Source organism: Perognathus longimembris, chromosome 12, assembly GCF_023159225.1.
Source record: "Perognathus longimembris pacificus isolate PPM17 chromosome 12, ASM2315922v1, whole genome shotgun sequence".
NCBI lineage: Eukaryota > Metazoa > Chordata > Mammalia > Rodentia > Heteromyidae > Perognathus > Perognathus longimembris.
Window position 1 is genome coordinate 66,033,041 of NC_063172.1, and position 72,089 is coordinate 66,105,129.

Below are 72,089 nucleotides of genomic sequence, written 5' to 3' on the forward strand. Positions count from 1 at the left end.
AAGGTGGCACAGCTTTGTTAAATTATATATTCTTGAAGAGTAGGACCTGTCTATCCAACTTAGAATATGTAGCTCACTATTACTGTTATTTTTTTTTAAAAAGTCATTTTAAATTTATAGAGTAAAATTTAATCCAATTTTGCTAAGGCTGTTTTTACTAAAATCTTAAGATGAAGATCTTACTTTGAGAAAAATGACTCAAAATTTTCACTGCAGGGCTGGGGATATGGCCTAGTGGCAAGAGTGCTCGCCTCCTACACATGAAGCTCTCGGTTCGATTCCCCAGCACCACATATGTGGAAAATGGCCAGAAGGGGCGCTGTGGCTCAGGTGGCAGAGTGCTAGCCTTGAGCGGGAAGAAGCCAGGGACAGTGCTCAGGCCCTCAGTCCAAGGCCCAGGACTGGCCAAAAAAAAAAAAAAAAAAAAATTTCACTGCAGTATTTTTAAGTTTGGGCCTGTTAAAGTACTGTTGAAAAAAAAAGAGGACAAAACTGTGAATTAATGACACAAGTTACACATTTATTTCCTACCTCAACGTCAGTCATTAGGCTGAAATATTTAGATAGCAGTCTTAGCAAGTACCTACAAAAACAATACTGTTAAAAAATTTGTACTTAGTAGCCAATATGAGATATGCCAGTGAAATTCTCAAAACCTGTAATTAACAGTACAGGAGTTGCTAGCAAGTGAACTTCCCTGAGGTAAGAGACCCTGTGCCAGATACACTGTTCATTTCAAAGGAAGCCAATAAAAAATAAGGGTTATAAAGACCTGTGGTTGGGAATCACAGATACATTACATATTGACAATGTAACTGTCAGCAGTTAGGTCTGATTCTAAGAGCCTAAGTAAAATCCTATGGAAAGACCTAAACCAAATTTGACTCAGTAACAGTTGCTGGGACCCTGGGTCCTTTTTCCCACCTGAGGTTGGCCTGAGCTATCTATCCACCTACCTCCTCTATAGCTGCGATCGCACACGTGTTCTAAAAGCCCCTGGCTTGCTTTTTGATAGAGGGTCTCGCTGCCTTCTGTCTGCACTGATCTCTAACTTCATTCTTCCCATCTCGGCCTCCTATGTAGCTCTCAGGCCTCTAATTCTACCATTTTCCAATAAAATAATCTGAAAGTTTGGTGCAGGGGTAATGAACCATAGGTTTGCTCTTTAGTTCCTGAGTACCCATTCCCTTGGCATTACAGTCTAAATCATAATATTTGGCAATGTCTTGTTTCCTTCAATTTTTAACTGTCTCTCATTCTATCAGTATTCTAGACATATCACCTCTAACTACTTGGAGTTGGGGCCATCAACTCAAACTTGGTATGATTTTTCACTACAGAACAGATTATGAAAAAAATATTTAAAACATTGTTTCCATGTTATAGTTAGGAGTAAAAAAAATACTGTAATTGAGATCTCTAAGCTTAAACTCAAAGATGCAGTAGGTCACAAATGATAGTACTAAAAAATAATCATTCTCTAGTCATATAACTAAATTTAAGGGCATTTAAGAACTCAAACCCGGTCTTAAAACTTTTGTGAGGCCCACACCTACAATGCCAACTACTCAAGGGAGGAAAGGTTGATATTTAAGGCAAAAACAACAAAAAGAAAATTATTAAGGACCCAATGTCAACAAAAAAGCTGGGCAAGATGGTACATGCCCAGAAATCCAGATAGGCAGAGAGATATGACTGTGGTCCAAGCCTGGACAAAAAAAATAAGTGAGATCCTGAGACTTTGAGTTCAACCCCAGTCTATCAAAAAAGAAAAGAGAGAAAAAGCCTTTGTAAAGATACCTGACCCAGTTACTAGAAACTGCTACTTTGTTAATATTCCACTCAAATTTTCAGCTAATTTAAAATAATTTCAAGAAATCTGACCACTTCTCAGAATCAAGCCTTTTATTCTTTATCAAGGGAGAACTCAAACTGTTAATGTACTGTTCATATGCAGCCAGCTTCTAAAGAGCATGCTGTTGCTACAGAAAATAATATTGTCAGAAATGAAGCCCATCTTCTAATGTTCATATCTGCATTATAATTTATACTAAAATATTTAATAGGGAGATACATTTTCTTTCTGATATTTTTCATTTAATGTTTTAAGATCCTATTTGTCAGTTATTAACATACCAAGCCACAGGTGCACAAAATAATCTGTTAAAGAAAGGTGATCATATAATTTACTTGGAAGCAATGTATAATTTGCTATTGAACAGCTTTCCTATACTTAAAAAAAGGGGGAAAATGTTTTAGTGGCTAAAAAAGCCAAAAATAAAGTGGTAAATGATTTTTGTAATTTTTGGTTGAATAAAGAAGCTAGAATACTAGGTGTTAAATATTACTTGGTAGTGCTCTTTATGCAAAACTAGAGCATAATATAAAAGTTCTAAATTTTCTTGCTATTATTTTGATATAAAGATGCTTGAAAGTAAATTTAGAAGATAAAATACTGCAAAAATGTGGCAATATGATAAAAACTAATACATATATCTTGCTCAGATAAAATTATAAAATGACTGGATTCTCCACTTTATTTTAAAAATGGAGTAACTTAATAAGTGGATTTAGTTCAAGATACTTTCAAAAAAGAAAACCTTCCTTATCTGAAAAAAACAAATTAAAAGTACTGTTTACATCCCTTATGAACAGGTAGATTTTTAAATGCCTAATAATATACTGATGCACAGTTTCCTAGAGCCGCAAACAGTTCTGCATTTGTTACATGTACAAGCAGAGACAGCTAGGCTTTGAAATGCTCTAAAGTAACAGAATGTATTAACACACATTTTTCTCTCGAGAATCCATTCAAATTCAACTTAATTTCAGTAAGCAGAGGCAGATGGACTGAAATGTACATTTTAGAATACAGGTTTGCAGAACAGCATAAAATAGTGCAGTATCAATCTCAGGAAAAACACTCTTCTTTAAGCAATAAGCATGACAGCTGCGTCTCAAAGACACTGTCACTAAAGATTTAATAGATACACTATTTAAACAAAGGCTCAGGGTACGCTGCAGTAAAATTTGCATCTAAACCCAAGTAAAACCAACAAATAAAGAAAATCGTATGGACTCTAAGACAAAAAGGAATAATTTTTGGTTCAAAAGGGCTTAAAGACACTTAGCATATACAGGCTTAAATATCATTGATCAAAGTTCCAAAACAATGTAACACATTTTATAAAGATAAATTCTTATTTATATATCCTCCATGAATCTGACATACTCTGAAAATTAGAAATTAACTACGGCTATAATTGTTTTTAATTTTTCTACCACAATTTGCAATCAACTTTTCTGCAAACAAAACAAAACAAACCAAAAAAAAAAAAAAAAAAGCCAAATTAGGTGGTACTTGACCAGGCCAGGATTAAAATAATGGTAACATAGTATCAACAGAGTACACAATTGGCTATGTTGGCTCAGACAGCAACTAACTGAATCACATTGACTTTATCATTCTAGAATAGATATTTTTCCCCAACTTTGCTCAATTTGGCATAATGTTATATCATTACACTATTCTCCAAGTATTTACCAAGAATAGCTATCTCTATGAATATGTTCATGTGCACAGAAATGTCAGAATACTACTGTCTAATAATCATTTTATGACTTTTAAGATACAATTTAGATCAGATAAACTTCAAATTTACATAAATCTTTTGACACTCTACTAAATACCAAGGATGGCTATCTGAATGACATCAACATTAGCAAAATCTGTTTTTCTTCCCAATCGGGTCTTTTCAGAAATCAAATGTATTAGCAAGAGAATTTTCAATGTTTAAAACATTAAGACTTTCATGGAATTAAAATTACAAAGAACTTCCAATGAACCACATATATGGAAGAAACATACTTCAACAGATCTAATAACTAGTTTACAAGAATTCAGAGCCAGCCTGGGCAGCAGTACATTAAAAGCTATTGCCAATCACACACTTGCTATCATGCACTGAATAACAAGATATAATCTTTGAGTTACATACATACAAGATTTTTAATGACTAATCAAGGTATGTGGCCCAGCCAACAAATATTACATATTCACAATGAACATCCTGCCTTCATTAGCCTCTAACTAAGTCAAGAGTGATCCATTGGCTCAGTCATCTCGGCGTCTTGACTATCCATCTCTTCGGGCTCTTCCACAGAATTTTCCGTTTGTGCTTTTGACCTTGTGGCAAATGCTGCTCCCATTGCATCTCCCACACAGCTATCAGTTATTTCTGTATTCAATTTTTCAGTGCCACCAGTTAAAGAAAAAGATTCAGACAAGCCAGTCTGAAGATTTCCAGACCGCGCAGAAGAACTTACAATTTCTACTTTTCTTTGAGGAAGTTCAGATGTTGACTGCTCTGTATTCTGATCCCGCATGTGCTTGTCCATTGAAGCCTGAATAGAAGAAACCATTTCCTGCAATTTTTTTCTCTGGGCCTCAATCACATCAGGATCAAGCTGCCTGTCTCTCATTGTTACTACTCCAGGAGCTATTCGAATAAGCTCATTGTTACCTGGAGCAACTGGGAATACCGGAAGCTCTGTTTTAGTGGAACTATTACTGAAGTCTGTCCCTGTAGTATACTTTCTCACAATTGGAGTTTCCCTACCTCTTGGATCAAGGTGTGGGTTACTAGATGCAGTTCCTAGAGAATGCCCCTTTCCCTGAAAGGCTGTTACATTATGAAGTTGCTCAGATTTCTTTTTCACTACTCCACCACTACCTAGTTTTAACAGCCCATGTGAAGGACTTGATTCCCTGCTTCTTGTAGTAGCCTCTGCTCGAACCTGACTTAAAGCCTCTTTAACTAAATCTTCAACATCAGGACCAATGGGGAAATGTCCCGCAGTATCCACACACAGCTCCAGTCTGTCTTCAGAAGCATTATACACAAAGGTTTTGCCAGGTAGATGTGGAAAAGTACAGTGCTTGCCATCGGCCATCCCTAAAGAAAAGGAAAGAAAATGTTCACATATTAAATCCTCTGTACAGCAATAGCAAGGGTGTAGTGAAGACAATTATAGTTCAAACAGTGAATTTTCAAGAGCAATGAGCTGGTAACAGCTTCTGAAACAAGATTTATCAGAAAGCAATTCATTCTACTACAAGAATGAGCATTACCATAGACTTTATGTTCCCCAGGGAACTTTAAAAATGAGCATTATTCTATTAGGAAAGAAAACATATTTCTATTAATTCAAATCATAACTTCCAATAAATACGGCTTTCAACTGCAGGTAAAGTATCAGTTTATAAAACTCCAAGCAGAATTTTCCTTTGACACACTTTTGGCAGAAACTGACAAAAAATAAATAAATATGCAAAATTTGCCCAAAGTTTGGTCCTTAGTACCACAAACAAACAAATAAATGTCACACAATCAGTTTACTATCTCTAGAATTAGTTTACTGTCTCTAAATTGCCTACTTCAGAATTCTAAAAACCACTGCTCCAGAATCAAAAGTAGCAAAGAGGAGAATTTTGTAAGGCCAGGAAGTGTTTAAATATCCATTTTATTAGAACAGACCACGAGGATTTTAAAATGAAAATGATAACAAGTCAGGTAAGAATAGTGATGGGTTATATACCTCAGATCTTTTGATTCTCTGAGGACTAATAAGTGTACGCAAAGTATGTGCCACAGAGACTAATACCAGTCAGCGAATCAGTACTAGATTGTGAGGGCTTTGTAACTGTTTCCAGGCTGCTGCTGGGACTGGCTTTGGTTATCTTGGGGAGAAGTCACAGTCTCATATTCATTACAGCATTATTTACGGAGAAACACTGGAAATCCACTTACACCAGATTAACCAACTATGGCCTACTTGATGCAAGTAAGCTATGGTGCCTCACATGATCAGTTAAATATGAATAAAATAGTAAGTGCTGTATTAATTCAGACAGAAATAATGCACAAACTTAGAAATGCTCTGTGGGCCTTTAGGTTATGCTTTGTGAAGGTTATTAAGAACGGTTCCCTCCTCCCTCACCCCAGAAAGCTGTACAGTAGATCTGATGTGTCTCTTTAGGAGTACTTCAAATAACGAGAAGAGGAACTCAGCTGGAAGTGAATATATTACTTAAGATTTATAAAACATAAAGTTCTCTGAATTTATGATTCATTCAAATTTCTCTATCACAGGTTATATGTAGTAATAGTATATGCTTCTGATCCCAGCTACACAGAGGGTATAATACATTGGGAGGATCTACATTCTAGGTCAGCCCAGAGAAAAAGCTAACAATACCTTATCACAAAAACTAGCCAAGAGTATGGTGGTGTGTGCTTATCATTCCACTACACAGGAAGTATAACTGGGAGGATTTTGGTCCAAGGCTGGCATTGGACAAAAAGTATGAAAATAAATAATCTGAAAATCAACTAAAGCAAAAAGGGCCAAGCCAGGCACCAGAAGCTCACACCTATAATCCAACCACTCAGAAAGCTAACATCTGAGGTGCTCAGTTGGAAGCCAGCCCCATAATGTAAGTCTATGAGATTCTTATCTCAGAGAAAAACAAAAGTGGCGCTGTGGCTCAAGTGGTAGAACACTAGCCTTGAGCACAAACAAGCTCAGGGACAGGGCTCAGGCCCTGAGTTCAAACCCCAGGGCCAACAAAATAAAGGGGGGGGGGGGATGGGCAGAGGCATGGCTCCAGTTGTAGAGCACTTATCTAATAAGCCCCTAAGTATCACCTCAATTATGTATCACATATCAACAATTCCTTTACTCAGTTACATTAAAAAATGTACACTATTATTTATAACCACATTTTTTCCTTATATCAAAAATCTGGAAATCACCAAAAAGTCGACTAGCAAAGCAATGGGTAAACTGTGTTTAAAAAAAACAATAGAATAAATACTATGTAGTAGTGAAAATAAACCTAGTTGAATGAACCCATCAACACAGATAAATCTGAATACATATTGCACACAAAAAAGAAGCAAGTCATAGAATATATATATACAGTATAAGTCCATTTTTTACCAGATTCAAACACAACCAAAGCTAGGTACTACAGTCCAAAGAAACCTAAGCAAGTATTAAAACAATTTGCCATTCATTTCTGCATTTACCTCTGCAAAGAAATTTACTACATTAATTTTAAAACTTTTCCAAGTAGCTGTAATCCCAGCTACTTGGGAGGCTGAGGGAGGAGGATCACTTGAAATCACAAGATGAAGACCAGTCAAAAGAACACAGTAAAATACTGTCTCAAAAAGTATTTGTTTGTTTTTTTAGAGTCAAAATAACTTTATAGTTCAGTCACACAGTATATGCTCAGCACACACAGTTCTCTGGGATAAACCTTCAACAACACACACACAGAAACTGAACTTTAAAAAGAAATCCTACAAAGAACAACTGGAATTCTAATGATAGTGTTTATTAGGCTGTTAATTACTTTATGTGCATAGCTCATTTGACCCTCAAAACAACCCTGACATGATCACTTAATAATAATAAAAAAAAAACCTGAGGCTGAGAAGTCATACAGGAAACAATAGAATAAAAATTTGATTTCAGGTGTTTTGACTCTATAGCTCTAAACTACCTAAAACACTACATGTTTGAAAAAAAACTGGACTGAGATACAATTCACCCATCTAAAGTGTACAATTATGGAGGTTTTAGTATATTAAGGGTTCTTTAATCATCATTGCATTTTTAGAACATTTTCCCTAAAAGAAACCATGTATCTTTGCAGTGACTTCTCATTTTCTCCTGCTACCTATCTCATTCCTATCCCTAAGCAGCCCTCGATTTACTGTTTCTCTAGGCCTATCTATCCTGGACATCTCACTATATTTTATATACACACACACACACACACACACACACACATACACACACATATATACATTTAATTACATCCATGCTAGGGAGTAGGAGGTATTATCTCATTATTACTTGGGTTTTCATTTCCTTGATAAGTAAAGATAATTGGCATTGTTCATGTGCTTGTTGGTCATTTCTTTTCTTTGGAGAAATGTTTACTCAAATCCTTTATCATTTTTTAATTAAGCTATATCTCTTTTTTGTTTAGCTGTTGCAAGTTATTATTCTAGATATAAGCCCATTATCAGATATATAGTTTGCAAAAAATAATTCTTTCATTTTGTATATTGTCTTTTTGCTCTCTTGATAGTGTTCTTTGCAGCCCAAAAATCAGTTTTTCAATTACCAACTTTTTTGGTTGCTTTAGCTTCTGGTACTATAGTAGATTTTATCTAATTCAAGATAAAGAAATTTTATACCTATATATTCTTCCAAGAATCTCCTAGATTTTTAGCTCTTAGATTTAGGTCTCTTACATGTTTTGACTATAGGATTCATATAGAGGTCAAACTTCCTTCTTTTGCATGTGTGTATGTCCCGGAACCATCTACTGAAAAACTGATGTGTTATTATTAACGTATGTTTCTGGCCAGTCCTAGGGGCTGAGCTCAGGGCCCTCGAGCTCCCTGGGCTTGCTTGCTCATGGCCAGCAGCACTCTACCTCTTGAGCCACGCCCACAGCCTGGCTTTTTGCTGGTTAATTGGAAATGAAGTCTCGTAGAATTTTCTGCCTGGGCTGGCTTCGAACTGTGATCTTCCAAGTCTTGGCCTCCTGAGTAGCTAGGATTAAAGGCGTAAGCCCATGGCACTAGGATGAAAAAAAAAAATTCTTACCCCAGTGAATGGTCTCAGCACTACAGTTAACATTTTAAAAATAATTTCAAACTAGAAATATAAAAGCTATTTAGAAAATAACCAAAGCAACCACCATCACACCAACCTCTTATCTCTCCAACTTCTTCCCATTACAAGAAACAACTAAGGGAAATTATTTTCAGTTGCATGGAAGATTGATAGTTACACAAATTACTAAGATCCTCAAAACTGGTTCTAATAGCTAACATTTAAAAACCATTAACTGGCATCAACACATTTCACAAAGTACAATGAAAGAAAAAGATGAAAAGCTAAAAAAAAGGGATACAAAGAAAGGTGCCGACAGCGCATGCCTATAATCCTAGCTACTGAGAATCTGAGCCTGGGCAGATAAATCTAAGAGACTTTTATCTTCAAATAACCAACAAAAAGCTAGAACTGTAGAAATGGAGGCATGGGGGCTGGGGATATGGCCTAGCGGCAAGAGTGCCTGCCTCGGATACACGAGGCCCTAGGTTCGATTCCCCAGCACCATATATACAGAAAACAGCCAGAAGCGGCGCTGTGGCTCAAGTGGCAGAGTGCTAGCCTTGAGCGGGAAGAAGCCAGGGACAGTGCTCAGGCCCTGAGTCCAAGGCCCAGGACTGGCCAAAAAAAAAAGAAATGGAGGCATGGCTCAAGTGTTAGAGTGTCAGCCATGAGCTAAAAATCTGAGTGAGAACATGAGGCCTTGAGTGCTAGCCCCAATACCAGCACAGACACACACACACAAAGGAAAACCCCCAAGAAAGCAAAAGGAAGTAAAAAAAAAATTTTTTAAGGAATCAATGAAACGAATATAGAAAAGATAGAAAAAAATCCACGAATCCAAAAGTTGGTTCTTTGAAAAAAATCAAGAAACTGACAAACCATTAGCCACACTAGTCAGCAAAAGGGTGCGCGTGTGGCGCAAATAGCTAATATCGGAAATGAAAGAGCTTCAGATCTTACGGACATTAAAAAAGAACAACAGGGATATTATGAACAACTCTTTGCCAATACATGTGGTAACTTGGGTGAAATGAACAGATTTCTTGAAAGACAAAACTATCAAAGTTTACTCAAGAAGAGTTAACTTCAAGAACACTCTATCAAAGAAATCAAATTCACAAGCAAAAATTGTCCAGCAAAGACAACGCTAAGCACAGATGGTTTCATGGATGAACTCTGGCAATCAGTTATTTTAAAAGCTGGCAGAAATGGACACCAGTGGCCCATGCCTGCTAGCTATTCTAGAGGCTGAGTTCTGAGAATCACCATTTGAAGACAGCCCAGGCAGACAAATCTGAGAGACTCTTACGTCCAATTAACCAGCAAAAAGCTGTAAGTGGAAGATCATCAGCCTTAAGCAGAAAAGCTAAGGGGCAGTGCCAGGCCCTAAGTTCAAACCCCACTACTGACATGCACACACGTGCACACGCGCACACTAGCAGAAAACAAAAGAAAAGATGTTTCTCAACTCTAATATATGTAGTGAACACTATTCTTGGACTGAATAGTATTATACACCATTAAACACTGAACAAAAGATTAGCAAATTGAATTCATCGTGTCAAGTTGATTCAATATTCAAAGGTCAATCACTGAAATCTACCCTACCAGCAAACTGAGAATAACTACATAGTCATCTTGACAGATGTAGCATTCCCAATTTAAACTGTCAGCAAACCTAGGACCAAAGGGAATGTCCAATGAAAATCCTACAGGTTGAATACTTCCCTCCAAGCTCCAAGACAAGGACAAGGCAATAAAGGCCCCCTTTGTCACTTCTATTCATTCAACATTTACTTAGAGGTTCTGGCCATTTCAGTAAGGCAAAGATAAAAGAAATAAAAGGCATCTGCACTGAAAAGAATAAATAAAACTTCTTTTTGTTTGCCAGACACCTATATGGACAATTCCAAAGAATCTGATAAAATGTAGAACTAATATGAGTTTGGCAAGATAATGGGTAGGTAAAGATATTTAAAAACAATTTTATTTTATGTACTAGACTGAACAATAGGGAATCGAAATTTCTGAAACTTATGTTCTATAAAAGTATCCAAAAACGTATGAATATTGTAAAACAAAGTATTTACAAAAGATGTATGCTAAAAACTAAAAAAACTGATGCAATTATTAAACATTTACATAAATGGGGAAATACAACATTTTCATTAGTTGAAAGACTTGTTATTGTCAAAATACCAAATATCTCTGGCTTTTTCTTTTTCTACACATTCAGTGCAATTTTTTTTACAAAAAAAGTCAGTGGTGGGAATGTAGCTTAGCAGTAGACTGCTTGCCTAGCATGCATGAAGCCCTGCATGATGATTCCTCAACACCACATAAACAGAAAAAGCCAGAAGTGACGCTGTGGCACAAGTGGTAGAGTGCTAGTATTGAGGGGAAAAAAAAAAAAGCCAGGGACAATGCTCCCGAGTCCAAGCCTCAGGACTGGCCAAAAAACGAATAAATAACAACGAAAAACAGACTTTTATAGAAGTTGACAAGTTGGTGCTAGAATTTGTATACATAGATAAAGGAGCCAGACTATGTGAAATAAGGTGTTTTGAGTCCTGGGCTTGTAAACGCAGGGTCTAGGTGCTGTCCCTAAACCTCTTTTGCTCAAAGCAAGCACTCTACCACTTGAGCCACAGCACCACTTCTGGCTTTTTCTGAGCGGTTTATCAGAGAAAAGAGTCTCACCAACTTTCCTGCGAGGCTGGCTCCTCTCTATCCTCAGATCTCAGCCTCCTGCGTAGCTACGATTACAGGCTTGAGCCAGCAGTGCCCACCTTGCAAACTAAGATGCCCCTCCGTAGACGAATGGATCAGGAAAATGTGGTACATATACACAATGGAATTTTATGCCTCTATCAGAAAGAATGACATTGCCCCATTTGTAAGGAAATGGACGGACTTGGAAAAAATTATACTAAGTGAAGTGAGCCAGACCCAAAGAAACATGGACTCTATGGTCTCCCTTACTGGGAATAATTAGCACAGGTTTAGGCAAGTCACACCAGAGGTTTAGGCAAGTCACAGCAGAGGATCGCAAGAGCCCAATAGCTATACCCTTATGAACACATAAGATGATGCTAAGTGAAATGAACTCCATGTTATGGAAACCATTGTTATATCACACTTGTAACTACTTTCAACATCTCATGTTTATCTGTAGCTTCTACTATTGATGATGTTCTTGTATCACCTTCTTGTGATTGTATCTACACTATCTCTGTAATCTTATCTGAGTATATTGAAACCGTGTATACTGGTATCAGAAATAGGAAATTGAAAGGGAATACTAAATTGAGAGACACAGGGTAAAAAAAGAGAAACAACTACAAAAGCAATACTTGCAAAACTGTTTGGTGTAAGTGAACTGAACACCTCAGGGGGGGAAAGGGTAAGGGGGAGGAGGGAGGGGGGTATGAGGGACAAGGTAACAAACAGTACAAGAAATGTATCCAATGCCTAACGTATGAAACTGTAACCTATCTGTACATCAGTTTTATAATAAAAACTTAAAAAAAATAAATAAAAATAAATAAAAGAATAACCATGAATATTCTTACTGGGGGGGGGGGCACTTCAAGAATTACTACAATGTAGCGGAACTTACCTGTTGCTTTTGCTGAAAAGCACTAGTAGCCCATATAAGCCCACAAAAAGCAGGTGAAAGGTCTGGGGATATGGCCTAGTGGCAAGAGTGCTTGCCTTGTATATATGAGGCCCTGGGTTCGATTCCCCAGCACCACATATACAGAAAATGGCCAGAAGGGGCGCTGTGGCTCAAGTGGCAGAGTGCTAGCCTTGAGCTGGAAGAAGCCAGGGACTGGCTCAGGCCCTGAGTCCAAGGCCCAGGACTGGCAAAAAAAAAAAACAGCAGGTGAAAAAACCTTGGCATCCCAGCCTTAATTTTCTCTTTAGTTGCTCTAAGCCATTCTCTCTGAATGTATCCACTCTGTAAAATCATATTGGAATCCAGCAAGGACTGGATTTCAGGAAGACAGAATGGTGGGAAAAAGAACAACAGAATTCCTCCTTGGGACAGACCACCTGACAGGTAACAGTAACTTGGTTATCCTGAGCAAAACTGTTCCTGAAAAGACAACAGTGGCAATAACCTCCCCTAAATACCTCATAATGATTAACACCATGCCAAACTTTGACCAGACTGTTAATAATTATGCATCCCTCCCTTTGCCTACCTCCAGTTTTTGTCTATTTAAACTTCAAGATGGGTTTCAGTGCTTCCTTGCCTCTTCTCACAATCAATCTCTTTTGTCTGCCCATGAGCATGACTCAGATTTTTATGTAACACATGAATGGTTGGACCTCACATGTAGAACTTCAGGAATAAGGACTCGGAGCCTAAACATCCAACCTCAGAAAGATACAATAAGCAAGACTAGATACAGTAGCTCAAGTTTATAATCCCAGCTCTTCAGGAGAGGAGAGAGGGTTGAAGTTCAATACCAGCCCAGAAAAGTGTTAATAGGATCTCACCACGAGCTGGATATGATGACGCATGCCTATCATCCATGCTCCACCGGAAGCATAAACAGCAGTCCAAATAGGCCCAGGAAAAAATGTGAGACTCTAGCTCCAAAAGATAAAAACAAAAAAAGCTAGCAATCTTATTCAAGCGGTAGACTGCCTGCCTAGCAAGCTTGAGGCCCTGAGTTCAACCCTCTAAAATTGCCAAAAGAGAGAATAATGAAGATGTTTACTGGCAAAAGGAGAGGCACATACAATAACAACACAGTAAAGATACTCTATAATTAGATTTTCCCATATATGGTCAAAATGAAAATTTAAATATACCTTAGTGCATATGTTTTTTGTTGGGGGGGGGGTTGGTGCTGGTTTTGGGGATTGAACTCAGGGTCTAGTCACTGTTCCTGAGCATTTTTGCTCAAGGCTCTTAGTGCTCCAATTAATTGGAGATAAGAGTCTCACAGACTTTTCTGCCCCTGCTGGCTCTGAATCACATTCCTCAGATCTCAACCTCCTAAGTAGCTAGGATTATAGGAGTGAGCCAGCAGTGGCCAGCAGGAGGATATTTGTAATAATGACAATTTCTAATAATTTTGACAAGATGATATGGAGTGGACACAGAGTTTTAAATAAGCACAGAAGGTTGGGAATATGGCCTAGTGGTAGAGTGCTTGCCTTGTTCCTATACATGAAGCCCTGGGTTCAATTCCCCAGCAACACATATATAGAAAAGGCCAGAAGTGGCGCTGTGGCCCAAGTGGTAGAGAGCTAGCCTTGAGCAAAAAGAAGCCAGGGACAGTGCTCAGGCCGAGTCCAAGCCCCAGGACTGGCAAAAAAAAAAAAAGCACAGAAACAGTATCCAGACCTTTATTTAGTTCAAGCTCCAGAAGTAGAACACAAAAACCCTCAAAATAATAAAAAAAAAATTTAAAGCAATTTAAAAATGGGCAAAAAAGAAAGAGAGCAAGTAAGTACCTCAAAAGTTGGTCAACATCACTTTATTCGATAAATGCAAATTAATACCAAAGGGCTGAAGGTAGGGCTCATTGGTAGAGCCAGCCTAGCAAGCACAAGGCTCAGAGTTCTAAAACAAAACAACAAACAAATAAAAAAAAAAAACCATCCAGGCACTGGTGGCTCATGCCTGTAATCCTAGCGAGTCAGGAGGCCAAGATCTCAGGATCATAGTTCAAAGCCAGCCTGGGCAGAAAAGTCTATGAGACTCTTATCTCCAATTAAACAGCAAAAAGCCAGAAGTAGAGCTGTGCTTGTCAAGTGGTAGAATGAGCAAAAAAAAGTTCAAAGACAGTGCCCAGGCCCTGAGTTCAACCCAGTACTAGCATACATGCATACATGCATACATGCACACACACACACACACACACACACACACACACACACACACTCACACACCAACTGGGAGGCAGTACTATAAGAACCTGTTAGAATAGGGGTTTATTTAGAATAGTTTTTAAAACAGAAACTGGTACTACCAAGTGCTAACATGGATACAGAATAAATGAAATTATCACAGAAGTGCAAAACACTCCAAGTGGCTCAAGTGGGAGAGTGGTAGCCTCAAAAAAGCTAAAGAACAGTGCCTAAGCTTTTAATTAAAGTCCTAGTACTAAAAAAATAAAAAATAAAAAAAATAAAGTCCTAGTACTGGTGCGTGCACACACACACACACACACCACCACACCACCACCACCGCAACAACAAAACAGGATACACACATATGCTTCCTGCCTCTATAGCCAGAGACAGATTTTGCCAATAGGAACTGTCACTAGATCTTGGGCCACAGACACTTCAATAGTTGACCTTGGACCAGAACCGTGAGCCAAGATAAACCTCTTTCCTTCATCCTCCATAATTCAAAACAAAAGAGGAAAAGGCAAATTGTTTACTATAAAGTGCAATATGATAAATGTTTTAGGTTTTATGGAACATAAGGTCTCTTGTTACAGTGCAAGAGCAGCCACAGATAATATGAATATGGCTTTTCTTATAAAGCTTTACATACTCAAGGCAACAATTCTACAATAGCCTTTAGGCCATAGTGAGCCAACTCCTATGCTAGTAAAGCCTGACACAAACATGTCACTCTAAATAATTCCAGTTACATGATAAAACAAAAAAGTAAACATATGCAGGTCAAAAAAGAGATCCGTGCTTTTGTTATGGCATGGGGATGGTTGAAGGGAGGGCTGACCAAAGATTCACAGATGCATTCTACAGCTTACACTGACTACATGACGGGATATGTTTCTCAAAGTTAACATATTGTATACAAACTCATATAGAGGTTCAGTATATATAATTCACTAGTCTGAAATCCAGAATGCTCCAAAATCTGAAAGTCAGCACAGGATAGCATCACTGGTAGAAAAGTTCACACCGAAATTGCATCATAGCACAAAATTACTTAAAATTTCGTATAAAATTACCTTCACGCTATGTGTATAAGGTGTCTATAAAACATGTATGAATTCTAGATTTGAGTCCCAGCTCCAAGATATCTCACTATATGTATGAAAATATTCCAAAATCCAAAACACATCTTTCCCAAGCATTTCACATACTGAATTTCTACTTGTACATCTAAGTAGGCAAATTTAACTTTATGTAAATGATATCTCAATAACCCTATTTTTAGTTTTAGTATTTTTAAAGACATTTTTGGTCTAGTTTCAAATATAGCAAAATTAGAAAACATTTAGGGACAATTAAGTATCATGGAAATTTGAATACTGATTACCTGATAATATTTACAATATTATTAAGGAGCTGGGGATGTAGCTCAATGGTATAGTGCTTTCCCAACATGCACAAGGACGCAGATTTGAGCCTGGCACTATGAACATTAAACAGTAAGATGTTTTTTGTTTTCTTCAGTATTGGATATTTTCATGTAATTTGGATGTGAAGGGTACTGTGGCCTTTTGTTTATTATTTATTTAGGGCAGGGGACAGGGTCTCAGGAACCTGACTTGATGGTTATTTTATTTTTTTCAGTCCTGGGCTTGGACTCAGGGCCTGAGCACTGTCCCTGGCTTCTTTTTGCTGAAGGCTGCACTCTACCTCTTGAGCCACAACGCCACTTTTGGCTTTTTCCATATATTTGGTGCGGAGGAATCGAACACAGGGCTTCATGTATGTGAAGCAAGCACTCTACCACTAAGCCATATTCCCAGCCTTTGATGGTTATTTTTGAAGTCTCAAAGCCTTTCTGCCCAACTTGGCTTCAAACCACCATCCTCCAGACTTCAGTCTCCTGAGTAGCTAAGATTACAGGCATAAGCCATCAGTGCCTACTCTCATGATTTATTACAACAGGGGAAAAAAATTCCTTTACCTTTAGAGACAGATATTGTAGACTTATAGGTGATACCGTATTATATCTGAGATTTACATTTAAAAAGTCCAGTTGAAGTCAGATGCCAGTGGCTCACATCTGCAATCTCAGCTACTCAGGAGGTTGAGATATGAGAATCACGGTTCAAAGCCAGCCTAGGCAGGAAAGTGGGTGAAACTCTCCAATTAACTACCAAAAAGCCGGAAGTGGAGCTGTAGTTCAAGTAGTCCAGCACCAGCCTTGAGTAAAAACATCTCAGGAACAGCACCTAGGCATTGAGTTCAAGCCCCAGGACCAGCAAGAACACCATTCAGTTGAAAAAGGGGCAGAGATTCCAGCCAGGTATGTTAGCACACATCTGTAATCCTAGCACTCATAAGTCTGTGATAGTAAGATCAAGGCCAGCCAGGGCTGTCTAACAAGGACCTTGTCAGAAAACGAAGGGGAGAGGAAAGGAGGACATAAGAGAAAGGAAGGCAAAAGGGAAAGGAAAGAGGGAAGGGGAAGGGAAGAAAGCAAGGAATAGAAAAGATAATTTTAAAAAAAGAAAACAAAAAAATAAAGGAGAAAGGAAAGTAGACATTCACTGATAGTTGCTGAAGCTGAGTCATTGAGGGTTCCTTATGATAGTCTTGCTACTTTTATAGGTTTGTATACTTCTACAACAGCCAAGTTGGAGAAGTTTTATATGAAAAAAAAAAGCTTCTGAAGAAGAAATGAAAACTGCGAAGCAGAGACTCTGCACTTAATGAATATGGAGGCTGAGCAAACAGTGAGATAAGACAAAGGAAAAATTAGGGAGTCAAAAATCATGCATCTGAATCTTTGAGAAAATATTGAGGTCCAAACACATGCCCTGGTAACTTCTCTTAAGCTCCTGAAATTCCTAAGGTGCAGTTACAAACCTATATGCCAGTGTATATACCTTTACAAATAATAAACACACAATATCAAAGAGATTCAAGGTAAAATAAGCTGTTTCCCAAAACCTAGAAAACTGTAGTTATATTTTAATCACAGCTAAGCACAATAGCAAGAACAATTCTGTATTATCTGGTCTGAAATAACTGCTAGCATTATAACCATTATTTAGTTATTAAGAGCTATACACATAATTTATTTAAGTCAAGCACTAGTAAACCACAGCTGTAATCCTAGTGGTTCAAGTCCAATCCAAGGAAAAAAGTTCTAAGACTCGATCTCAATCCACAGCTAGGACCAGTGTGGTGTGTGCCTCCTCTTAGCTCAGCTATGCAGGAGAGTAAAACAGAGAGAGCTCATGATCATGTTGTAGGCTAGCAGGGCAAAAAATTCAAGAGATTCATCTCAACAGAAACAGCTAGGCATGTTGGTGGTCACCAATCATCCCAGCTATGCAGGGAAGCATAAATAGGAGGATCAAGTCAAGGTCAGACTAGGCAAAAAAAAAAAGAAATCCTATTCCAAATAACTAGCACAAAAAAGGATGATGTCATGACTTAAGCAATAAAGTGCCTGCCTACTAAGGATGAAGCTGTGAGCACACACACAAGTTATATATACAGTCATTCCTCCCTACATCGTGGTTCACTTATTGAAACTTAACTGTATCGCAGGTTTATTAAAAAAAAAAAAAGTAAATAGTGATCCCTTACCTACTGCAGTTACATTCCAGAGATGCCTGCAACAGGTGAAAACCCACAGAGTAGCAGTAAGTGAACCACAATATAGCAAGGGATGAGTATATATAAACACTACTACTTTCGCAGATTTTCACCTATCACGGGGGTCCCTAGAACACAACTCCCACAATAGGTGAGCAATCACTGTAATTTAAACTATGCCTAGAGTCTAGGAGCAAAAGAGTGATTGCAAATTTTTAGTAATAATAAAGCAGACAACACAGCTGACCATGTCAAGATAATCTATTGTAACTAAAGCAGATTTAAGAAGAATATTTACTGAAACAACTCATTTTTAACACTTTTGTTTAAAAATGTACCATAATACAAAGTATGTACTATTTCATATACATGATGATATACTATATATACATGATAAGATATATATGTCTGTGTGTACATGTACATTTATTTATGTGCAAAAAAGCACAAGGATCTTACTATATTGCTTATGACTAGCTATAAACTCTTAGACTCAAGTGATCCTCCTGCTAATTTAACCTCCCAAACACCTGTGACTAGTAGGCATGTACTATAATCCTGGCTAATTTTTTTTTTGGCGGGAGGGGGGGAGGAGTTGGTCCTGGGGCTTGAACTTATTAGGGCCTGGGCAGTGTCCCTGAGCTCCCTTTTGCTCAAGGCTAGTGCTCTACCACTAGAGCCACAGCACCACTTCTGGCTTTATCCGAATAGATTTTACTGGCGATAAGAGTCTCACGGACTTTCCAGCCCAAGCTGGCTTTCAACAGTGATCCTCAGATCTCAGCCTCCTGAGGAGCAAGGATTACACGTGTGAGCCACTGGTGCCCAGGCCCAGTTAAGACTTTTTAATAGAATACGATTTGAACTTTCTTAATCCTCTAACAGCTTGAATGGAGATATTATTTGAGAACAAAATCAGAAATTAACTGTACCCATGGTTTTCTTCATAATATTGTAGAATACACCACCCTGCTGAAACATGTGAGGAAGTCCTTTTGCATAAGACCATACATCTTCTCCTGTAAGACAAAAACAGAACAGAGTAAGTAATAACCAAGAATGCTACCGAGGGGTGCTTAGACATAAATTAGAATAGAGATTGTGATATAGAGCTCCAAAATGAGTGAAGTAGTCAGGTGTAACATAGATGATACACAGCAGTAGGTCCGTGGCACACTAGAAAATCCATGGACAATTTCAAGCTGCCAAGAGCTGTCACATAAGAATTTAGCCCCAGTCTTTCAATGCTATGTAGCTTTTCAGAAGAGGATAGGAAGCTACCTCGTGTGTGTCTGTGTGTGTGTATGCATGTATGTGTGCGCACCAGCCAGCCCGGCAGTACTGGGACTTGACAATGTGTCTTACAGACTTTCCTGCTCAGGCTGATTTGAACTGCAATCCTCAGATCTTGGCCTCCTGAGTAGCTAGGATTAGAGACATTAGCCACCAGCACCAGGCAGCAAGCCATATTTTTAATAATGAATTTTCCCAAATTTTAAATGTAGGAGCTGATTTTAAAATGTCACTAAAATTGCATGCATAAATAATGAGTACAATAGACAAAACATACTTTAAGACTAAATTCACTCAAAGGAAACTAGTTCGTAATTTCTGGAACTAGACCATGGTCCAAAACCAGTCTGGGCAGTCTTTATTTCCAATTAACTACCAAAAAAGCCCTAAGTGAGCTGTGGCTCCAGTGGTAGATTACTAGCTTCAAGCACAAAAGTTCATGGACAGTGCTCATGCCCTGGGTTCAAGTCCCAAGACAGGCACACACCCACACACACGCGCGCGCACACACACACACACACACACACATATAAGGCCAGAAAACATCCACAAACAAACTTATTGCACATAAAAAATACTTCATTCCATTTCAGTAAAAAGTTTCAATATAATACTGAAAACAATGTGAACTACAATGAGATTGTAGTTCAGTGGCAGAGCAAATACTTATCACGGGCTCTGAGTTCAATCCCTAGCACTCCCCCTCAAAAAAGTTGCGAATGATAAAACATTCCAGAAGATACAAAAGAATGAAAAGAACCTAAATTTTTTTTTTTTTTGCCAGTCCTATGGCTTGAACTCAGGGCCTGAGCACTGTCCCTGAGTTTCTTTTGCTCAAGGCTAGCACTCTACCACTTGAGCCACAGCGCCACTTCTGGCCTTTTCTGTTTATTTGGTACTGAGAAATCAAGCCCGGCGCTTCATTCAAGATAGGCAAGCACTTTACCACTAACTAAGCCACATTTCCAGCCCTAAAACAGACAAAATTTTAAATTCTTGGTATGCAAACTTCAGTTTACCAGAATTTACTAATGATGCCATTAGCAGACTCACTAGTTTAAACACATAGAAATGTTTAATTTTAAATGCTGAATATTAATAAGAGCTCCCAAATACAGAAATATTAGTAACTCCTGGGAGGAACTCTGATTTCTAAACTTGTTAAAAATCATTTGGATAAATTATTTTATGGTGATAACTTTCTACCATATTATTATTCTAGTGTACTTAATATTTTCTAAAATACTCTAGACCATCATTTACTTGGGAAACATATAATACATACAATGGCACTTAAATATGCTTGGTAAGATTCTAAACTGGTGACAAAATAATAAACTCTCAAAAATGACCAGATGAACATTAATAACAAGAAAGACATAAAAATTGCTTAGTACTTATTATAACTGGCTATTTCTTATTTAAACATGACCTCTTGGCTCTAGGGGCAATGCTTCTCAACTTTATTTGTAGTATTTTCCCATAAAGAGCCTTTTCAACATTTTCTTCATTAGTCCCAACCCTCATGACATCTGAATACCACAAATATAATGTACTGTGGTTCTACTGCTTTACTGACTTAAGGGAAGAATAAATACCATGTAGGCCTCTGTTATCTGAGAAAGCCCTTTATATACAAGTTCATTCACCACAACTAGGTTCTACTGACAAGCAAACAAGCTCAGACTGCTTAAATAACTCTTGAACATATAGCTAATGAATTAGCAGAAATAGGATTTGAGTTTTTCATATCATTCCAAAGGTTATATATACTTTCCAATGATATTAAACTCCCATTTACAGGTCCAATTCTGATACAACAAATCTGATGGCACTACCAGGAAGCCTGAGGTCAGTATGAGTTTGTCTGTGGTCTGTGTGTCTGTCCTCTCTTCTCCCTCTCCCTCTCCTTCTCCTTCACAGCACGGGAGTTTGAACATTGAGGGCAAGCTACAAATCCAGCTTAGCCAGTCTTTTTTTTTTTTTTTTTTTTTAAAGATATATATGGCGGGCTGAGAATGTGGCTTAGTAGTAGAGTGCTGATCTAGCATGCATGAAGCTCTGGGTTCGATTCCTCAGTACCACATAAATAGAAAAAAGCTGGAAGTGGCGCTGTGGCTCAAGTGGTAGACTGCTAGCCTTGGGCACAGAGAGGCTCAGGGACAGAGCCCAGGCCCTAAGTTCAAACCCCAGGACTGGCCAAAAAGAAAAATATTTATGGCATAAAAGAAATGGTTGGAGGGCTGGGAATATGGCCTAGTGGTAAAATGCTCGCCTTGTATACATGAAACCCTGGGTTCAATTCCTCAGCACCACATATATAGGAAAAAGCCAGAAGTGGCGCTGTGGCTCAAGTGGCAGAGTGCTAGCCTTGAGCAAAAAGAAGCCAGGGACCAGTGCTCAGGCCCTGAGTCCAAGGCCCAGGACTAGCAAAAAACAAAACAAACAAAAAAAAAATGGTTGGAGAGCTGGCTCACATCTGTAATTCTAGCTGCTCAGGAGGTTAAGATCTAAGGATCTCTTGGGAAAGGAAGAATGTAAGACTCTTACCTCCAATTAACCACTAAAAAAGAAGGAAATAGAGGTGTGGCAAGTCTCGAGCAAAAATACTAGAGACAGTACCCAGGCACTGAGTTCACTACCATTAAAAACAGAAACAAAAAACCTACTTGGAAAGAAGAGGTAACAGAAACAAGAAAAGGGAAAAGCAATTATAACAGTTTGTGCAAGTCCATCACAGACCCATCTAGGTTTCCAGTGCGTCTCTATCCGTCTTTCCTATTACTGTACCAACACAGTTGAGGCCTGACCTCCTGCCTGTATTATTGCCGCTGACTGCCCTTTTGTTTGTTTGTTTGGGGTTTTTGGTTTTTGCCTTGGTTCCTTTATACCAAGCCCCAACACAAAGCTATCTATGGAAAAACTGAGGAAAGGAGGTGGAGAAAACAGACAAATGGCTGCTTTGACTGTTGTCATGGCACTGCAGGTGAGATCATAAACTGCCATACTATTTGGGGAAAAGATATGATATTATTGTCTGACAAACTGAAGATGCACATGAATCACATAATCACATATGCTGGGAAACAACAGGACTGAGCCCTGAGGGTTTGTACCCAGCCTTTGTCGTAGAACATGAGCCAATGGAAACTCAGTGCTGGGTGTGTAACCTAATCTGGGGTAAATTCAGAAGTTAAAAGCCTTATATTGAAATTAATGGCCTATTTTAAATGATTATATTTTAAATAGTTGCATAAGCCCAGTAGTGAGACAAGTTTCTAACCACCTTTCCTCTTTGCCACTGCCTTCTAACTTTCTTGCCTTGTCTCTTGTCCTCCCCAAATCATTCCTTCAGACAATGAAGAGCTAAACTTTCAAGGTTAAATTTTACTGGTTCCCCCAAAGCCATATGGCAACACCCAGTTTCTTTTTCACAGCATATAAAGCACTGTAAGAACTGGTTTGCCTTTCATATATCTTGACTTGCTTCCTACAAATTAACAACATCAAACTGTTCCAGTTCCCTGAAAGGGCAGTAATTATTATGTGGTTTGTTTTGTTTTAATCATGGAGTGTTTTGGGTTTTTTTCCATTTTTTTCCTTTGTCAGAGTGAAGTACAGAGGGGGTTAGTTTTACATGGTGAGTACATTCCTTTTCAACTTGTTACCTCCTCCCTCATTTCCCCCCTCCCCCTTTCCCTCTCCCCCATGAGTTGTACAGTTGGTTTACACCAAATAGTTTTGCAAGTATTTGCTTTTGTAATTGTTTGTCTTGTTATGTGTTTTTTTTTTTTTTGGCCAGTCCTGTGGCTTGGACTCAGGGTCTGAGCACTGTCCCTGGCTTCTTCCCGCTCAAGGCTAGCACTCTGCCACTTGAGCCACAGCGCCGCTTCTGGCCGTTTTCTGTATATGTGGTGCTGGGGAATCGAACCTAGGGCCTCGTGTATCCGAGGCAGGCGCTCTTGCCACTAGGCTATATCCCCAGCCCTGTTATGTGTTTTTTTAAGACTCAGTTTAGATGTCAATTCCTCTAGGATTCTTCCCAGTGGTGGTTAGGTAGGTATCCTTTGATGTTTATATGTACACATATATAACAGCCTTATTACACAAAACTAGTTTTATTTACTTTTTTCTCTTTTTACTTAACTATATGATTTTTAGATTCAGGGAACAGTCAGTGGTCTATCAGACTTTCTATTTTCAGGACCAGATACAGTGCCAAACAATATCATTCTTGGTATTGGTTGAATCAATGTACAGTATGATAGTACAAATGAGGTTTTTCCTTTTAAACTATTCCTGAAAACAATGCAAAAAAACAGTAACTGAAGTAACATGGTAACTGTTCTTCAATGTGAAACCTATAAAATATAACTAATATTTACTTTTTTGAGAATTTAATAAACCAGTATCATAGCAAGAACAGATTTTTTTTCTACCATTTCATTAGAAAGCAAATTCTTAAAGAATGGGAAAACCTCTAGCAAATATTATGTCAATGCATGTTTTTCTGTCTCCAGTTAAGTCTCCAATTAGTTTTACTTTAGGTTCAACTATTTCTTCATAATACAACAGTAAAACATTTCTATTCAATTTATTGTGTATAAACAAAAAAGCCTAGGGTTGGGATGTAGCTTAATGGGAAAGCACTTGCCTAGCAAGTGCAACGTCCTGGGTTCGATCCCCAGTACCAAAAAAAGAAAAGACAAAAAAAAAAAAAAAAAAAAAAAAGTTTTGGGCTGGGAATATGGCCTAGTGGCAAGAGTGCTTGCCTCCTATACATGAAGCTCTGGGTTCGATTCCCCAGCACCACATATATGGAAAACGGCCAGAAGCGGCGCTGTGGCTCAGGTGGCAGAGTGCTAGCCTTGAGCGGGAAGAAGCCAGGGACGGTGCTCAGGCCCTGAGTCCAAGGCCCAGGACTGGCCAAAAACAAAAACAAAAAAGCCTATATTATGGCCACAAAGCACTTTATTTGCACTTTGTCTTCTACTGGTAGCCTATATAGTCCTATATCCTATAGTCTTCAGTTCTCCTACCTGAACAATAGTTATATATGGCAACAGTATTTATTATGGGTGGTTTTCCATTCATTTATCCAACTTTTCCTATTTGATAAGAAGTAATCTTTAATTTTTTAATTATATTTAAAAAATAGTTTGTTTTTAAGCTCATGCCAGTAATTCTGGCTACACAGGAGGCCAAGGCTAAGATCTGAGAATCACAGTTCAAAACTAACCTGGGCAGGAAAGCTCATGAGAGTCTTATCTCCAATTAACCACCAAAAAGTCAAACTGGAACTGTAGCTCAAGCAGCAGAGTGTACTTCAGTCTTTAGCAAAAGCCCAGGACCTGAGTTCAAGACCCAGGACTGGCAAAAAAAAAAAAGATGTTTTGTTTTGTTCCCCTCCCCCCTCCCAACAAAATAAGTTTAAAAGGTCATCAGTCCATTTTTCTAATTTTAAAAGGCAATTTTCAGGAAGGGTTGGGGAGGAGGGATAGAAATGAAACTCAACAGGAAGAACATCTTCTAATATTCTACAGCACAGTAGGGTATCTATGGTTGACCACAATTTGTGGGGGGAGAGGGGAGAATGGGTGTGAAGATTTTGTTGTTGTTATTGGAATTTGAACTCAGGGCTTATGCTTCTTAGGCAAATGCTCTTCTCCACCTGAGCCATCATCCCTCAACTGTACATTTTATTTATTTTTTTTGGCCAGTCCTGGGCCTTGGACTCAGGGCCTGAGCACCGTCCCTGGCTTGTTCCCGCTCAAGGCTAGCACTCTGCCACCTGAGCCACAGCGCCCCTTCTGGCCGTTTTCCATATATGTGGTGCTGGGGTATCGAACCGAGAGCTTCATGTGTAGGAGGCAAGCGCTCTTGCCACTAGGCCATATTCCCAGCCCTCAACTGTACATTTTAAAATGGCTAATAGAAGAAATGGATGTGGGGCACAAATGGCAGAGTACCAGCCTTGAGAAAAAATAAAAAGTGTGAAGTTCTTAAAGCCCAGTACTGGTACTGGACAGACAGACACATAAAGGCAGAGGAGAGAAGGCAAGCTAGTAGAGAGAATTTTAAATGTTTCCACCATAGAGAATGATATGTTTGAGGTGACAGGTATGCCAATAACCCTGATCTGATCATTACATAGCACACACAGGTATTAAAATGCCACACTGTACTTTATAAACACATACAGTTACTATGTCTCAATTAAAAATAAAAAGTATAAAGCACGGCACCGGTGACTCACACCTGTAATCCCATCTATTCAGGAGGCTGAGACCTGAGGATCGTGGTTCTAAGCCAGCCTTGGCAGGAAAGTCCACGAAACTCTGACCTCCAACTAACCACCAAAAAAAGGCTACAAATAGAACTGTGGCTCAAGTGGTACAGCATTAGCCTTGAGCAAAAAAAGCTAAGAGACAATGCCCAGGCCCTGAGTTCAAGCCCCAGGACTGGCACTAATTAACTAAATAAATAAAGACACACACACACACGTAAGTAGTGTATATAGGTAATTCCAGCTATTTGGGAGATGTAGGTAGAAGGGATCATGCATTCAACACCAGACTGGGAAAAGTTAGCAAGACTATTTCAAAAACAAAATGCAAACTAAAGAGTTGTAGGGCAAAGTGCAAGTGGCACAGTGCTGACCTAGGTAACACCAAGCCCTGTGTTCTTCCCAGAACTGCAAATTAGTTAATTAACTAGTTAGTTAATTAATTTTAAAAGGTGCTTTGATGTTTCTACTTTGCATTTTATGAAGCAAGGGAATAAGGTTAAAACCTCACATCTGGATGAAATACATTTTTTCTTTGGTATTAATATTGTTAGTTGTACAAAGCATTCATTCTGATATGTCCCTACAATGTACCTTGATCAAATTCACCCCTTATGTCACTCTCCTTTATCCCTTCTTCCTACTTCCCAATCAATCTCAACAAGTTTCACTGTTCCATTTGTACAGGTGGCACATAAAATATTTGGACCACATTTATCCTCCTTTACCCCTACTGCTAGTACTCACATCCCAGATAGGACATGTTTTTAGATAAAATATATTTTAAAGTTCCAAAGGAAACGCTTAAAATTCTGAATTCAAATAAAAATTAATTTAATGCATTTTAAATTCCAAAAATAATTTGAGTTGTTCTAAATTTAAAGTATGAGCCCAGGATTGTTGCGACTAGAATCCCAAAGGTATTCATTTGCTGAAATGACGGTTGCCACATCTCTACTCTTTCTGTAGAACCTCCCATCTAATTACTTACCCAAAGCTATATATGGATAGTCACAATTGTTTCTAAGAAAGGTATACCTGCTTCCTATCTTATACTCAATCCCTTAAATGTACCCATTCATACAGCTTTTAGAGTCACCATCAGTTCAAAAAGAAGGACATATTTATAACACAATCAAGCACACAAACCCAATTATGTGGGCTGGGGATAGGGCCTAGTGGCAAGAGTGCTCGCCTCGTATACAAGAAGCCCTCGGTTCGATTCCCCAGCACCACATATACAGAAAACGGCCAGAAGTGGTGCTGCGGCTCAAGTGGCAGAGCGCTAGCCTTGAGCAAAAAGAAGCCAGGGACAGTGCTCAGGCCCTGAGTCCAACCCAAGTACGTAAAAACATGCATCTGCTAATAATTTTCTCTACAATGTTAAGAACTACATTTCATGTTATACATATTTGAATTCTTTCCAATTTTAAAAATCTTATAATTGAAAAAAATTTAAAGGAAAATGAAAGAGATCAAATGGCTGATAGAAAGGAATATAATTAATGTTTAATCTTCAGAGCATGATTATATAAAAATCACTATTTACAATGCATACATTTGCCTTTTCATGCATCTGTATGCATTTTTTGAGGGGCGGGGGTGGTGGTGTCAGTCCTGGGGCTTGAACTCAGGGCCTGAGCACTGTCCTTGGCTTCCTTTTGCTCAAGGCTAGCACTCTACCACTTGAGCCACAGCGCCACTTCTGCTGTATCTGTTTATGTTTATGCTTATCTGATAGTTTATGTATCTGTTATGTTTATGGTGTATCTGCTAACGAATCGAACCCAGGGCTTCATGCATGTTAGGTAAGCACTCTACTGTTAAGCCACATTCCCAGCCCATCCCTGAGCTTTTTTGCTCAAGGCAACCACTTGAGCCACAACTCCACTTTCAGCTTTTTTGGTGGTTAATTGGAGGAAAGAGTGTTCACAGACTGTCCTGTCCAGGCTGGTTTTGAACCATGATTCTCAGCCTCTTTAGTAGCTAGAATTACAGGCTTAAGTCACCTACACCCAGCTTAATTATATGCATTCATTTTCATTGGACTTTATGACTACTCTCTCGTTACAAATATGTGCCATATAAATAAATATGACTATCAGGTGGCATATAAAGAATATACATAAGTAGTACCACTATTTGAAATCTACCCTTCACCTAGCGTTTGAAAAAAAAAAAAACCAACTAAGGATGAAATAATAATATTTAGGCCCAATATCATCCTAAAAAGTAATCATAAGTTTCAAGTATGATTCTAGAAAATCCTGACATATTCATGAACATCAAGAGGTATAATAGGGCTAGTATTTTAACTCAGTAGTAGAATGCTTGGCATGGATTAGGCTTTGAATTTGATGAAAAGCACACACACATACACACACACAAAATGAGATATTTAAAAAATACTGCACGACATACTTCTTACAGGAAGAAAGAAGGTATAGAAAGTATATCAAAATGAAGTTTCTCAACTTCTTAACCAGAAACCTTTGTAGTGATATAAATATTGTGAGTAGCTTAGTTAATTCCATGTAACTTCACACTAATTCTTTCTTACTCTTTAAAAAACTAGATATTTAGCAAAGTAAGAAAAAAATTAGCTGAGTATATATAGTGTCATATTACACTTACTATATTTAAAACACACACACACACACACACACACACACTACAAAAATGTTAGCATCATACTCTATAAAGCCTGAGTTGGAGTCATCTAAGTACTATTTAAATAATAAAAGTAACAATCTGCAAAAAATTAAGTCCAATACTTCTAATGCTCTCAATAAAACAGATTTAAAATATTCAAAACATTATAGAAAGAACACTGTTGTTCCATTTTCTGCTACATATGATTCAAAGTGTTTGTGACTAGTTACACAAATAGTCTATACTCAACTAAAGACTGATTGATGCACCTACTGTTTAGTTGATATAAATATACAAATTCTATTTAACGAATGTGCTATTTAAAAGCAAAATAAGGGCACTGGCTATTGTATATATGCCTACCTGATCTAGGGAAGGGAAAGAAAAATGAGGGTGTAAGATATCACAAGAAATGTATTCACTGCCTTATTATGTAACTGTACCCTCTTTGCACAACACTTTGTCAACAAAATTTAATTAAAAAAGAAAAAGCAAACTAAGGGAAGGTCTTGGGTTCAAGTTCCAGCAACCCTCCTCCCTAAAAATTTAAAAAAAAAAAAAAAAGTCAAAGGAATAAAACCCCAACACATTCCTGGTATTACCTAGTAAGCCTATTTCATGAAGATATACAATCTGTCTGTCTGTCTGTGTGCGCACATGCGTGTGTGCACACACACATGTGTGGGATATTTAATTGATTGTTTTCCCTTTTATTGTTGGTGCCATTACTGGGGCTGGGGCTTGAATTCAGGAATTCTCGCTCTACCATTGGAGCCGCAACTCAACTTACAGTTTTTTACTGGCTGGTTAACTGGAGATAAAAGTCTCCAATTTGTCTGCCTAGGATGGCTTTGAACCTCAGATCTCGGCCTCCTGAGTAGTGAAGATTACAGGCATTAAGCCACTGGTGTCTGGCTTTTGAAAAGTTTTTCTAAAATGTCTTATGTCAGGCATATTTTGAGGTTTTATATTTTTCATGTCTATAGGAAGGAAGGCTAGCAGTGTTTTGATGAATTTTATGATGGGCAAGAGCTATGTCTCCAGCAGTTTCAAGCTCACAGCATACGTTCATTTTGCTGAAATAATCCGTGTTCATTCATCTACTAAACTCTTATTTGTACGTACTATGTGTAGATCCTGTACTAGATGATAAGGCATGCACTAATAAATTAAGCTACAGTGTCTGCCTTTGTGGACCTTATAATCTTGGTGTGAGAGACAAACAATTCAAACAACAAATAGATTAAATTTGTGATAGGAACAGTAAGGGAAACTAACAGGACACAACAAATCCTAAGTAGAGGGAACCTTCTTAGAATATCCAGCAAAGGTCTTTCAAATCTTTATGAGAATGAGAAGGAATCTGATACTTACATAGGCAAAAACATATGGTAAGCTATCTTCTAAACTAACATAAAGGCAGCTTAGCTCACATTTGGTAATTCACAAGGTAGTTTTCCACTCTGAAATTTGTAATTTCCAAAAATTTCAATTTAGTGTAATTTTCCAGACCTCTCCAATCTAAATATCGCTAGTCCCAAGCACTCTTCATATACGTGTGCATATAACTACCCTCAAATTGACATTTTTATAAACACACATTTATTAAGAATCTCTTCCACATAATTCAAAATTATGAGAATGGGACAAAATTAGTATTTATAACAGAACAGCACAGTCTTAGTATTTTAAAGCAGAAAGCTTCTGAAGCGCTATTACGATAATATTATCAACATGTTTAACTAAAATTCTGTGGAAGTAATAGGTATTTTTTAATTGTGCATTTGTGAACAGCAACATTAACTATTAGAGGGAAAGATAAGAATAGAAAGACATTAGCTTGGCAAACTCATTTCAGTCAGTCCATATCCTCTTTCTCAAACAGAGCCAAGAAGCTCAAATCAAACTCAGAAAAAGAATTATAAACCAGAATTATGTTTTACTAATTATCATTGTGAAATATACTATCATACTAATCAGATTTCTAAGTAAACTGATCCCAGCATCCCAAGGTATTCATCTAACCAGCCTTTCAAGTGAACATAATCCTTATTTGCATCTGTACATAAAAATTTATTATTAGGAAGGAACATATCTGAAAGAATAACTGTCTGATAAATATAGAATTGGATAAAGGGATTGAGATCTTTCAGAGTGGGCTTGGCTAGGACAGATCATATATTTCTGACACATCAGCAAAGATTACCTTTCTAATTACCAGAATTATCATGAAATACAGATAGTATATCTTTCTCCTTTGAACAACAGTGTGTAAACATTGCCATATTATGCTTTTCAACCTCTTTTTCAATGTTCATGCTGACCATCCATTCCATTTCTGCAGCTACAGCCTTTCTTTAGAAATGTTAATGTCAGATGACATTGAAGTCAATTAAACAAATTTCAAAGTGCCTTATTCCATGCTTGAGCACTATATTAGTTACCAAATATACAAAGTTAGAGAAGTTACAAGCCACATCTTCAAGATTTCATCTTCTATTCAAGAAGACCTACTCTTTCTTGGGTTTTACCTGGGAGAGTGCCCATCTTTTAAAAATATCCTCTTTATCTAATTTTATCCTTTCTAGAAATACTTTATACATGCCTTTACATACCAATTACAAGGAGTTCTTGTACAGATGTAGCTCAAGGTCTGGAGAGCTGAGGAGCTTGCCTGAAATTACAAGTTAATAAGTACTAGAGCCAACTTTCAAATTCTAGGTCTTTCTGACACCAAGGATCACACAATTTTACCTCTATTCCATTCAGTCTCCAGAAAGCAAAAAACTCTTGAGATAAGAGAAAAATGTTTAGTGCTAAAGACAGTTCCTCTAAGCCAATTACTATGTCCACCAGACTAAAATTAAAAAAAAAAAAATCAAGCTACAAATTAGGTTAGTTTTAAAATCTCTGATTAACTGCTAGGCCCTCAAACTTAGTAAGCCAGAGTGAATAATCTTCAATATGGTAGATCAAAGTCCAATTCTTTGCTATTCAGTACTCTTTGAAAACAGAATCAACCCAGACCACCTACCTAGTTAAAAGCTGTAACTAACTGCGACAAACAATCTAAACATCTAAAGCTCTTCTAACATCACACCTAATATATTTAAGTTTTACTTTATACCTTTAGATTTAGTAAAGCATGTTGAAATAATTCTGAGTAAACAAAGATAAGAGTAAATAAAGATAATGTAAAAAGCCTACTACTGGACAACCCCAAATCATCTAAAGATTTACATATTTAGTTGATAATCTATTTTCATTTATGCTGAACTATTAAAAAGAAGTACTTCTTAGCCCATCGTTCTCTGTTTCTTATGTTTCTCATTACAATCAATGGCAAAGACTCACTGAACAATGAAATTCTTAAACAGAAATCCTAGTGTTCACATAAGAAAAATGTGATGAATTATGGAAGAGAGAACAGGAAATGGGGAAGAGAGACTATTGTCAACACCAGACACTGAAAATCATCGAGCAGGAAGTACTGAAATCACATGAGAAGCAGGAAAATGAAAATTTAAAAATAAGTGAAAAAGGAGCAAAATGGAAAGGCCCAACAAAGCTTGGAGGGGGAGGGAAAGGTCAACGAAAAAGCCTTTAGATACAAGACTGTTTTAAAAAAATTTTAAGTAAGATACATTTAAATAACTCAGTGTCAGCTGAGGGACTACTTTCATTTTGTGGTTGTTTTCCTTAATATTCACTCAATAATCATATGGACTTCTACTGCCAAAACAACGGTAATTTTCTCCTAAAATATATAATCAAGTATTTACAATGATCACAGATATTTATTTACTTCCTAGACAACAGGAAAACTCATTCTGTTCACAATTAGGATATAGCATTTGAAGTAAACTGATCTTACCCATTAATGTCGCCAGAAGACACAAGGAGTACATCTCTTTGTCGGTCTGCTCCAGAAGTTCTTTGGATGACAGTTTGCCAGTCACAGCACTCTCCTCTTGGCTGACGGTGTGGGCCGAGTGTGCGGCAGCAGACTGACCACCTTCCGCTTGGCTTTTTAGAACGTCTATTGTAATTCTGTCACCGTGCTGTAAGGGGACAGGCTCCTTTTCCATGCCTGCCTGCGGCGGCATTAGCTCTTTAGGAGGAAAGCCATACCGAATGCACTGCATATATGGAGGAATGTTGAATTCTCTGGCTATACTTTCCTGAAGTTCAAAAAAGGTTGTTGAAGACTTAAGTGTAACCATGGACTGCCGTCCATCATTAGTTGTTATTCGGATCTTCTTCTCCTTAGAGGCTGTCGGTGAATAGGGCGCCTTAGTAGGGGTAGCAGGTGCAGAGGATGGACCGTCTCGGATGGCACTGGGAGAAACAGTTCTAGGTTGCCCTTTTTGTTCTTGTTTTAACTTTTCTGTTTTCCGTTTCTGCATTGCAGAAGCCTGCTCTGTAATATTATGCTGAATAGTTCTTTCGGTTTTACTCATGTTCAACTCTTCCTTGTGCAAAGTCTTTGTTTTCTGTCCAGTAAGGATAATTTTAGTAGGGAGCTGAGACTCTTCTTGTGCTTGCACATCTCCAACTCTCTGGGCATGAGCACCATCTATGTTTACAGGCGTGTAATCATCAGGGTTCTTTTTGGCAGTTTGATGCAATATAGTGTGGACAACTTTTTGAACTAGGATTTCGCTCCCAAATTCACCTGGAAAGTGCTTGGTAACAAGTTTCATTGCAACATCATAAACATTACTATTCAAAGACTGATCACTTTCGTACTGGAACCAATAAACTGTTTCTCGGACCACTCTTCCTCCCCATTCCAAAGTAATAGGGAAAGCTTCTGGTAGATTGTCATACTCTTTACCATCCCAAAAGTGTTTGAATCCACAACCACATTTGCCACCGGTGGACCTAGAATTAGTTCTGTCTCCATCCAAATACACAATAGATCCGTCTCCTCTGACCCTTCGCACAGACGAGCCATGGCACCAATTACAAGCTGTTAAATTACTCAATCCGTAGTCTGGTACCAGAATGTCTTTCAACTGATCATAGGAGCAAACCAAATTGTTCAAAGGAAAGCTGTAATTTTTGTCAGGCCTCAGCTGTCCATGAGTACTTTTTGCCAGGTTATACAGTTTCCCTCCTGGAGCCAACCACTCAGGAGGAACATGAAGTTCAGAAAGGGCACCGCAGAGCAAACATTTGTGAAGGCGATTATCCATCACTGCTTTTTTAGCAGCTGCTGTTACTTCTTCAGGCTGAATTCCTATCACACCAGTCCTTCTGTAGAAATATTGATGGACGTCAGCTACCAGACTCGGATGGATGCCGTGTTTGTCCATAAAGACTTCTTCCATAGCAGCAACAAGTCTAAGTAAGTACTTATCTTGCAGACTTCTGTCTCCTCCAATAACACAACCGCCGTCCTCCTCAAGTTTGATGTACTTCTTAATAAGATCTTGAGGCACACCCCATGCTTTTGGAAGCAAATTCATAGGCAGTTTGGGCAGGGCGGCCCCTTTTATGCCGACTAGGGGGATATAATGGTTTCTACCGGAGCTACTCCACGCGATGCAGATTGGCTTGTTCAAGTGACCATCTCTTCCAGTACACTTCTCCGCGGGTATGAGCCCGGGCAGGAAGGTGGCTGAATAGTCGCCGGAGCTTCTCATGCCGCTCAGGGAATCTAACAGGATTATGGGGCGATGTAACACGTTGGCGAGGCCAAATATGTGGATGTTCCTCAGGCCTAAGGGCACGCCCTCGGGTGGCACGAACAGAGGATCGCACTCGTTAATAATGTCCTCCCACTCGGCGGCATCGATGAAGTCATGGAACAGGGCTTGATACTGGGCCAGGTGCTGCTGAAAGTGCTGTTTGAGATTCTCTCTCAGGGCATGCCAGAAGAGCTCCCGGCCTACGAGGGCCCGGGACACGGCGTGCACGAGGCAGTGTCCGTCCCCGTCCACGTGCACCGGGATGAGGCACTCCTGGCTCTTGTTGGCGCGCTTGATGTCCTCGAGCGTGTCGTGCAGATAGAGGAGGCTCCCGGAGCGGTCCTTGCCGTAGCCCACCGTGTTCACGTGCTCGGGCTCGATGAGGAAGGCGCGGTCCCCGAGCAGGGCGCAATCGAACAGCTCGCCCTGGTTCATGTCCCGGAGCAGCTTGGCCCGGCCCGTCTGTTTGTCCATTCCGTAGCGAGCCAAGATGGGCGACAGCAGTTTGCAGTGGTAGTTGGAGAGGCCCATCACCTTGACCAGCTCCGTGTTCTTCTTGGGCGCCCCCGTCACCCCGAGCAGCGCGTTCCGCAGCAGGTTGTGCAGCACCACGTCCGGGTCGGTCACCTCCTCCACGCCCTGCAGCTGGTGCTGCTCGTGCCGCTGCCCGCACTCGGTGCACTCGATGCTGACGGAACCCGAGGCCGGGAAGAACAGGCGCGCCTGGCACTTGGGGTCCGGGCAGCTCCCGGAAAGGATCCTGCGGTCCCGGCGCTTGGAGAGCCCCCCCGGGGCGGCCCCCGCCGCCGCCGCCGCCGCCGCCGCCGCCGCCGCGGCCGCCGCCGCCGCCGCCGCCGCCACGGACGGCGGGCTGTGCGGAGCCTCGGGGGGGGGCGGCGGCGGCGGCGGCGGCGGCGGCAGCGGCGGCGGCGGGGGCGGCGGCGGCGGCTGAGACATGGCTCGCGGCTCGCGGGCCTCGCTCCCGGGTCCCCAGCGACCCTCAGGGGCTCATAACCCGGCCCCCCGCCGGCCTGACTCGACCCGGAGCGGGCCCCGGGGCGAACCGCTTCCCGCTCCCTACCGGCTCCTCCGCCGCCTCCTCCCGCTCCTCCTCGCAAGCCCGAGCGGAAGCGCCGGACGCGGCTGGTCCCCGGACTCCTCCACGGCCGTGGCCGTTGCCCCGAACGTAACGGCCACCACCCCGGCCCGCACTCACACTCCCTCACTCTCGCTCCCTCGGCTACACGGCTCTACACGCCCTCGCCCAGACCGCGCAGGCGCGGCGTCCGCTCTACCCTCTGGGAATGGCAGTCTTCCGGTCTCCCCGGGGCCCACGAGGTGGACGGGCGCTTCCGCCCGGGAAAACTACAAGTATCATCGTGCAGAGCGACGCGGCGGCCGCGGAAAGGCGGAAGAGGAAGGCGCTCGCCTGGGCGCACGAAAGGAAGAGGGTGAGCCGCGTGCCCTGCTGGGAATTGTAGTTCCCACGAGCTCTCCTGGGCGGCCTTCGCCACTCGGCGGCTCCTCCGGAAGCGGGCCGGGGACCACATTTCCCAGCATGCCACGCGTCCCGCCCGGCGGCGCGGCCCCTCACCCTTCCCTCCGGGGCCGGGGGGCGGCGGGAGGGAAGGCTGAGGGGGATCCCCGCTGTGGTAGGCCGGTGTGGTAGCGGAGGGTCGCCGGCCCGCGGCTTCTAGCAGGGGAGGGGAGAGTGGAAAGGCTTTCCGTGAAGGAGGTACCGTAAATGAGCGTCCAGCGACATGGCGGGCCGTCCGGGATGATGGACGGGACGGTCTGGTCCCGGCCGGCGGTCCAGGCCCGGGCAGGGGGGCGGGGGGAGGGGGCTAGTCAGGGGGAAGCCAGCCGGCTCTCGGGCGGTCTCCCCGCTCTGCTTTTCCTCGCCTCCCGTCTCTCCTCCCGCCCGGTCGGGCGTCCCGGGCCTCCCCTCGTGTCCGCCACCCCCTCCGCCGTGGCCGTCCAGGCGCCGTTGGGTTTCCGGTTCCACGTTCCTGGGGTCTGGAGGACGAGTCTCCCGGGTGTCCGTGGAATCCCGCGCCCGCCGCCGGGCCTCGCACCCCCCGCCGTGGGCCTCCTCCCGCCTTCCCACCGACGACGGCCTGGAGGGCAGGCCGGTGGCCTTCTCACCGCCCCTCCGCACCTCGTGGGCTCGGAAGGCGAACCCGCGCCGTGACCCACCGTCCTGACCCAGCGAAAGCCGAGCCGTGTGCCTGCCTTACGGGACACGTAGTCAAATGTCCCTTCACCCCGGGACACGGAATGTCACCCCTCTGAAGGGAGGTTTGTGTTTGCTTTGGGGGGGGGGGTTTCAATAAAATTTTCTTCCAGTAATTCAGGCAGGAGGGCGTGCTTACGTTTGCTGGGACCTCTGACCGGAGTTGGCGTGTAACTACATAGATGGGTCTTAGAACTGGTTTTTGATGGAATGCTTGTGACGTTAACTTGGACAGATTCTCCCTGTGGTTGAGAAGGCATGCCTGGAATGAAACCTTTAAGGTAAGAAGTGGAACCTAGGGGCTGGGAATGTGGCCCAGCGCTAGAGCGCTTGCCTAGCCACGTATGAAGCCCCGGGTTCCATTCCCCAGCACCACATACACAGAAAAAGCCAGAACTGGTGCTGTGGCTCAAGTGGCAGAGTGCTCGCCTTGAGCAAAAAGAAGCTCAGGGACGGTGCTCAGGCCCTGAGTTCAAGCCCCACGACTGGCAAAAAAGGAAAAAGAAACTGAACATCGTCTCCTCGGCCCCTGTGGCTGAGAAGTTATACCTGTAATGAAACTTTCATTTTTGTCAAATAGGATAAAAGAATTGAATTGTAAAGCATTGGAACAAATGAAACAACAGCAGTCGGAAGTTCTAAAATTGTTATGTATTTTTATGTCATTAAAAAGCTGTATTCTCGTTATTGATGGCACATGTTAGTAGTAAAGTAGCTTTAAAAAAAAATTGAACCTGTATACTTCATTCCAAACTGTGCCTGAGAAAACAACCACTTTCCACCCCACAGAAGAATGGAGAAGCCCTTCTCTGGTTTGCCACAATTCAGTACACTCAATTGACATGCTTTTCATTTCTCCATGCAGAACCTTGATTTGTTGGAAATATTCTTTCCTAAAATCCCTATGTTTCCTCTTCCAACTTTTATGCTTGCTTAAAATTAATTACATAATTAACTTTTTTTTCTGTACCAGTACTGGCATGAACTCAGGTCTTTGAGCCCCCACTTGGCTTTTTTCACTCAAAGCCGACACTCCACAACTTGAGCCATGTCTCCAGACAGAAATATATATACACATATATGTTACAAATATTATGGCAATGTAGTAAGGGCTTAGTCTATAGGGAATATGGTATCTTAATTTTTCAATCATTCCTGTAAGATAATCTTTACTTGTTTTACAAATTACATTTAAGTCCAAAAGATTAACATTATTGTCATGTTCATTACCACTCAGCTAGTAAATAGTGATATAGCAGCTCCTGGCTGCTAGTATTTCCTCATAACAGCCAAGTGCATTTCTGCCTTGGGGCCTTTGCACTTGCTCTTCTGCCTAGAAAACTGAAGAATTCATGTGTCTGTTGCAGACTCAGTTCCAGGAAGCTTTCTTGCCTAAGCAACTTCTAAAATGGTACTTTTATCCTTTTCTCCCTCATCCCGCTCATTTTCTGAACACCTATGATCATTATCTGAAGTTATATAATTACTTACCTCTTGTCCTCTTTCCCCACTAAGACTAACTAAAGCTGTTCTTAGGGGCATGCGTTGGTTAATTGTTGGATTCCTGTGCCCTGTACATAATCCACTCTATCAATAAGTGTTGAATGAATGGTTATGGCAGTGTGTCCCGATCCAAGATCCACACATACGTTCCTTCAGAAGCCACTAATTCTCTGCTAGAATTTCTTTAATTTAGTATTTTCTTTTTTGATTACTTAATTTTTGTATTAGTTTAATGCTAGTCAAAAACATTACTGTCTGGATGAACACTCTAAATCATGTAGTTTTGTGCCTGAGTTCACAGTGCGCCTAGGATTTTGGATCACTTGATAGAAAAATACATAAGGGTTTCATAATGTAATAAAGGAAAGCATTTGGAGAGTTGAAGCTTCACATGTTTAGTAACTTGATGTGGCAAATTCAGAGAGCCATCACTGTAACTACCAGTGCCTTATTCCCATTAAAAAGGATATTGCACAGAACATGCGCTCATACATATACCTTTATTCACAACAAATGAAGTGGTTTCTGCTTCTCAACAATAATTATCCTACTTAATTCAGATTTCAAATACCAAAAAAATACTTCCTGCACGCATGCGTGTGTGCCTGCCCTGGTCCTGGCCATTAAACTTGAATTCAGGGCCTGAGCACTGACCCCGAGCTTTTTTGCTCAATGCTAGTGTTCTACTAATTTGCTGGTTAATTGAAAGTCAGACTCTCAGACTTTTCCTGCCCAGTCTGGCTTTGAACTGCGCTCCTTAGATCTCAGCCTCCTGAGTAGCTAGGATTACAGGTGTGAGCCATTGGTGCTCTACAAAACTATCTCATTTTTAAAGTGAGTAAGGCTGCTTTACAGAATCATGAAAGAATAGTTAAGTAAAATTGACATTCCAGGATTTTATAGTAATGGGGTTCTTAGTAAAATATAAGATATACTGGGTATAGTGGCTCAGTCTTAAAATCTTTGCCACTTGGAAGACAAAAAAAAAAAATGGTGAATACTTTTTGAGGTGAGGCAAACACAAAAGTTCATGAGAGTCCATCTCAAGAAATGGTTCAGTGGTGCCCACCTATCATCCCAGCTACAGGAGAAGCACCATGGCCGGGCCATGCCTGACATTCCCAGCAACGGAGGAGGCCCAAGTAGGAGGATGGCCCGGGCCAGTCCTGGAATGACTCACAAATAACCACCGCAAAAAGAAGCTAGAGGCATGGTTCAAGCAGTAGCTGAAACCTCAGTACCACTAAATGAATGAATAAATAAATAAATAAATAAGTTATATGCTTTTGAACTAGCAATAAAAGACCTGGAAATTACTAGTACAACACATTTGTGTGAATGTTATTTACACTGGCATTTATTAAGCATAGCTAGGTGCCAATGGCTCACACCTGTAATCCCAGCGACTCAGGAGGCTGAGATCTGAGCATCTTGGTTCAAAGCCAGCTGGGGCAGGAAAGTTTATGAGATTCTTACCATCAATTAATCACCAAAAAGTCAGAAGTAGAGCTGTGGCTCAAGTGATAGAGCGCTAGCCTTGAGCAAAACAAGCTCAGGGACAACACCAAGGCTCCGATTTCAAGTCCCAGGACCAGCAAAATAAAAACAGATACATTTAATAATGAAATAGGAAGTTGAGTCTTATTTCTTTTTTTTTTTTTTTGGCCAGTCCTGGGCCTTGGACTCAGGGCCTGAGCACTGTCCCTGGCTTCTTCCCGCTCAAGGCTAGCACTCCGCCACTTGAGCCACAGCGCCGCTTCTGGCCGTTTTCTGTATATGTGGTGCTGGGGAATCGAACCTAGGGCCTCGTGTATCCGAGGCAGGCACTCTTGCCACTAGGCTATATCCCCAGCCCTGAGTCTTATTTCTTAAACAAGTCTCACTGTGTAGGCCATGTTATCCTTAACTTGATCTTCCTGCTTCGCCTCCTAAATGTGCCACCACAACTGGCCAAAGTTGAATCCTATTAAACCTAATCTCATAATTCAAATTTAACATTACTTTCAGGGGCTGGGGATATAGCCTAGTGGCAAGAGTGCCTGCCTCGGATACACGAGGCCCTAGGTTCGATTCCCCAGCAGAAAACGGCCAGAAGTGGCGCTGTGGCTCAAGTGGCAGAGTGCTAGCCTTGAGCGGGAAGAAGCCAGGGACAGTGCTCAGGCCCTGAGTCCAAGGCCCAGGACTGGCCAAAAAAAAAAAAAAAAAGAAAATTTAACATTACTTTCAAATTGCAAGTCCGAGTAACTAATGGCATGAAGTAGGAGAATGTTTATCCTAGTTATATTCCCTTTGCCTCTTCCTTCCCTGTTTTCTTAGAACCTAAAGGGTACTTTTAGAATGAAAGTAACATTTAAGTGTCTAGTCAAGCACTTAATTAAGCACCTGTATTTTTCTAGTAATGGCCCTGAGTTTTTGTACAGAAGCTTTCTTTCTAAGCCAGTTAGATCTGTTCCTTAATTAAACTCAGTCTAATTCTTTTTTAAGTCCCTGACACCTGTTGTGTTTCTTTTCCCATCACACTTTTTGTTTCTTTGCAGATTTATCCTGAACTATCCATTTCCTCTTTTATTTTTTAACTTTTGGGGTGTCAGGGGTCAAACCGAGGACCTTGCACATGCTTGGCAAGCGCTGGACCACTGAGCTGCATCCCAGCCCTCTTTTTGTATCTATAGATGCATGTTATATTTTACTAAGAAAAGAGCAAACGACAGGCCTTCAGGTATCTGCAGGCAGCTGGTTATTGGGGGAAAGTGTGTGTGAGGGCCTCAGACCGAGCAAGAGGTCCGCGGGGATAAGTAGATGGCGCGTCCTTCACAGAGACCCCTCTCACACAGCAAGTCCCTGCTCCTATGTTACCCTCCACACAGGCTGCTGTTTGGATTTGCAGTGTGTGCAGCATGAATTCTATAGGTGTTCCTAGGCATCAGATGGAAGGAAAGGTTTTGTGTTTTTCTCTTTTTGTTGTTGGTGGTGGTGGTGGTCAAGGGGCTTGAACTCATGACCTGGGCACTGTCCCTGAGTTTTTCTCTCAAGGCTGGCACTCTTTTTTTTTTTTTTTTTTTGGCCAGTCCTGGGGCTTGGACTCAGGGCCTGAGCACTGTCCCTGGCTTCTTTTTTTGCTCAAGGCTAGCACTCTGCCACTTGAGCCACAGCGCCCGCCCCTTCTGACCATTTTCTGTATATGTGGTGCTGGGGAATCGAACCCAGGGCCTCATGTATATGAGGCAGGCACTCTTGCCACTAGGCCATATCCCCAGCCCAAGGCTGGCACTCTTAACACGTTCAGTCACAGCACCATTTCCTGTTTTCTGGTGGCTGATTGGAGATCACAGTCTCACGGACTTTTCTGCCCCTGCTGGCTTCAAACGATGATCCTCAGGTCTCAGCCTCCTTAGTAGCTAGGATTACAGGCCTAAACCACCAGCACCTAGTGAAGGCAATGTTTGTCACTCAAATGTAAACTGGTTTTATTTTTTCCCTAGTGAGGGAATTCTGGCTTTTTTTGTGTATGTGTGTGTACGATGACATTTTGACTTAACAGAAAAGAAGCGATGACTCCAGGATATTTAATGACAGGAGTCTGTCAGGAGTCTGCTTTGAGCATAAGGCATTGTAGAAGTTATATTAGCTCAGTTTACACGTTGTTTTATTCAGACTGTGTTTTGTAGTGGTCTGAGGGTGCTGAGAGGTAGAGATAGCAGAGATTACTGTTGCCCGGAGCTATCTCATGTCACCAGTGCTGGTAAGTAGCATTTCCATAGTTCTCTGAACAACTCTGAGCCTGTTTCAGAGGCATGCTTGTCAGGAAACCCAGTACAAGTAGTGTCTGTTGTCTTGGTTGCTGCTTTCCTCTTTAGGGACTGGTGGCTTGGCGTAGTCGGTAGAGTGCCAGCCAGTGAGCAAAGTGTCAGGTGCAAAGTTTGAGTCACAGTCTCAAATCAAGAGAAAAAGAAAAAGGTCTTTTTCGATCAGACGCTGGTGGCTCACACCTATAATCCTAGCTACTCAGGAGGCTGAGATCTGAAGATTCTTGTTGAAAGCTAGCTCAGGCAGAAAAGTCTGTGAAACTTTTATCTCCAGCTAACAAATGACTCACATGGTAGTGAAAAAGCTAAGGGACCCTCCCAGGCCCAGAGTTCAAGCTCCACTATTAGTACAAAAAAAAAAAGTTTCTCTATAATTGCCCATGTTTTCTTGTAATTTACACAGGAATTTTTTAAATATGATGTAAAAGAGAGATTCAATTTACATACTTATTTACTGCAAAATATCAATGTCACAAAACTGAGATAAGTATATCTTTGTTATTTTTTTTCAGGTACAGAACCCTTCAGATTAAAGTTCACCAATAAATTCAATATATAAAACATCAGTATAAAGTTAGGAAGAATGAATTAGCTCAATCAGCTGCATCTCCTAACTCCATTCCCCCATTTCAGAGAAAGCTCTAGTGAGGTCTTGAAAATCACTGCAGAAGTTTATCCTTCCTAAATGACTTTATAAGTTACCTCTGTAATGTACTACATTTGAATTTTTACCTATTACACTTGCTTTTCTTGTTGCGCCCATTCATACTTTAATTAAGGAGCTTGAAAGGAAATGGAGATTTCTAAATAAAATTAACAAAAGTTTGAATTGTTGGCAGGTTTGTTTTCTTGTTTTATTTTGGAAGGCCTTTTGTTTGGAGAAAGGTTGAGTTTTCTCCCTCCCTTTAATATTAGAAGTCTTTAAAACTATGTCCAGTGTTGGGAAGAGTTGGATATGCATGTATACATTTTTATTTGCCAGTACTGGGTTTAAACATAGGGCCTTGAGCTCAATTGGCTTGCTTGCTTAGCTGGCACTTTACCACTTGAACCACACCACCCACCAGCCCAGCTTTATTTGCTTTGGAGCTAGAATCTTAAGGACTTTTCTGAGAGGACTTGCCTCAAATGTCAATCCAGATCTTAGCTTCCCAAGTAGCTAGTATTACAGGCATAAGTTACCAGCACACAGCTGAATATGTATCTTTAATAAAATATAGAGAACTGCCAGGCACCAGTGTCAGTATATGAATATACGTGTGTGTGGGTAAGTGTGTGTAAGAGAGGAGAGAGAACATTTAATGTGGTATACTATGTATTAATAAACATTGTTAAAAATATAATAAAAATTTACAGTTCTTTTTATTATAGTTTACTCCTAAAGAAACAAGAAATATGTGGAAAGATTTTTTTCTATTGTTTATTGTTACTGATAATATTGAAAATGATGAGAGTCTATTTAAATGAATCATGATGTTTCCATGGGAGACCTTTTCGTCATTAAAATATTGCAGAAAGAAAAGTGAGTGATTTTGATGACTCCCACTATACTAAGCATCTTAATTGCACTAAGGCAAACAATATTCCATTATGATAGATATCATTATTCCCGTTTATAGTCAAGAAAACATTCAAGGTAAATAAAGTTCTGATAGCTACTAAAGTAGAGTTGTTAGAGTTCAATCCCTGCTTTATTTTAATTCTTCATTTACAACCATTGATATGTAAAATACCATTTATTGATAATGAATTGTTCTTAAGCATTCTGACATGAAAATAATTCCTTCCCAAAAAATAAAAAAAAAATTCCTTCCCTGGATTACTATGTTTGGTAATTTTTTTCTAAACTAAATCTACATTTATAAATGATTTTATTGATTTTTTAATTTGACTAGAAAGAGAAACTGCGTAGAGCACAGGTATGTATGGTTGGCCTTCAACACCAGATGATCAGTTCTGTGTGTGATGGTTGAAACACTAGTTCAAGGGGCCAGCTATTATGAGTCCCAGCTGTTTGAACTTGAGCAACTTGTTGTCCTTTCTCTGTCTCAGTGTTTTCTCCTATAAAATGAAGGTAATCAATGTATCTACCTGAAGTTACAGTGAGGATTAAAATAATTAAAAAGCTTAGGACAGTGCCTGGAGCCCTAAAGGCTCAACTGTGAGCTCTACCTGTTACTATTATTAGATATGTGTGCAGAATTGGGGAAGAAAAGAGAAATGAGCACTCATTATGTGTCCCAGTTTCTCCATTTGATCTTTGTGAATTAGGTTGGGGTTTTTTGTTTGGGGTGATTTCGGGGTGGAGGGGCATTATTTTGTAGTACAGGATTTTAATTTAAGGCTTCACAAACTTGCTAGGCAAATACTCTACCACGAAGCCACTTCTCCAGCCCTTTTTAGCACTGGTTATCTTTGAGAGAGGGTCTTGCTTCCTGCCTGGGTATAAGCCTGGATTGTGATCTGCCTATGTTAGGCTTCACATCTTAGCTGGAAAGACAGGTGCACACCATCACACCCAGCTTCTTCTGCTGAGATGGGGTTTCTATTCAGGATGGTTTAGAACTGTAATTTTCTCAGTCTCAGCCTCTCAAGTAGTTAAGATAACAGGTACGCCACTGGGTTCAGCTATTAGTTGAGAAAAAGTCTCTCCTGTATTCCTGGGCTGGCCTTGAATGGTGATCCTCCCAATCTCAGTCTCTACATGGGATTGCAGTCCTAATCCACTGAAACCCAGACAATTGGGCATTTGTAGTCTCTTTCTATATAAAGCAGACCAAAATTAGGATGGTTATCTATTGAATCATAAAGACAAGATGGTACTGAAAGTTGCCTGAGGAAATAGCAAAATACTTAATGGAAGAAAAAGAAGAAGAAGAAGAAGGGCACAGGTGGCTCACCCCTGTAATCCTAGCTACTCAGGAAGCTGAGATCCAGAGAATCACCATTTGAGGCTAGCCCACACAGACAAGGCAGTGAGACTCCCATCTCCAAATAACCAGGAAAAAGCAGGAGGGCTAGAGGAGTGGTTCAAGTGGTAGAGAGCCAGCAAAGCAAGCACAAGACCATAATTTCAGACCACATAATCAGCAAAAACCAGTAAAATCAAAGGAACAGTGTTTTAAGATGGATGTAATGGGTGCTTTATATGGCCATCAAAATGCTGTTTTGAAAAAAATAACTTTTAAATTCCATTTGTCTTAATATACCCTGTTGGAACTTTCAGAAAGAACAGGTCCATTAGAGACTAGATATGCTAGACCCCAAATCCCAGAAGCTCAAGAGGGAAAGTAGCTCTCCAGAGGATTCTGGAGTCTGCTCTGCCCCTGGAAGGGTGTGGACAGTCTTCCGGGAGGATGGCCTTTCCCTTCCTTGTCTGGGCAGCGTGACTCATTCCCGAGGATGGTGAGTAAGCGCAATTTCAGGGGCTTGTGTTTTGTGACGCACACGAATGTGGGAGGAGCCTGTACTTTGGAGTCAGACAGATCCAAGGTAGATAGATCCTTGGCCTTTTCACTAGCAGCTGTATACATTAGGGCAAGCTAAACTTCCCTGGGCACCCATCCTCTTCTGCAGGATGGAAATACAAGCCATCTCTCTGGGATGAGTAGGAAAGCACACACAGGCACTCAAGGCCCTTCCATTCCCTGTCCAATTGGGGTTGAGGGTGAGCACTTGGCCCTATCTCTCTTTTTTTTTTTTTTTTGGCTTGGTTTTGCTATATAGCTTAGGGTAGCTTCAAATTTACAGTAATCCTGTTTCAGTACTTGAATTATAAGCCTGTACTACCATATCCAGACATTTTGTATCTTTCTGCATCAAGTGCTATGATGGTTTTATACTGAGCATATCCTATACATGCTGACTAACATGTATGCATGCAGAAAGTGAACAGTGGGTAAACATGTGGTAAGCAATGGGTAAAGATGTGGAATCAGAGTTGCGTTGCGTAGGTTGTTTCCAGTAAGGGACCACTGGGGAGAACAAGGCTGTAGCCCCCCTTCCTTCCTTCTTTCCTTCCTTTCCCTTCCCTTCCCTTCCTCCTTCCTTTCTTTCCTTCCTCCTTTCTTCTTCCTTGTTGGTCTAGTACTGGATGTTTGAAATCAAGCCTCACACTCTCACTCAGCTTTTTCACTCACAGTGCTTTACTGCTTGCGCTATAATACCTGCCTGCCCAGGTAGCTAAGAGTATATGTGTGTTCCATCAGCACTTGGATTATATTTATGTCTTCATATCCTTTAATATACATTGCTTTGTTTTCTTTTCTTTTCTTTTCTTTTTTTTTTTTTTTTTTTTTTTTTTTTTGCCAGTCCTGGGCCTTGGACTCAGGGCCTGAGCACTGTCCCTGGCTTCTTCCCGCTCAAGGCTAGCACTCTGCCACTTGAGCCACAGCGCCACTTCTGGCCATTTTCTATATATGTGGTGCTGGGGAATCTAACCCAGGGCTTCATGTATACGAGGCAAGCACTCTTGCCACTAGGCCATATTCCCAACCCCATTGCTTCGTTTTCTTAAACAAGAACATTCTCTTACATAACCACAAAAAATTATCAAAATCCAGAAAACCGACATTGACAAAATGCTCAATTGTAATCTACAGACCACCCAGATTACATCATTTTGTCTAATAATGTGCTGCCCTAGGGGGAAAAAAAACACCAAAATAACAAATTGCACTCCATTGAATGTCCTTGGCCTCCTTTTGTGAGAAGGTAGTTCCTTATTCCATAAGGATGTTGACTTTTTTTTTTTTCTCAGTTGTGCGGCTTGAATTCAAGGCCTGGGTGCTGTACCTGAACTCTTTTTGTTCAGCTAGATAGAGCTTTGAACCACAGCTCCACTTCCCATTTTTGAGTAATTAATTGGAACAGGGATTTTGCTGCCTGGCCTGGCTTTGAACCTCAATCCTCAGGTCTCAGTCTCCTGAGTAGATAGGATTACAGGTGGGAGCCTAGCACAGGGCTTTTTCTGGTTATTGTTTTTTAAGACATGATCTCACTATGTTGCCCAACCTGACCTGGAACTCAGTATCCTTCTGCTTCAGCACCCTAGGTGTTAGGATTGCAGGTGTGTTCCATTATGACTAGTGTAACATTGGTATTGCCATCTTTATAAGAATATGAACCAGTGATTTTTGTCAAATGTCCCTCAGTTTGGACCGCTCCTCCCTCAGTAGATAAGTACTCCCTTTCTCCAGTTCCTCTCTCCTTCTCTCCCTTCCTGCCTCTCATTTCCCTTATTTGTATCCCCTCCTCCTATGCCTTCTTGCCTCTCCTTTCCCTTGGCAAGGAATCTGCTGCCTTCCTTCCATGTTTTCGTCTTTTACTGCATGTGATTAAATCTATAGGTGTTAAGTGTTTGGTATTTGTGGCCGAGTACATGGCATTTCCTGAATGTTCCATACAACCTAAGGAAAAAAATGCGCACTCTTTAATTCTTTAAAAAAACTTACACACCCAGTGCTTCATGCATCATAAGCTCCATATAGTGTAAACATTTTAAATACTAACTTAAAGATACTAATATTCATTTTAAAGGTACTAATTTGTCCAGTAAGTCAAATTTGTTAGCTGTCCAAATGATTTTGTATGACTGACCTCTGTCATTGTTCAGAGAATCGTGTTAAAGGCTTTCCACGCGGGTGGGCTTGCCCACGTTTGTGTGTCTCTGGCTGTGCTGGGGCCAGGCACGGCAGTGAGGGGGCTGTGTGTGTGTGCGTGCGCGCGTGTGCGTGTGTGTGTGTGTGTGTGTGTGTCCGCTCCCCTGACCCACTCTGCTAGCAAGAGTCAGGGTTCTTTGACCTGCAAGGAACCAAGGTGCAGGTGAGGGCGCTGTCTAAGCCGCTTGGGCATCACAGGGACAGGGACTAGGGAATTCAGATAGACGAGAAGGAAGTGGGGCTCCGGCTCACGGTGGGAGAGCCCTAGCCTTGAGCAGAAAAGGCTCAGGGACAGTGCCCAGGCCCCAAGTTCAAGCCCCACACCTGACCAAAAACAAGACAGACACACTGAGAATCCGAGTGGAGGGGCCATCTCTCCCTTTGTGACGTTTTGCTTTGCAGCGCTATCACTTGCTGGCCTTTGATATTTCTCCTCTCAAACATTAACTTTTTGGATAACACCAGCTTTTCCTTAACTGAATTTCAATATTCCCATGATCCCTTAAGGGATTGGAAGCTTTCTTTATGATTCACTCTTGAATATTATTGTCTGTACTTTGGTAAACAAAATACACGTGGAGATTTCAGAAATGGGAAAAGTAGACATGAGACAAATAGTATATATATATACATATACATGTAAAACATGTATATTTGTGTATATACACATATATATACATTTATACACATATACATATACATATTTTTTTTATGGTGCCAAGGATTGAACCAAGACTTTGTGCTGGCTAGGTAAGAATCTATCACTTGAGCTAATTGAAAAATAAATTTAGCCAAAAATAAATAAATAAATTTAGTTAGCAAGTAAATAAGTATAAACAACTTGAGCTATTTTATTTTATTTTATTTTATTTTATTTTTTGCCAGTCCTGGGGCTTGAACTCAGGGCCTGAGCACTGTCCCTGGCTTCATTTTTGCTCAAGGCTAGCACTCTGCCACTTGAGCCACAGCGCCACTTCTGGCCATTTTCTGTATATGTGGTGCTGAGGAATCGAACCCAGGGCCTCATGTATATGAGGCAAGCACTCTTGCCACTAGGCCATATTCCCAGCCCCAGCACTCTACCTCTTGAGCCTCAGAGCCACTTCCGGCTTTTTCTGTTTATGTGATGCTGAGGAATCGAACCCATGCTAGGCAAGCACTCTACCACTAAGCCACATTCCCAGCCCTTATTTTGTTTTTTGAGATAAGGTTTTGCTAATTTGGCCCAAGCTGTCCTCAAAGTCCTGATCTAATTATCTCTGCCTCTCAAGTAGCTGGAGTTACAGGCATGTGTCACCCCACCCAGCAAAGAGATGGATTCTTAAGGGGAAACTGGGTTGATGAATGTTCCAAGAACATGCTGACCAGCTTGGTCATTAGCCAGGACAAACCTTGGCCACTGAAGATGTAAAAGAAACTAGCAAGGCTGGACAAAGTACAGGAGGTGGCTAACAGACCGGCCCACATAGGAGAGCTGTTGGTTGTATTCTAGGAATTAGGATCCATTGGAGGTGTTTAAGCAGAGTGAGATGACTAGGTTTGTGTTTTTAGATACTACTCTAGCTAGGTAAAGAATGACTAGAAAAGAACGGATGAAAGCAAGAATTCAGTGCAGGGCAACAAGGAAATGAAGGCGTTTTGGTGCCCTTAGAGTAGGTTTTCCCCCTTGTCAGGAAGTGTAAATCCACACAGGTGTAGAAGTGCATGCACGGAATCCTCCAGAGGCTGAGGATGGCAAGTTTGAGGGCAGCCTGGGCTACATAGGGAAACTCTGTCTCAACAAAATAAAACAAACAACAACCACAAAAAAACTTTTTTTTGGCCAGTCCTGGGCTTTAGACTCAGGGCCTGGGCACTGTACCTGGCTTGTTTTTGCTCAAGGCTAGCACTCTGCCAACTTGAGCCACAGCGCCACTTCTGGCTGTTTTCTATATATGTGGTGCTGAGGAATTGAACCTAGGACCTCCTGTATACGAGGCGAGCACTCTTGCCACTAGGCCATATCCCCAGCCCCACAAAAAAAACTTTTAACTTTGTAAAGAATGGTTTTAATAATTTTTGGAGAAAGCCATAGACTCCTCATAAGTCTAGAAGGTCTACTGTTAAAACTATAACACCTCTCCACATTCTTTAAATTTCATGGAGATTTTATTAAAACTTTTTATTTTGAAAATTTCAAACTTAAATAACAGAAATAGTACATTGCCTTATTTAATGATTAAGTATGCTGTTGTTTATCTTTTTTATTTAGGCTTTTCTTTGCTTAAAAGCAATTCTTAAATATCATGTGCTTTTGTCCTTACATTTTACATATGAATATTTCCTTATATAAACCAGAAACATATTCACAAAATTAACAGCTTATTGGTAATATCTAATACCAATTCCATAATCAAATATCCTTGATTATCTCTTTTTTAAAATGTTAGCTGAACCAAATTGGGATCAAAATAAGGACCACGCAATACATTTGGTTATTAAGCCTTTTAATTCTCTTTTAATCCAGAACTCTGGTTTTTCTTTCTTCTTTTTTACTGTTTCTTTTTTTTAATATCATTGACATTTTATGTCATTGACTTAGAGAAACTGGATTAATTTTTGTGCAAAATGTATCAATACTTGATGACAATTTTTAAATTTAAAAATACAGAAATAAAAGGAATATGGCAAAATATGAAATCTGAGGTTCAGCTTGAAACTTGTAGTAAGTCAGGCCCTCTCTTTGGAATGTTCCTTATAGTGTCTGGCTTTACAACACACCCCAGTGAACCGTAAAACTCACCAGACTTGGCGTGTGTGTGTGTGTGTGCGTGCATGCGTGTGTGTGTGTATAAGCTGTTTAACCAGAATGTGCTCAATATTTTACTTTTATCACCTCTTCTGAGGTTCTTGACCTGCTTACTGATTTGTCAACAGTTACTGAATTAGCAATCTGAAAATAGCACACAATTTCTCAAACATTTTTAGACACAGTTAAGGTGATGTTAAAGCTTGCTTACTCACTTCAAAGATTAGAAATTTTAAAATAGTTGAACTTCTGGGTGCCAAGTGGCTCATGCTTGTAATCCTAGCTACTCAGGAGGCTGAGAGCTGAGGATCAAAGTTCAAAGCCAGCTTGGGCAGAAAAGTCTGTGAGACTCCAATCTTCACCAAAAGCCAGAAGTGGAGCTGTGATTCAAGTGGTAGAGTATTCGCTTTGAGCACAAAAGCTCAGGACAGCACCCAGGCCTAGAGCTTAAGCTTCAGGATTGGCACCAAAATATTAAGTAATTTTAAAAAACAGTTGAACTAAGATGGGTCCCAGTGGTTCATGCCTATAACCCCAGATGCTCAGAAGGCTGAGAAATCTGAGGATTGCGGTTTGAAGCCAGCCTGGGAAAGAAAGTCTGTGAGACACGTATCTCCATAAACTACTCAGAAAAGGCCAGAAGTGGTAGTAGAGTGCTACTCAAGCATAAAAGAGGCTCAGGGACAGTGCCCAGGTCCTGAGTTCAAGCCCCAGGACCACCCCCCACCCCCAAAAAATTGTTGAACTAGAGCAACAGTAAAAAAAGTAAGCATCAATAAAAAACACATTTGCTTTCACCTTAAGAATGTGAACAAGAAGCAGTGACCAAACATTGCAGTGTGCGTGACCTCACTCTGTCTACTCCAAGAAGAAAGACTTGATTCCTTAACCGTAATTAGTTTCTTTTGCTACAGTAACCAGAATTAGATCACTGGCATTTATGGTTCTATTGTTTTACTATGATAAAGAGAGGCGAAAATAAAATGAAAGAAGTAAAAAAAAAATTCATCTAATGTTAATCATTTTGGTTTATTTAGTAATTTGATGATTCAAAGCCAAGATATAATTGTAAATCAAACAAAAAACTATACAAAACTGGGTATCTTCCATTCAGTTGTATTCCCACATTCTGGACTTAATCCTGTATGATGCCAGAAAAAAATCATTTAAATATTTTAAACCATGGTGTTTATTTTTGTCTTCAAATAAATGAGAGAAAAAGACGTCTTCCCTTTTCTTCCTTATTTGAATTATTTTAACTTATACCTGTCATTTTAATTGTTTTTTATTTTATTGTGAAGGTGATGTACAGAAGGGTTACGGTTACATAAGTAAGGTAATGAATGCATTTCTTTTTGAATAGTGTTACCCCTCCCTCACTTTCTCCCACTTCTCCTTCCCCTCCTCCCCCTCCTCCCTTTCCTCCCCCCACCAAGTTGTAAAGTTCATTTCCAACATGCTGCATCGGTCCTCCCTTTGTCCCACCGTTTAAATAAGCATAGCACAGATTTTGCTAGCTTAACCAAATTTCAGTATACACTTCAGCAGTAAGTACATGCTCAATCTCCATAACTCCTTTCGTCTTGCCAAGCTGAAACTCCATAGTCATTGGACAATAACCCATTCCCCACTACTTCCCGGTCTTGATAACTGTCCTTTTACTTTTTGTGTGCATGCATTTAACTCTTTATTCTAGGGCCTTATGTAGGTGGGAGCAAACAGTATTTGTCCTTTTGTGACTGGCTGATCACACTTCACCCAGAGTTCTCGATGTTCAATCACATTATACCATGTGTTAGAAGAAATCTTTCTTACAGTATAATCATAAGAACACATCAGACAGTTTCAAGTACAAGAACATTTCACCCAAGACTCGACCAACAGGAAAGACTGAGAATCTGTCTCAGGTTGATGCAAACTGAAAAGTCATGATGACTAAATAAAACTTAGCATATTGGACTGGATCTTGGAATTGAAAAGGGAAATTAGGGGAAAAGCTGCTGAAATTAGAACTCAGTTTGTGGTTTGGTCAATAGTGTTATGTCACCTCGAATTTCTTAGTTTTGACAATTCTCAGGATTATATAAAACGCTTCGATTTGGGGAATGTAGACAAAGGGTAGGTGGAAACCCATTTTACGACTTTTCTATTTCAAAGTAAAGCTTTTTTTTTCTTCCTTTTTTTCTGTGCTGGGGTTGAATCCAGGGCCTCACACATGTGAAACAAATACTACCCCTGAGTTACATCCTTAGACCCCAAGTAAAATACTTTTAAAATTATACTTTTACATAATGAAATTTCTTTGTAATTATTTTAAGTAATAATGTAATTATTGTTTTTCCATTCATGCTACCATTGCTTAAATTATTTTTGAAGCTCCTCCTTTATAATTGTCTTCAAATACCTAAAAATCTATGCTTGTAAAACCAAAAGACTCAGAAAAAAATATCTAAGACGTTACTTATTCTACTCTTTTAACCATTCCAGGAAACTCCATGATGTACCATAACTTGGTTTTCTTACTTTTCAAATGATTAACATTTGATTGTACTGTAAGATTTGTTTTTTACCAAGTTTATGTGAATTCTTTTTGGTGCATATATCTTTGGGCTTGCTTAGGAATGTTTTGATTCCAGAAGAGGAATTATTGGTCAAAGGAACCGCCACCATTGAAGTGTTGAGTTAGTCTTTCCAATCTGCCATCCACCCTCCAAAGCTTTGTACTTCTACCAACATGGATGCTATCAACGTGTGCATTTTTGCCATTCTGTTAGACAGGTCCTATCATGATGGAGTAAATGAGAGCAGCCTGTCCCAGTAAGGAAACGTTTTCAGCACTAACATAGTTTAGACTTGCTGAAGCTTAGTGTTAACTTTATTTTCACTTTTTAGTTATCTAAAGACGATGCACTCTTTAATTGTCCTCCCCATTCCCATTACTCATTCTGCTCATCGCCCTCTAGGGATAGGTAAAAGAAGCTGTCCCACCCAGTTTTTAAGAATATGTAGAGAAGTCGAACATAAGCTTATTTGTATTTCTTTCTTGATGAATTGCCTATTCATGTGTTTGACCTGGGGTTTTTTTTGGGGGGGAGTGGAAGGGGGGTTAATCCCTTTTATCATTTTAGACATTGTTTGGTAGTACTGGGGTTTGAATTTGGGACCTTAAGGTAACTTGGCAGTTGCTCTACCACTTGAGCCCGGCTCCCAGCTCTCCTTTTATTGTTTTAAAGGAACTTTTTATATAAGTAATAATCCTTGCTCCATGCATCACATTGAAGATATTGTCTTTGTCATTTATCTTTTATGTTCTTTTTCTATGTGAGTACTATATAGATATTTGGAGGAGAGTTCAGATAATTTTTTACTTCACGTAATCCATATTAAAAGCCATTTTAAAACTAAAATGCCAGGACCTAGGAACCATGTTTCAAAAGTTACATATTGGAGCTTAGAGCTAAATCCAGTGTGCTTTTTAGAGCACGGTGAAGTGCCTAGGATCAAAGCAAAGCATAGCAAACCTTCCTGGAGTCCCCTGCCTATTCCCTTTGGTTGCCTTCCTACTCCCATTTCCTGCTCTACACTGTTAACCTCTAGGGTAAGGCAAGGCACAACAGGAGTTGGTGTTAATCTCTGTAATCTAATCAACCATCACTTTTATTATGGCATTCTTTTATTATGTCAGACCAAAAAAGTTCTTTCCTACCCAAAGTTTATAATTTTTGAAAATAAATAAGTATGATCATAGTTTTTTTTTCTTGTTGTTTTTTTTTTTTTGGCCAGTTTTTTTTTTTTTTTTTGCCAGTCCTGGGGCTTGAACTCAGGGCCTGAGCACTGTCCCTGGCTTCTTTTTGCTCAAGGCTAGCACTCTGCCACTTGAGCCACAGCACCACTTCCGGCTTTTTCTATATATGTGGTGCTGAGGAATCGAACCCAGGGCTTCATGTATACAAGGCGAGCACTCTACCACTAAGCCATATGCCCAACCCACATTTAGATTTTTTTAAACAAACAGTAATTTATGGGTAGCAATGATCCTTGTGCTGGTTATTGAGTAATCCAGTCTTCCCCCACTAGTTGAAAGTGTCACTTGTATGAAATCTTATATGCAAGAATGTGGGTTATTTTCTAGGTTTCTTTGCACTTCATTAATCAGTACCATTCTTCTCTGCGTGGTGTCATAGTTCTTTCATGTATGCCAGTATATCATAGGCCAAGTCTGTTGTATTTCAACACTTTCGAGGCTATTTTCAAACACTTATCTTCCAGAGAAACTAAAAACTCAACTTCCTTTGTGCGTGCATGCGTGTGTGTGTGTGCACACACATACACTCGTGCCTATACTTAGGCTTGAACTCAGCTGCAGGGCACTTAGCTTAGCTAAAGGCTAGCACTCTATCACTTGAAGGCACAGCTATGTCAGGATCTTTGCTGGTTAATTGAAGCTAAAAGTCTCGATGGACTTTTCTTCCTAGGCTGGCTTAGAAATGGGGTCTTCAGGTCTTAGCCTCCTGAGTAGCTAGGAATACAGGTGTGAGCCATTGGTACGTGGCTGAAAATTAATTTAAAATTTTAAAAGATTCCTTTAAGAGTTTGGTAAGCATTGCTTTCAATGTATACATTCCTATAGGGATAATGAACTTAAATGGATTTAATTTTTTTCTCTTTAACAACTTTATTTCCAGGTATTTTATAGTTGTGATTATTGTGAATAGGAAATTTTTCCATTACATTTTCAAAAAAAAAATCCTGCTGATACACAGGAAAATTACAATCTGTGTATATTCCTTTTGTATTTAATGCCTTGTATTATTTAACTTCTCCTTCGTTTCTGGACAGAATTGCTCCAAATTTTGATGGCTATAGCTAGTATTAGTTTAAAAAAAATCATGGCTAATTAGATCATTTTTCCCTTTCAATTTCTTCCCATGACTAGAAAAAACATTAAACGTAACTTTATAGCTGTTATCACATACTGAATTTCCAGCTTTCATGAGGGACATCTTCCCTTTCAGTAATTCCTAGACTAACTCCCAGAATATCAGTAATGATAACAAGAATAAAGACGATGATCATGTGGATGGTGAGAACCTTTTCTGAAAGCTTTGCATACACCTAAGCATTGCATGTCTTTCCCTGACTGTGATGAGCGAGCGAGCGAGAGAGAGAGAGAGAGAAAGAGAGAGAGAGAACAGCACTGGAGTTTCCTGAGCCGTATCTCAAAGCCTTATTTGCACTCATTATTTTGAGAAAGGGTCTCAGTTTTTGCCAGGCCTGCATCTGCACTGCAGTGCCCTATTTTATGCTTTGCTGCCTAGCTGGGGTAACAGACACTTACCATCGCACCCTGGCTCTTTCTGTTGAGATGGAATCTTACCTGGTCTGGCCTCAGACTGCAATCCTTCCACATTTAGTCCCCCGAGATTTTATGTATAGCTAGGATTATAGGCATAAACCATTGCACTCAGCTACAATATTTTCTTATTGTATATTAATTGGAAAAAGCAATGGTTTTTTTTTTCTGGTTTGTATGCTTTGGAACTTGGTCTCAAACACAGTCCCACTGTCTTGCCTCAGCCTCCCAATGAGTGGCATTACAGGAATATGCCATCATGTTCAGCTCATTATTGTAATTTTCATACATGTATAGAAGATACCTCCTAATATGCACATTTATCCTTTCTCTTTAGATATTTTCTTTATTTTCCTTTTAAGTTATCTCTGAGTAGTTGTACAAAGGATTTGCCATTTAAATAGCAGCTTCTAAATACAATGCATCTTGCTCCATGTTACCCCTTTTGACCTTCTCACCCATCCCTCCCCTCCCCACTCTCTCCCTCACTCTTTAGTCTTACAGGCTGTGCACTGAATGCTTGACTGCATCCCCCACGTCTCTCCATTCGCTACCCCTCTTCCCTGGCCCCTCCTACACTCCTTTCAAGCACCCATTCTCTAGTGTTTACTTTGTTGAACTTTGACTTTGCCTTTCTAAGAAATTAAGCTATATGAGTTTTCCCTTGACTCCACTATTTTTCAGTTACTGTATTTGTATTTACTTGCAAACCACCCAGTTTATTTACTTGTAGGTTTATAAGCCACTGCTAGCTTCCACATGTAAGGGCCTGACGTACTTCACGTAGCCTATTACATTCCTATGCATTTGCACGCCACCCAACATATTTGCTTGCATATTTATAAACTAATTCTAGCCTCCACATTTTGTAGATATTTTTCCTTGTTATTGGTCCTCTTCCTCTTTCCTATAGTTCCCCTTCTAATTTCTTTTTTCTCCTAAATTCATGTGATATTTGCCTAAGTCTGATTTACTTCACTTTTAACATGATGATCTCCAGTTCTATCCATTTTTCTGCAGACATCATCACTTAATTCTTCTTTATGAACAAGTCATACTGTTCTTTATATGTACCATATTTTCTTTCTTTATTCATCCATTTGACAGGCATCTAGGCTGATTCCATTATTTGGCTATTGTGATTAGTACCATGATAACCTTGGCAGGATATACAGGTATATCGCCAAGAGTAGGATAGCTGGATCATTTGTTAGTTGAATTTCTAGTTTGGGGTTTCGTTTTTGGTTTTGGCAGTACTTGGGCTTGAACTCAGTGCCTTGTGCTTGCTGGACAGTTGCTGTATCATTTGAGTATACTACTTTATTGCTCCATTTTTTTTGTTGTTTTGAGGGAACCTCCATCCTGATTTTCATAGCAGCTGCACTAATTTCCACTTCTACCCACAGCATATAAGGGTTTCTCCCCCCTTTATAATGGTAGTCATTCTGATTCTCCCACAAGTGAACCCTCACACCGAGTCTCTCTGATGCTGTTACTGTCTTAGTGCACAGAAGAGGAGACAGACACAGAGGGGAGAGGACACCTACTCCCTTCACAGCGAGGATGCCTTCCCGAACGTCTGGTCAGCTTTCATTACATCTTGAAACTTTAGAAGGCCTATGAGCCCTGACGCTTGTTTTATTTTCCTTGATTGATTGATTGATTGATGGATTGATTGTCAGTCCTGGGCCTTGAACTCAGGGCCTGGGCCCTATCCCTGAGCTTCTTTTGCTCAAGACTATCAAATTACTACTTGAGCTACAGCGCCACTTCTGGCCTTTTCTGTTTATGTAGTACTGAGGAATGGAACCCACGACTTCATGGATACTAGGCGAGCACTCTACCACTAAGCCACATCCCCAGTCCTTATTTTTCATTTCTTATCAAAGAAGTAGCCTACTGATAACAATCTTCTTGTTTTTGTTTTTTTTTTTTTTTGCCAGTCCTGGGCCTTGGACTCAGGGCCTGAGCACTGTCCCTGGCTTCTTCCCGCTCAAGGCTAGCACTCTGCCACTTGAGCCACAGCACCGCTTCTGGCCATTTTCTGTATATGTGGTGCTGGGGAATCGAACCTAGGGCCTCGTGTATCCGAGGCAGGCACTCTTGCCACTAGGCTATATCCCCAGCCCATGATAACAATCTTCTTTAAACTGCTTCCCCGCCCCCCCCCCATAGAGTTAGGACTCAAACCCAGAGCTTCTGGCATGCTAGGCAAGCACAGTGCCACACTAGGACTGTTTTTTGTTTTTTTCTTAAAAAAAACTTTTGACAACTTACCTGGTAGGCTAATGTGTTTGTAAGTGTATTTATAAAAATAGTTTCTGAATATTGCAAGAAAGTTTTAAGGATTCTACTTTTCCCCATTATCGTCATAAGTATTCTTTGGTTTTTATGTCCACTAATTGTTCCTTTGCTGTACTTATAATTTTGTAACTTCTCTGAAAATTCTATTACCCTCATGTTTAATAGTATATTAAGAAGTATTTGTGATTACATGGAACCCCATTATCTCAATGTTGTAGTTGTGGTAATAAGAGATGACCCTCTTTTTCCCATTTTTGGAAGTTCATTTTGATAAATATTTAATATGATCAGAGGTATAGGTACCTCTTTATAGTTCGTTGAAATGGCACACACTGTAATTTCAGCTGCACTGGAGGCTGAGACAGGAGAATGGTGAGTTTACTATCAGCCTGAGCTACACAGAAAGACCTTGTCTCAAAATCATCCTGATCAGGCTGGGAATGTGGCTTAGCAGTGGAGCTTGCCTAGCACACATGAAGCCCTGGGTGTAATTCCTCAGCACCACATCAACAGAAAATGCTACAAGTGGCGCTGTGCCTGAGTGCTAGCCTTGAGCAGAAAGAAGCCAGGGACAGTGCCCAGGCCCTGAGTCCCAAGCTTCAGGACTGGCAAAATCATCTCCCTCCCTCCCTCCCTCCCTCCCTCCTCTCCCTCTCCTTTCAGCCTAGGATTTTGTGCCTGCTGCTAAGCAAATGTTTTCCCACTCAGCTACATCCTAGTCCTTAGTGTTTTGCTTGCCAGTCCTGGGGCTTGAACTCAGGGCCTGGACGCTGTCTCTGAGCTTCTTTTGCTCAAGGCTAGCACTCCCTCACTTGAGCCACAGCGCCACTTCCGGCTTTGCAAGCACTCTGCCACTAAGTCACCTTCCCAGCCTAGTCCGTAGTTTTATAAGACAAGATTCACTCTGCAGATAAGAAGTTGACTTCTAACTCAAGAACTTCTTGCTTCCCACCTCCTCCTTGAGTGCCAGGATTGCAGGAATGTCCTCCCATGTCTGACTAACCTATTATTTAGGGAAAATGTTCTTTACTATGTTAATAAAGAAAATCTCCAAACATATAGATATCATTTATTTATTTTACTTTAAAAGTAAATGTTCTGCTACTTAGGCTATACCTCCAGCCTTTTTGTCTATATTTTGTTTTTGAGATGTATGTGTTTTGGTTTTGAGATGCCTATGAATTTTCAAAGAGTGATCTTGAAGTCCCCATCCTTCTGCCCCTGCTTCCTAAGTAGCTGGATTACAGGTGTGGCCACCACATCCAGCTTATTTTTTGTTCATTTGTTTAGACATAATTTGAACATTTTTATAAGGCACATTTGATAATTCAATATATACATACAATGCATAATTATCAAATCAAAGTATTTCTATCTTTACAATTACTACCATGCCAATTTATTAAAGGCTTTAAATTTTCAAATGCTTTTCTTTTAGTTTTGCTAAATATTTACATGGAACTTTTCCACCCATTTTTTCCAGCTTCTAGAGGTCTCTGGACATTGCAGCTATGGCCTCCAGGGGACACTGTTTCTCCTTTAATAGTGAAGCCGGGATTTGACTCCTAATTCCTTAAGCGCAGAAGAAACCAGGAAAAGTTTTTGAAAACTTTACAAAGTGGTTTAGACAAATTAGAAGGCAAATGAATACCGAGAGTAATGCACAACGAATTGTGGTTCAGTGAATGCGGTGTGGGAACTGCAGCCTTTGACACTGGCAAAGGATTTCTCCCTTCCTTGCTCCCTACCACATGCACAACACAAAATCCACTTTTCTCCTACTCTGTCCTGAAGAGAGCTGAATTCTTCAAAATTGAGCCCCAAGGTTGGTAACCCCCAAATTTCAGGCAAGGGCCTCTAAGTTCCAGTCTCATTAGCTGGGACTTTCTTAGAGGATGGGCACAAAGTATACCAGCCTTCTTTTGAGACGCAAGCTGCTATGATACAGAGTGTCTCCCATCAGCGGGCATGTCTAGGAAGCTTGGTCACCCAAGGGGATGAGGTGGTGAAATCTGTAAGAGGTGGAAGGGGATTAGATCGTGGGGGCTCCATCTTTTTGTGGTGGTTCGAGTTTTCTGGGACTGACTCTTCTTTTAACTTTTTACATTGTTATTATAAAGGTGATGTACAGAGAGGGTACAGTAACATCCGTCAGGTAAAAAGTACATTTCTTGGGCTGGGAATATGGCCTAGTGGCAAGAGCGCTTGCCTCCTACACATGAAGCTCTCCCTTCGATTCCCCAGCACCACATATATGGAAAACGGCCAGAAGCGGCGCTGTGGCTCAAGTGGCAGAGTGCTAGCCTAGAGCGGGAAGAAGCCAGGGACAGTGCTCAGGCCCTGAGTCCAAGGCCCAGGACTGGCCAAAAAAAAAAAAAAGTACATTTCTTTTTGGGCAGTGTCACCCTTCCCTCACTCCCTCCCAGTTTTCCCCTCCCATTGGACTCTTTTCTGAGAGATTGTTTTAAAACACACACACACACACATGCACGCACACGCACACACACACACGCACACATACACACACACACACACACGCCGAGACCCTTTCCTTTCTCTTATTTCTTACCCATGCGAGCTCTTTCTAGCCCTGCCAACAGTCATTAAATTTTGAGGTCACAGAGCAGGAAATGTTAGTCTTCCACCATCTTTGATGGACATAATATAATATCTCCAACATGTGAGTTATGATGGTAATAATTGCCTTAACTATTTTCAAGCACTTGAAGCCCGCTTTACCTGGGTGTTAGTGTCTGACCTTTTGGCATGAGGAGGCTGAAAACTCCAACTTCAGATCGTGGTACCTCTGCCATTTACTGAACATGAACCACATAAAGGGGCATGAAACTTGATAAGGCACGTGAATACCACTATTTTTTGACTACCTATCACCTTTCCTCATGCCTTAAATAATCCTGTTTCTTTATCCCATAGATATTTCTATACCCTAGCCTCAGGGAGGTGGAATTGAGACTTAATCTCCCCTTCCATGCTCAGCTGTCCCGAGAATCAACTTTTTCTTTTGTATTATCTCAGCAGTTGGCATGCTGTGAAGTGGGCAAAAGAGACGTGGTTCAGTGACAGTGTCTTCTGTCATCCGTGAAATAGCAACAGGCTCATTTGTTAGCTTGTTGGCTTGTAGGGTAACATTGAATCAAAGCTCTGGCAGCTTGACTGAACAGGACAGCCACATTCGAATTCCATGCAGCCCTCTGAGAGCAGCACACCCATTAGAAACCCACATAGTATTCATTTTAACAAGCACTTATAGGCCAATTATGTTCCTAAGAGTACATGGATATACATTCATTTAAGCATGATGTGTATACTAACGAAGTTTCCCATGTTAAGAGTGCCCTGAGGTCAAACTCCAGTACTGAAAAATAAGATTCCTATGTTAAGATGTGGAAGAAGAGGCACAAAGGTGTTCCACTTCTTAGGACAGTCACTACTCCAAGTCAGCGTTCAGTTATTCAAACAGGAACACCAGCAGTCTGGCCGCAGTGTTTGGACTCACCACATCAGAGTGACTGTGTTGAAGTCAGGAGGAGTCTGGGCAGTGATAAGGTGGAGAAAGATATGAAATCATTAATTTCTCAAAGTACTCATTCTTAACTTTTATTTCTTAATACAGTAATCGTATTGTTAACGTTTCTACGCTCTTTGAGTAAGGTCTCACTATGTAGCTCAGGCTGTCCCCAAACGCAAGCCCGTCCTGCCTCGGCCTCCTGGGCGCTGGGATTCCCGGTGTGCCCTCCCGCACACAGCCTCACTGTGTGTCACGAGGATAAACTCTCCTCATACTGAGGAACGTTTTGATCTACTGGGCTACATTTGTTGTGCTTGTTAATATGTTATTGAAAAATTACATATGTATGTGTGTATGGATCCTCCTGCCTCAACCCCCCGCGTGCAGCGATTACAGGCTTGAATCACCACATCCGGCGTGGTTCAGTGCTGAAAAATACTCCACTATCTGGATGCACCACGTTTTATTTATCAGTAACATTATGAATGCTTCCAGCATTCTGGTAGCTTCCAAATTTTAGCAATTATGACTAATTGTACTACAAATATTCTCATTCAGGTTTTTGTGTGGACAAAGCAGTCTACTAGCAAGATCTGATCTTTAAATACATACATACATACATACATATGTACATACATAAAAATGAACTATCAAGCGATGAAAAGATAAGGGGATCCTTAATAAAAGCCAGTCTTGAAAGCCCAAATATTATATGATACCAAATACATATATCCTAGGAAAACAAAATCCATAGAGATGGTACACACACACACACACACACACACACACACACACACACACACACGGGGCTTGAGTACAGGAAGAGGTATGAATAGGTAGAGCACTGGGAACACTGAGGCAAGAAAATGGAGACCATGAGGCCAGCCTGAGCTACACAGTGGGGAGACTCTGTTTCCAAAGAAACAAAGAGAATTTTTTTTAAGGAAAAAGGAAAGAAAAGGTTAAACTAGTATAAATTCTCCTAAGGCTGTGAGCTTTGGCTTTGCTTATTTGCAGAGCTCAAAAGTAAACAAGACACCAGGAAGTCATGTGTTCTGATCTCTTGTCTTGAACAGCTCTCCTTGCACCACTTTTTCGATTTTTTGTTTTTGCCAGTCCTGGGGCGTGGACTGAGGGCCTGAGCGCTGTCCCTGGCTTCTTTTTGCTCAAGGCTAGCACTCTGCCACTTGAGCCACAGTGCCACCTCTGGCTTTTTCTTTATATGTGGTGCTGAGGAATCGAACCCACGGCTTCATGTATATGGGGCGAGCACTCTACCACTAGGCCATCTTCCCAGCCTTGCACCACTTTTTCATTACTGTTTGAGCAGAAGTGTGAGATCTACCTTAATGAACAAGGTCCTTAGTTCAATCCCCAGCACTAAAACAACAAATCCCCTCCAAGAATTCCACTGTAGGCATATGCAGTTCTCATTGCTGTGATCTTAGTTGCTATTAGTATTTTTGGATAGTCATTCTCCAGCATAAAACAATAAAATGGGATTCGTCCCAGTCACGAAAATGGCATGATGAGTCAGGAGATGCCATCTGAAAGAAGTGGCTGCTGTTGTCAAATGAAACGCCTGTGAAACCTTCTCGTAGGACAGTGCCAGGCTGTGAAGACGATCTGCATCATACGTAGGCGCTTTCCTCCTCTTTCATCTTCTCCCATGACGTCAGCTTCATAAAATCCCTTCACAACCACAGATCATCGTTCATCTTTGGACTTTGTACCGGCTCTCCTCCTTGCCCAGTGCTTTGCAAAGGAAATGTGGACGGAGTCAAGAATGTGTATATACATTTGGTTATCACAAAAGCACCTTGCCAATATTCGGAAGAGGACATAAGTCATAATGATTGGTTTGAGCTACATAAAAATGAAGTGGGTGTTCAAATTCAAATCCAAATCCTACAGTGGATGGTTAGCTATTTAAAGGCCTGTCCGGAGAGTTGGAGGAAAGAGGCAGAGAAGCCCTTTGGTTGTGAGAATAGTTCCTTATTGTATGTTTCATAAATGGTATTCGGTACAGTTTTAATTTCTACTTCTTTGAAGCTAGCATAGTACCTGGCACATACTAGATACTCAGCAGTTATTAAAAGAAGAGAATAAAGCATTGCATTCTTCCATGGTAGGAAACTAAGGGATGGGATATGGAAGACAACTAACAACATGCTTTGTGAACATGTACTCTAGTTTTAAAAAATGGTTCCGGCTAGGGCTGACAATGTGGTTTAGCAGTAGAATGCTGGCCTAGCATGCATGAAGACCTGGGTTTGATTCCTCAGCACCACATACACAGAAAAAGCCGGAGTGGTGCTGTGGCTCAAGTGGTAGAGTGCTAGCTTTGAGCAAAAAAAGAATCCAGGGACAGTGCTCAGGCCCTGAGTTCAAGCCCCAGGACTGGCCAAAAAAAAATGTTTCAGGCTAGGCACTGGTGGCTCATGCCTATAGTCCTAGATACTCAGGAGGCTGAGATCTGAGGATTCTGGTTCAAAGCCAACCTGGGCAGGGAAATCTGGGATACTCTTATCTCCAATTAAGCACCAGAAAAGCTAGAAGTAGAGAGCTATGGCTCAAGTGGTAGAGTGCTAGCCTCGAGCAATAAAGCTCAGAGAGAGCATGGGCCTTAGTGCAAACTCCAGGACTGGCACCAAAGGAAAGAAAGAGTTTCGGGAAGTTGTAAATGGTAGTTCATGGCTTTAGTCTCAAATATTCCAGAGTGGGTGGGGGAGAATCAGAGAATCACTTGACACCAGAAGATCCAAGCGCAACACATATAAATTACAAGCTTGTGATTTACATTAACATTTGTACAAATTGTAAAATGTAACTTCAACCTTTTAAATATAAACCTATTAATATGTTTAAAATAATGTAATAGCATTTTATTAATAGTATAAATGTATTTTTATTGCCAGTCCTGGGACTTGCACTCAGGGCCTGAGCACCGTCCCTGGCTTCTTTTTGCTCAATGCTAGCACTCTACCTCTTGAGCCACAGTGCCACTTCTGGCCTTTTTGTATATATGTGGTACTGAGGAATCGAACCCAAGGCTTCATGTATATGAGGCAAGCACTTACCACTAGGCCATATTCCCAGCCCTATAAAAGTCTTTTTCTAAACAATATCAAAACACTATAACATGAAACTTTCACTTGATGTTTTATTACTTTGTATTATATTACCGTTTGGATTTAACACTGTGAGATAGTCAATTGATGGTGGAGTTCTGTTTAGTTATCCTAATTACTCATTTTAATAGTTGCACAGATGAAAAAGATATTTCAAAAAGACATTTAGATTTAAATGGAAGAAATGCATTGCCATTGGTGTATCTACCAAAGTATTTATTTTTGTTTTCAGTACTGTCAAGCAGTTGCGTAACAGTTTTTTGTTTGTTTTTTTAATTGAGGTTTGACTTGTAAATTTCCAGTTTCTTTGTTATCTTGGAAAGGAAAAGCATAGCATTTTACCTTTCAACAGACATATTTTCAGACCCACTGAAATTCATTATCTGGAAAGTCTTTGAATAAGTGGAGAAGTGTTGTTTCTAAATTTTTAGTGTATAGAGAGTTTTCATATGGCTTTTGTTCCCATTATACATACACGCTGCTGTTTTTCAATAAAAACCACACATTTGGAAATATTTCCAAAACACTTGAGAATACTCTCTCCAAAGCCCTCTCCCAGGGTAAAGGGAAGTGAGCTCCTCATGTACAGCTACAGCGTTAGAGTAAACGTATATAAGTGTGTATGTGCGTGCACATGTATGGCATATTTACTGTGTAGCATGTTGCCCACCGACAGTATCACAGAAAATATGGGTGGCTTGGACATTTTTGTCAGAGAAACATTTAGTAATGGCATTGAGTGCTTATGTAATGCTTGTTTTTGTGATACACAATATACAAAGAGATTTATTTGTACTGGCGTCTCTTGGCGTCCGTGGAGGATACCAAGATCTATAGATGCTCAAGTTTCTGATATAAAATGGCATCAAAAATGGTATAACCTTTGCATATACTTTAAGTCATCTTTAAGTTACTTTTTTTTTTGCCAGTCCTGGGGCTTTGAACTCAGGGCCTGAGCACTGTCCCTGGCTTCTTTTTGCTCAAGGCTAGCACTCTACCTCTTGAGCCACAGCGCCACTTTTGGCTTTTTCTGTATATGTGGTGCTGAGAAATCGAACCCAGGGCTTCATGTATACGAGGCGAGCACTTTACCACATTCCCAGCCCCCTTCTTTTATTTTCAAATATTTTCCATATGCAAGTGGTCAAATCCATAGATATGGAACCTGTAGACATGGAGAGCCAACTCCATACATGAAGTCCCTTCGTTATTGGAGATACTATTACTATATTATTATATGCTATTAGAACTACAGTTGAGGAATCCAAACCTAGAAATGTTAAGTGACTTTTTTCACAAGGCTAGTGATGGCAACACTATGGCCACACCCCAGACAGTGTGTATCCAGGATTTATGAGTGTGTGTGTGTGTGTGTGTGTGTGTGTGTACTGGGACTTGAATTCAGGACCTCGAGCTCTCACTTGGCTTTTGATTCACATTAGGTGCTCTCTTACTTGAACCATGCTTCTAGTCCTGTGTGCGTATACTGGTACTAGGGCTTGAGCTCAGGGCCTTGGCGCTGTCCCTTAATTTTTCACTCAAGGCTGGCACTCTACCACTTGAGCCACAGCTCCACTTGTAGTGGAGTTTTTTAGTAGGTGATTGGAAGTAAGAGTCTCATGTACTTTTCTCCCCAGGCTGGCTTTGAACCACAATTCTCAGATCTCAGTTTTCTGAGTAGCTAGGGTTTTTGGGGGTGGGGTGGTGGAGGGGAGATACAAAACCTTTTTTTGTAGCACAGACTGGCCTCAAACTTCTATCCTCCTACCTCATCCTCTCAAGTGCTAGGATGACAGCTATGTACCACCACACCAGCTAGAATCTATGTTTTTAACCACTAGTATCTTGAATACTTTGCTGGAGGAAAAAAAGTCTTTACAGTCAGCCCCCATCTCTGTATATATAACAGTCCGTCCAAAGAATTTCCTTTTATAAAATCTGATCATAGATGAAGGCATCCTCAGTAACCCTTTCAATTTGTGGAAGGCCCATCTTTCTCAAGTTACCTTAATCAATGCATTCATGTAACTAACAAGTGTTGTGGTGTGTCAATATGGTTGTTAATAATGAAGTTACATTTCTTTCTTACTTTGTAGATAAAGAAGTAGTCGTTGCAAACTTTCCTTTCTGAACTACAGATTGTCTTGAGTACCTCTAGAATGTGCTTCCTCTACTTTTGAAGTGATTTGCCTTAGCAAATATGGAGAAATTCAGAAACACCCACAAAATAGTCTCAATAAAATAGGTGCAGGGCAATTTAATAGGGTAATCAGGACAACTCGTTAAATATAATTTAAGAAATAAAACAAGTCTGAGTGATAATAATGAAATATAATATCAAGTGCACAAACAATACTGGGTTGTATTCAGAAAGTGTGTACTGAATTGCTGGAGTGAAGGTACTCACTATATTAAGGAGTTAATCAGTCTTTCATACAGTTCCATGTCTCATTCTGGGCACCACATCTAAAATCTAAGTAGGAATGTGGGGAATTTGGAAAAGAAATGATGAGAGTCATAAAACATAAAAATAGTGTAAGAAAAGTTAAAAGAACTAGGGCTGTTTATCTTGAAAAATCTAAAAGAATTTAAGCCTTTCAGTATGTGAAGAGTTATAATCCCTTAAGGTCAACTGAAGTCTTTGACATGTGGTTGAGGCAGACACAGATTCTTTAGAGAATTGGCTGAGGACATAACAGCAGCACACCTCTTGAAGCCACAGGCTGTTAAGCCCTCGCTTTTGAAGTGGGTTCAGTCATGAATTGCACGTAATTGACAGTAAACAACTGAGTCATCATTTGCACTGTGTTTAAGAAAAGCTATCATTTCCTACTGATAAGAAACTTAAATAATAGTTATCTTCAGAGTTCACTTAGCAGGTTTGAGTTTATGAACCTCTGAACATAGAAACTGCTGACAGGCTTTTATAAATAAGTTACTGTCAATTATTGACAGACATAGTTTATGTATACAGTAGATTATTCAAATAAGATTAAGAGTAATAAAATGAGAGAGAGAGAGAGAGTGTGTGTCTTTCGTTTTATTCTTGATACTCAGAATAGATGAGAGAGACAGAGAAAGAGAGGTGATTTCCCTAACAGGAAAACCTAGTAGATTTACTTTAGATAACCAATCTTAGCAAAATTTAAAGTAAATTTCTAGCTACTGTTTATTTTTTGGAAAGGGTGGCGTTGGGATAGAAGGCAGAGAATGACGGAAGAGGAACGCTGATCAAGACGTATTGTACTCATAAACTGACATGTTGAATTAAAACCTCTTTGTACAACTCTTTATCAATAATTTAAAAAAGTTTTAAAGCTAATCCTAGCAGCTTAAGGGGATCCAATCCTTTAACACTTCCCCTTGGTTTTTCTCATGAAAGCCCAATATAGGAAGTAAGAAAGTCCTGTGATCTGAGATGCCTTCCATTCGATCCTAATTTGGACTTGCTTCAAAATGCAGTTTTAGTTGTTTTATAAAACACACCTGAACTTTTTAGGCATTTCAGATCAGGTTTTGAGTTTGACCTTTACTAATTTGAATCAAGAAATGAGGTTGAACTTTGGGCCTTCCACATGCATCTCCCCATACCCCAGACAAGCATTCACTGAACCTTTTCCCAGATCACAGAAACGAGTCAGTTCTGCCCTGTGCTAAAGGGGCATTAACCAGTCTCCATGCTGGGATTCCTTAGTGTTTCATTAAATTGTTTTGCTCAGAAAAAAATCAGTGTACCTAGTCATAAACTAGTTTTCCCACATCTGTACTTATTTTTTTATTTTTCTATTTTTTATTATTTTTAATTTTATTGTCAACATCTGTACTTATTTTTACAGTAGTTTTCTGTTAAATTATATTTCTGAGATAATTCATGGTGAGGATTATGTCTTAAACTACCTTCCCCCAAAAGCTGTTTTTCTTTTTTTTTTTTTTCTGCCAGTCTTGGAGCTTGAAGTCAGGGCCTGAGCACTGTCCCTGGCTTCTTTTTGCTCAAGGCTAGCACTCTACCACTTGAGCCATAGCACCATTTCTGGCTTTTTCTGTTTATGTGGTGCTGAGGAATCAAACCTAGGGCTTCATGCATGCTAGGCAAGCACTCAACCGCTAAGCCACACTCCCAGCCCAGATGTTTCTTTTATTTGAGATTGTGGTATATACTGTGCTTGGTCTATTAACTGAGAAACAAAGCTAGAAACTATAGCAACAACCCCCATGATATGTGACACATTTAAGTAGGTGAGTCGGTAACAGCATGAAGGTAAAGTAGCGAATAATAGGATTCAAACATGCAAAAACATCTTTGCTTTGTTACCAGGTCATTGTTAATTATTACCCAGATGAGACACTCATCTTCCATAAAACAAGTTCTCTAATAAATACTGGTCTCACTTTCTGAGCCAGATACCAAGAGAAGTCATTCAGGTGCTGTAACTGCCACGTAATCAAATGTTCTCCCTGTCAGAAGTGATCTCTCTTGGGTTGGTATGCCCATAACCTCTTCTAAGGTTACACTAAAAAAAAATACTATAAAAAAAAAACAAGATGTATTATAATATATAAAAAAATAAGCAGCCAGGCACTGGTGGCTCACACTTGTAAACCTAGCTTCTTAGGAGGCTGAGATCTGAGGATCATGGTGCTAAGCCAGCCTGGGCAAGAAACTTCATGAGACCCATCTCCAGCTAACTACCAAAAAGCTTGAGGTGAAGCCGTGGCTTAAGTAGTAAAGTGCTAGCCTTGAGAAAAAGAAACTTAGGGAAAGCAACCAAGTCTTGAGTTCAAGCCCCCAAATCAGCACCAAAAAAATTAATTTAAAATTAAAAAAAAATCCACGCCTGGTTTGCTTCCATAATCCTAGCACTCCAGAGGTGGAGGCGGGAGGTTTATGAGTTCAAGGCAAGCCTGGGATACACAGAAACTCTATCTTAAAACAAACAAACAAACAAAAGCTTCCCTCTCAGGAACCATTTTAGGGAAAATAGTTTCCATTTTGAATAGTGCAGGATAAAAACTGAACTCTCATTTCATTGACATGTATTATTAAAAAAATATTACCTGAGCTGGGCGCTGGTGGCTCGGGCCCATAATCCTACCTACTCAGGAGGCTGAGATCTGAGGATCAAGGTTAGAAGCCAGCCCAGGCAGCAAAGTCCCAGATACTCTTATCTCTAATCATCAAAAACAGGGAAGGAGAGTGCTAGTATTGAGCAAAAAAGCTCAGGGACAGTGCCCAGGTCTTGAGTTCAAGCCCCAGGATTGGGGGACACGCATGTACGCGCTCTCTCTCATATATAATATTATATATATGCATATATGTGTATATATATGTACGGTTAAGTAGGAAGCATTTAACATTTTTGTTCAGCACTTATATTGTCAGTCTAATTTTACAAAGTTCTGAATATGTCTTAGTATTTTTTTCTTTTTTTTTTTTTTTTGGCCAGTCCTGGGCCTTGGACTCAGGGCCTGAGCACTGTCCCTGGCTTCCTTTTGCTCAAGGCTAGCACTCTGCCACTTGAGCCACAGCACCACTTCTGGCCTTTTTCTGTATATGTGGTGCTGGGGAATCGAACCCAGGGCCTCATGTATACTAGGCAAGCTCTCTTGCCACTAGGCCATATCCCCAGCCCCAGTATTTTTTTTCTGTTTTAGCATGTATATACAGATACCTATACCTATTTCTGTATATATCTCTATATATTCACACACATACATATGTATGTATTCCTATTAAAAACTTCTAAAATGTGACTACTTTCTATAAATACAAATGAATGATATATAACATTAGTACTTTCATATGTGTTTGAGATGATGGTGACTATAGTCTATTTCCTGTCTATTGTCTATTACAGATACCACTACCGGTTATTTATTTGGCTCATGATTCCACAGGCTGACAAGCCCAAGAGCCCAGCGCCAATATAAGGTGAGGATATTCACGCTGTGTCATCCCATAGCAGAAAATGGAAGGGCAAGAGGGTGAGAGAAAGGGCCAAGCTGATTTGTACTCTCTCAATAACTAACCCTCTCCTTTGACAAGGACATTAATCTACGCCTTCGTGTATTGATGAGGACATAGCCCTCATGATTTAACTATCTCTTATGAACCCCACCTCTCAACACTGGGGAGCTGAGGATTATTCCAATGTGTAAACTTTGGAAAACACTTTCAATCCACAGCAATCAACTGACCGTGTTACGGATAGTTTGTTAAATTCACTTACTCTTCACAGCAATTTCATGACATAAGGAAGAAAAAGCACTTAATAATCATCGCCATGCCACGGACGAAACAAACGCTCAGAGAGGTGAGGTAATTCACCTGAAGTAGAAAGTGGGAAGGCCGGAGTGAAGCCTATGCCCAATTCCAAACCTTGCTTCCATAATTTCTAGAACTCATAGGTAAAATAAACTACTTATCTGAATGTGTGGAATTATATTTCTAAACAAAATCTGTGGGCTCCAATTTTGGAACAAAAACTCAATTCTATTTTTAAAAGGTCACACACATGAAACCTTTTATAAAGGCATCATTTAGACATTCAGCTAGTTGACAACCTCTGTGGTTTAAATATAAATTGGAAACATAATGGAAAATTGGATATGATCGATATTTACAGAAGTGAATGTGACTAAAATGATTAGCCTTAGCGTATGTCCTTAAAGGTAATTTTGGGGACTAGAGATGTAGCTCAGTAAAAGAGTGTTGCCTAACATTCATAAATTCTTGGGTTCAATCCCAGCATCAAAAAAAACCAAAACAAGATTAACTAAAAACTTGAACAATCTCGTTTGTGAATATATGTTTACCTCCTCTAATTTTAAAGAAAGCAACCTATTAGAACTGTAGCCCCTAGGGGCTGGGAATATGGCCTAGTGTAGAGTGCTTGCCTTGTGTACATGAAGCCCTGGGTTCGATTCCCCAGCACCACATATATACAAAAGGCCAGAAGCGGCGCTGTGGGTCAAGTGGCAGAGTGCTAGCCTTGAGCAAAAAGAAGCCAGGGACAGTGCTCAGGCCCTGAGTCCAAGCCCCAGGACTGGCAAAAAAAACAAAAACAAAAACAAAGAATGTAGTTTATCCCCTTTTCTTTTTGTGGGGTGGTGGTGGTGGGGGGTGGTGGTGGTGGGGGGGTGGTGGTGGGGGTGGGGGGGTGGTGGGGGGTGGTGGTGGGGGTGGTGGGGTGGTGGGGGTGGTGGGGGGTGGGGGGGTGGTGGTGGGGGTGGTGGGGTTATGGTGGTGGTGGGGGGGCGGTGGTGGGGGTGGGGGTGTTGGGGGGTGGTGGTGGGGGTGGGGGTGGTGGGGGTGAGGGGGTGGTGGTGGGGGGGGTGGGGGGGGTGGGGTGGTGGGGGTGGGGGGGTGGTGGTGGTGGGGGGTGGGGTGGTGGTGTGGGGGTGGTGGTGGTGGGGGTGGTGGTGGTGGGGGGGTGGTGGTGGGGTGGTGGGGGGGGTGGTGGGGGGGGTGGGGGGGGTGGGGGTGGTGGTGGTGGGGTGGTGGGGGGTGGTGGTGGGGGGTGGTGGTGGTGGGGGGGTGGTGGTGGGGTGGTGGGGTGGTGGTGGGGGGGGTGGTGGGGGGGTGGGGGGTGGTGGTGGTGGGGGTGGTGGGGGGGTGGTGGTGGGGGTGGGGGTGGTGGGGGGGTGGTCGGGGTGGGGGGGG

General features: G+C 40.6%; 1 protein-coding gene and 1 long non-coding RNA gene across 2 annotated transcripts; one reads left to right on the forward strand and one right to left on the reverse strand.

Annotated features, from left to right (window-relative positions):
• Positions 1-1,892: 1,892 nt before the first annotated feature.
• Positions 1,893-35,079, reverse strand: Vcpip1 (valosin containing protein interacting protein 1). The gene is made up of 3 exons (XM_048359317.1): positions 32,304-35,079; positions 19,131-19,217; positions 1,893-4,955 (listed from the first exon to the last, which is right to left on the reverse strand). Exons 1-3 carry the CDS (start codon positions 35,077-35,079, stop codon positions 4,096-4,098), a joined length of 3,723 nt encoding a protein of 1,240 aa, XP_048215274.1. The 3' UTR covers positions 1,893-4,095.
• Positions 35,080-37,450: 2,371 nt separating this feature from the next.
• LOC125361083 lies at positions 37,451-60,236 on the forward strand. The gene is made up of 4 exons (XR_007212877.1): positions 37,451-38,379; positions 42,148-42,151; positions 48,761-48,768; positions 60,226-60,236. It is a non-coding gene; the product is annotated as an uncharacterized LOC125361083 (long non-coding RNA).
• The last annotated feature ends 11,853 nt before the right edge of the window (positions 60,237-72,089 follow it).

Excerpts from the sequence above, each read along its gene's own strand:
- Vcpip1 (XM_048359317.1), bottom strand. The coding sequence starts at position 35,079 with ATGTCTCAGCCGCCGCCGCCGCCCCCGCCGCCGCCGCTGCCGCCGCCG. Across the intron at positions 19,218-32,303 it reads TCTTCTGGCGACATTAATGG|GAGAAGATGTATGGTCTTAT; the intron begins GTAAGATCAGTT and ends TTTGTCTTACAG. Across the intron at positions 4,956-19,130 it reads TATTATGAAGAAAACCATGG|GGATGGCCGATGGCAAGCAC; the intron begins GTACAGTTAATT and ends CCTTTTCTTTAG.